This window comes from Coffea eugenioides, chromosome 9 (genome assembly GCF_003713205.1).
Source record: "Coffea eugenioides isolate CCC68of chromosome 9, Ceug_1.0, whole genome shotgun sequence".
Lineage (NCBI taxonomy): Eukaryota > Viridiplantae > Streptophyta > Magnoliopsida > Gentianales > Rubiaceae > Coffea > Coffea eugenioides.
Window position 1 is genome coordinate 42581336 of NC_040043.1, and position 61592 is coordinate 42642927.

A 61592-nucleotide genomic window follows, 5' to 3' on the forward strand; every position below is an offset into this window, starting at 1 on the left:
ACTTTTTCGGTTCTTAGAAATTTATCTGCCAAAAGGAAATAAGGCTAATCCACATGCACTGACACAAATTACACAACTTCAAAGAGCAGTAAAAATGATATCAACATGTGACTGTATAGCAGAATGATAACCGACAAAAATTAGCACAAACAAATAACTGGCAAACTCATTGCACATTTTGATCTATTTCACGCATCAAAAGGATCTAAATGAACCTCAACTGAAAATTACTTTTAAATCCCTCAATCGATCTCTGAAACCAAAACTTCAAGAAAAAGTGAGTTAGGCATCGACTCATTCCAGAATCCCCTCCCATCCTTCACATCCAAATGACGCCATGCTAACAAAGATCAGAACCCCCATGCATCCAATATTGCAAAACTATAGCTTGTTCAGCCTCTCGCAGGCAACTAATTAAGCAAATTTCCATCTCCTTAATCCCTAACAATTCAGAAATATCATCTTCCAGCCTTCTATGCATTTCCGAATTCAGATCTTCCCCATCCGAAATTCGCTTCGCCCCCCTTCCCCTCAGCCAAAAACAAAGATATACAATGAAATCATTGTACAGAATGTGGATGATTTAACAACTGAATCAGCATAAACAATGCAATTTCAAATCTGCAACGTCCCCTTGAATTCTACAGAAATGTGCCACATGCCCACAAAGGCAATACAAAAGAATCAAATTAAAGCAAACTAATACTATAAATTAGGGATCAATGAAGAAAATTAGGGTTTGGGTAGAGAAATTGAATGGAGTAGCAGCACTACAAATTATAACAATCAAAAGAATACAAATATTTACCATGATTTTATGGTTTTATAGAGTAGATTATTTCGTAGTAATTATGAAAATTTAGTTGCCGAAAACAGCTGATGATTCGAGCTTTGTCCGCCGAGGGCTAGTGGCGGAGGAGTTGGAGGTGGTGGTTTGTGGTGGTTAATAAACGAATAAAAGCGGAAAGTTACTCCTTGCTAGTACAATACTTTGCATCTTATACGACGTCGGAATTATGAACACCCGGTCCCATAACTTGCTTGCCGCCGCATGTGGTAAATTTAGCTGGTAAAAAGCCATAATTGCGATTTTTAACTAGATTTGGTAAATTGAAATAGAATGTTTTACCACTAGGGAGGGACTTCCCTCCCTCCTTGGGCAGCAAAAAAAATTTAAGGGTAGTGTCATAGCATTTCATTGGTCTAGTTGAGTCTGTATACCCATTAGTTCCTAACATACAAGCCTCCTTAAGCTTCCCCTCCCCTAGATTAGGATAGAATAGGTTATACAATGTATCGTTGCTGCCAAAAAAAAAAAATATATATTTTAAAGAAAAAGATAAATACATCTATTATTAATCTTGAAGTTCATGAATACTGCATTTTTGTGGCCGCAAAATCAAAAAAAGTGTTCAAGTTGTTTCTAATAGTTCATAATTTGTGATGAAGTTATGTAAATGTAGTCAATAATACATATACATTTCATAGTTCATAATTTGTGATGAAGTAATGAGGTTTTTTACCTGATTTGGTAAATTGAAACAGAATTGTTTTAAGAAAAAGTGAAATACATCTATCATTAATCTTGAAGTTCATGAATTCTAGATTTTCGTGGCCAAAAAAAAAAAAAAAAAAAAAAAAAAAAAAAAAAAAGTGTTCAAGTTGTTTCTTTTTTTTGTTTCTAATAGCTCATAATGTGATGAAGTCAATAATACATACATACATCCATACAAACACATACATCCAAACATACATTTGTATGTATCTATGACACACACGCACACAATATAGAAAAGTGTTTACGAAGAAAATAAGAGCTAGAAAAACATTTAGTATGCTAATAGTTTTTTTCCCCAAAAAAGGGAAGGAGAAAAAAAAGCAAGGGAACTAGTCAAGCCTATAAAGGCAACAAACAATTGCTGGATAATAATAAAATGGACATTTATATTTGATAAAGATGAACTGAAGGGATGCTGATTTATGTGCTGGTTTTGAAGTCTATTTTCTTTACTAATGAGGTGATCGCTGACCGGTGGAGTGGTGGTTCCTTACGTTTTTTGAATAGACCAGAAACGGAGAGCTACAATAGACCAGAAAAAGGAGCCTGCAACTGCAAGGCACCAGATATATACACCTTCAAGGAATAAAAACCAGGCACTATTATCAAGCAAAACTGGGTAAGATAACATGCATGATTTACTGCTGCAACAATTTGTCTACACAGTAAATAGGAAGAGAAAGAATACAGCATCAATTAAGAAAATTGTCACAACATCATACAGCAGGGGCACTGTAAACAATAAGTGTTCTAAATCTCCCTATACCTTTCCTGTTTCAGTTACCTGTATCTGTAAAGGTCATCCTATCCAATCATTTTGCACCTAATTTTTTTCATCAAACTAAAAAATGAATATGAAATTGAATTGCTGTTTATGAGGATTTTCTCTTTTTCTTGATTTGGCATCCGCATCATCTTCTGCCAAATTTCCAATTCAGCTCCTGATAAATATTGCAAGCTACCTTCTATATATCCTATTTCCTACGTGATACAGCTACACAATCTGAGCACAGAAAATCTGAGGGTGCATCCTCCTTATCAGCAATGCCACTGCACCTCGTATGCTGAGACACATTGCACACTTCACAAGTTGCCAATCTCTCCCCATCATCAAATTTAGCCCCACAGCAGCAGTCCACAGTCAATCTTTGAGCCCCATCTTCATATCTCAGTGTTGTTCCCAAGTCCAGCCCTGAACCCCTCACCCAAACAGGACTACTGGGCTCAATGCTATGACAAACCACCTTATTTTCATCTATTTTCTTCAGGCCTCCAATTTGACTCGCTACAAATTTGTCCATAATGCAATATGTATCCCTGAATGCAGCTTGAGCAACAACTTTCAGTTCACCTATGGTACTAGAAAGAGGTACAACAACTACTGCAGCTGGTGATAAAGGCCTCATCAGTTCTGTCTCTAACTCATCAAAACTAGGAAGGAATAGGCATGATAGTGCAATTAATGGATCCAAATTATGTTCCTTAAAACACCATTCTTTCACAAAATACTTGGAATCCATGATAGCCTTAGTTGCCAAATTTACTGGATGAGTATCTCTGTAACCAAATAGCACACTCCTGTACAAGTACAGAGCATCCTCAGCCACACTGCATTCCATAGTGTCATTCTGTGCATCTTTAATCAAGCCTTGAATTGGGAGTTCAAACTTTTTGGTCGATGGATTTTTTGTTCGAGAAATGCTTTGGTTTCTAATCATGGGATTATCCATTGAATGTACCACACAATCAATCGGCTGAGTTTCACCCAAGCACTCCCTAGCCTTGTCCTGCAACTCTCTCCATGGCACGGTACTCTCCTCATCGCTATTTTCTGTCAAAATATTGGCAGTTACCTCTGATGCATGCTCTGCTCTTTCTTCAGGCCACCGGCAATCTGGTTCAGCCTTTTCAAGAACTTCTTGAATGCTAAATTCGAATCTTCTGGTAGATGAATTAACTGAACGACGAACAACATAATTGCCTATTGCAAAGCAGGTGACAGATTTGAGCACAAAATCAATCAAACCTGTATCTCCAACACATTTTCGTAGCTCTTCACGCATTTCATACCTGGAAACCCCATAATTTCCATCACAACCCCCCTTATTTTGTTTCAGCAGATTCACAATTTGCTTTAGCACATGCTCGACCCTCCTTGCTGGCCACCTACAGCTGTTAGCTATTGAAGTCACAAGTGCATCAAAACTTATTGGCTCTGCATTGTCCCTCCTCTTTAAAACATGTTGGCAACTACTTTTAACCACTTTGTTCTCTGTTTTTCCCTGTACTCGAGCTCGCCCTCCAAATCCAAGCATGAACTTCAACAAATCACTTAAGGTAATCAACGGAATATCCACCACGCCTCTATACTTAATGATAATCTGCTTAATTCTTCTTCCTTTGCTTTTATTCTCGAAATCAGAAATAATCGCATCAAGGTTTAATGACCTCATATACTCAACTGCCGACTCATACTTGCCCTTCCTAACTCCAAAAGTTCCATGGCTAAATTTGTAGCCCCACTTACCGTACCAACTCTGCCCATATCCAACAACATACAACAATCTCAGATTTATTTCATCCCGCACTGAAACTTTCCTGCAAGCATCACCTCAATGTCTCAGATTCATCACCCACAAAAATTACTGTAAAATACACATTGAAACAACAAAAGAAACATTCTGAAACATCACCTGGTGCAAAGTGTTGAGCAAATTCGATCCCATAGGTTCATAGCATCAGTTTCACTGAGAAAATTGGATGCCGCTTTGACTCCATTGATGCAAATCAGATGTCCATACCCGTTGCAATGGATCAAACCGTACAAAATATGAGTTCGAACATCCAAGAAGTTGTCCTTCAATGGCTTTTTCCAATAATCAACTTCAGGAATAATCAGATGATACTTTCTTTTAGATACAAAATGATGACCCCATCCTACAAAGCATGATCAGAAATTCAAAAATTCAAATGTCCCTTTTCAAAATTAACCCGAACCCATCAAGAAAATGAACAATAACTCCACCAAATTCAACAAGCCAATCAAGAATATCACAATCCATCCAGAAAATTTGAAAAACAGTTAAATTAAGTAAAACCCAGGATTTTAAACAGTAAAAAAAGAAAAGAAAAGCGTAACAAAACTTGCCACTGAATTTGCAGTAATCGCAGAACGGGTCAAGAGATTGCTCAACGGTTTCTTCAAAGGTGTAGAAGGGAAAAACGATGCCGTTTTTTTCATTGATCAGCAGAGTGGACCATGAAGCCATACCGGGAACTGTATTATTTTCAAATTTTTCTGCAAATTCTTGAAGAAACAAACGGATATTTTCTCTAAATGGACCATAATTAAGATTTTTAAATGAGCCCATAATTGGAAAACTTTCAAATGGAAAGGGGATTTTAGGGTTTTTTCTTCTCATTCTTTTACAGGCTTCAAAAATATTGTTAGCCATTGCAGAAGAAAAGCTAGAAAACTGCAAAACCAACTCAAGAGTCTGGTTTTTCAAATTCTTGAGAGGAAAAGAAGCTTGAAGAATCATGGGAGTGGCGGTGAAATTACAAATGTAGCCTCTTAGTGGCGGGAATTAATGCGTTCATTTGATGCAATTGGAGTGATACCAATCTTGAGGGTAATTGTGTAATTTGGTTTGTTTTTGTTTTTTGAATTTTACTTTTTAATTTTTCCAGTCACATGGTCTGAGAATCATGTTTACGGTATGAACTGTGAAGTAAATTTTACTTTAGTAACTTTTGAAAATTTTTTTCACTTTTTTACTGCTGAGAACCATTAATCCCTCTTTTTTGAACTATTGGAAAAGGGATAACTTTGGTTTTACCTTAGTAATTGAGTTCCCAAATTTCTCTACAAGCTTGCCTTAAAAACTTGCCTGGTTTTGACATTGGTGCATTCTTATTGAAGTCTAAAACTCAATACAACTTTTTTTTTTTTTTTGGGAGAATGGTGATTCCTAATTTACTTGCTGATGGCCATGAGTTGTATTGTACCAAAGAAATTGAAATTAAATCGACAAGATATTAAATTTGTTGCATGATTTATGATTTTTGTCATATATTCCTTTTTTTTTTTTTGGCAAAATATTCTAAACCAAGTTTATGCTTAGGCTTTGGGAAGATTATCTGGAAGGAAAAATGATTTGTATTTGATTGCCAGCAAGTTAATTATGTGTCATGTTTGTAATTCATCAAATTATAGACTTAGGAGGCAAGGTCTTATGGTCCACTCCATCAGGTACTCAAAATGGTGAAACAAATGATCTTATTTGGTAAAAATTAGAAAAGAAATGTTATCTTGTTTTTTAAAAAAAGTAATTAATGAAGTTTAGCTGTTAATTAATTTGGGTTGATTATTATTAGCATTCTTTTGCATTTCGCAGTATATTAATGCCAAGAATTGTTTTACAACTACACGACTTCATTGAACATGGCAATTGCTATTAAAAAAACAATTAAACATGGCGACTTGTTTCAGCCTCATATCAATTAAATAGGTAAGAGCTAGCAAAGCACGCATTTGATATCACTTTGTTCTTTATTTTATTTTATAATTTTTGTAACTAGGAAACGGTTTTTTATTCATTCAATTTTGTGTAATTAGAGAACAAATCAAGGGCACGAACAATTGTTAGAAACTTTAATTAATGGAATGTAAATTTATACACTGGTTTTTAAGTCTTTTTTTTTTCTTTTTCCAATTAAGGTCACTAGTGTTTCCTTATGTATTTGAAGTTGGGCAAAAGTTAACAAAAAATTATGCTACTTCAGTAAGTTTCTATGCCAACTTTATATGCAACCACTTCATACCTATTAACAGATGTGGAAAAGGGTTGAAGAAATATGTGATAAGGATGAAGAAACAGGTGATAAGGAAGACAGCTGCAAGATACCAAAGATATACTCCTTGAAGGACTTAAAATCAAGCACTATTATCAAGCAGAATCAGGTAAGATAACATGATTTACTATTGCAGCAGTTTGTCTAACTTGGAAGAGAAACCATATAGCATTCATTTCAAAAATTGTCACAACATGTTACAGCAGAGGCAATTGTGAACATCAAAAGTTGTAAACTCTCCCTGTACCTTTTCTATTTTAGTTACCTATAACTATACTATTATAAATATTCACTTGTTTTTTAGTTGACCATATTTATTTGTTTTGTTCTACCTAGTTAGTGGAGTAGCTAGTGGAGTTGGTGAAGTAAGTGGAATTAGTGGGATAGCCAGTGGAGTTATTTTAAACTCTATAAATAGAACAGTTTCATGTTAGGAGTTGAGTGTGAACTTTACAAAGAAATAAAGTCTAGTCCTTTGTTTCTCTTAATATTTTTCTCAATAATTGTATCAATGGCACTAGAGCCAGGTTCATGAGTGAAAACAAAAGTGAGTTGTGAGAATTGTATTGATAAGTCACAATGGCCACCTACAATTTTGTGTAGCTAGCAATTCCCTACTTTGATGGTCACTATAATCATTGGAGCATGCTAATGGAGAACTTCCTGAGTTCTACGAAGTATTGGCAGGTTGTCGAATCTGGAATAGCAGTGCCAAAAACTAGACTAATATTGTTAGAGGTGCAGAAAACGGAGTTGGAAGCATTGAAACTGAAGGATTTTAAAGCCAAGAATCACCTTTTTCAAACTATTGACGCAGCCATCTTGGAGACAATTCTTAGCAAAGGTACCTTCAAACAGATTTGGGACTCCATGAAGAAGTATCTAGGAAATGCAAAGGCAAAGGGGGTGTAGCTTCAAACTCTTCAGACCAAATTTGAGATTTTACGCATAAAGTCAAGCTAGTTGGTCGTAAATTATTTGCAAGAACGATAGCAATCATTAACAAGATGAGGATCCATGGAGAAAATTCTCATCATTGTCGAGAAGATCCTTTGATCAATGATAGCAAAATTTAATTTTGTTATATACTCTATAGAGGAATCGAAAGATATTGATGCACTTTCAATTGATGAGTTGCAGAGCTCTTTATTAATTCATGAGCAAAAAATTAACCAGCAAGAGAAAGATGAGTAAATATTGAAGATTTCAACAAAAAGTCACCCAATATTAAGAGGATATAGAGGACAAGGCAGAGGCAAAGGTAGAGGCAGAGGAAACAATGATCGTGGCAACCAACAATAATAACTCCAACACCAAGAAAATCAATTTTCGAGGTAAATTGATAGTAGTAATATAGTTTAAACGAGTAAAGTGATAATAACTCATATATATATATATATATATTTCAGACAACATATTTTTAGAAATGTAAGATTAATTAGAGAAAGTAAATAAATACAAGAAAATGTAGGTAAGATTAATTAGAAAAAAGTATACAAATGCAAGGAAGGGTAATAATCGTTAGGATGTGAATATACATGGTAGGTTAGATTAGAAAAACCCTATATTTATTACATGTTTTTATATATATTAAATATAAAAATTGAAAAAGTTTAATATAGAATATTATCTATTAATGAATATACTAGTCAATTTTTCCGTGACACTTTTTGACTAAACAAACACAAGAATTTATATTTTCTTGCATCATTTTCTTGTTTATCAAACACACGTTGAAAAATTAGTTTTCTTTTACACGACTTTCCCGTCAAACACACTTTCAAATGCATCCCAATGGTATGTCACCGTTTTCTATTAGAAATTTCGGCCTACTGTGGGGGACGGCGTTACTAAATTTGTTCCAAATGTCCCTAATAATGTGTATTTGATAAGACTATGAATTGTACTCGTGTGGCTCTGATCCCAAAAATACCAAATCCAGAAACCATCCTCCAATTTTGACCAATTAACCTGTGTAACGTGGCCTATAGAAGAGCAGCTAAAGTAATTGCTTATCATGTCGGCAAAGTCTGTAATTTCTAAATTCTAATCTGCCTTTCTTCCAGTTCGTCTTATTACGGATAATATGTTTTAGAGCCGATGAATCATACCATTTTATAACATGTAAGTCGTCTAGGAAGGACTCATGTCAATCATGCTAGATATGAGTAAAGTTTTGGGGAAATGGTCGTCTCTAAGCCTCTTTACTATTGTAGATTTAGTCCATAGTTTTTATTTTTACACAATATGATAGGTGAACTTATTTTGTGCTTCAATTATGGATTTCGGTGACAGCGCAACTGCCTAAAATCGATTTGAATCCTAATTAACTAACTAAATAGGAGTATTTGGAAACGTCACTCACGAAATTGTAATAAATTATTTTGTTACATTCTTCTCCTTCTAAAGCTCAATGCTACTCCAAAGGATCCAAAAGTGGCTGGAATCATTTTGTTTTCTTCTTCTTCTAAAGTGGCTGAAATCTTAACAGTTAAGGAAGCACTTTAACTTGCTAGAAAGCTGAATTTCTACTCGGTAGTTTTTGAAGGTGATGCTGTTAATGTGACTGATGAAGTACTCAACTCTTGTAACGAATACTCCCCATATGGCCCATTCTTAAGGATGTTGAATCTCTTTTAAACTCATTGTCTTGCTTTGATCTAGTTTGGGTTCAAAGGAAGGCCAATAGAGCTACTCACAGTCTTGCTAGATATGCTCGAAACATTAATTGTCAAGCTGTAATGATGCATCGGGCACCTAATTTTCTTCAGCCCACTTTGCTGGCTGACTTTCCAAATATGCATTAATAAAATGCTTATTTTTGCTTATTAATAAAAGAAAAAATCATTCAAAACATCCCTCACATTTTGTAAAATGACTTTTTTCGTACATCACTTTTAAAAGTGTAATTTTACGTCTCTTACAAATTTATATTGGTCAAATTTGGTCATTATCTAGGTTTTTTACTAGTTTTTAGGCGGAATCCATCACGTGCCTTGCATGTGATTATTTTTTAAGGGCAAAATTATCAAATTAATTTTACACAATTTGATCCATAGTCCCTCATATTTCACAAAATAAATTTTTTTGTCTCCCACATTTCACAAAATGGATTTTTTCATCCCTCATATTTTACAAAATAAATTTTTTCGTCCCTCATTGATCATATTTATGAATAGTTTTTTTAAAAAAATCCATATACGTATCTATTTAATTTCACCTGAACAATACAAATAACATGTGTACAATTATAATTAGCCTATTTAGACAAAATCAAATAATTTGGACATTGTCGAATGTTTATATCGAATTAAATTTGAATAAAAAAATCAAAGAAAAAGTATAACAAAAAGAAGTAAGTAATTGGCACTTTCAAATTTTAAGACAATCACAAAATAAATAATTCAATTGTTGGTCTTAAAAGTCGCGAGTAGAAATTTCAAATTTAAACTGCAATTCATTAGTATGACTATGGAATTCAGGTTAGGACGCATTAATTAGATGACCTTATTATACAACTCAATCAATGAATTATTACTAAAAGAGAAAAGATCACAAATATTGAACAAATTCACATGGTGAAATCAAATAAATATATCTATTGAATAACATGTATACAATAACAATTAACGTGTTTAGGTGAAATCAAATAGAGATATATTATATGCTATTCGTATTATTCATGTGAAATCAAATAGATATATACGTGGATAAAAAAAATTATTCATACACATGGTCAATGAGGGATAAAAGAATTCATTTTTTGAAATATGAGAGATGAAAAAAATTCATTTTGTGAAATGTGATGGACGAAAAAATTCATTTTGCGAAATATGAGGGATTATGGCTCAGATTATGTAAACTTTGATTTGACAATTTTGCCCCTAAAAAATAATCACATGCAAGGTACGTGGTGGATTCTGACTAAAAATTAGTCGGAAACCTAGATAGGGACCAAATTTGATCAATGTAAATTTATAAGGGACGTAAAATTACACTTTTAAAAGTGAGGGACGAAAAAAGTTATTTTGCAAAATATAAGGGATGTTTTGAACGATTTTCCCTTAATAAAATTCTCTATATGTTAAATCACTATATTTGGTCCTTAATATGTTTATGTATGTATGTATTTGTATGTGTGTATATGATTACATGTTCCATTTTGACAATTGACATATGCATATGTATTTCCCATTTAACAATATTGTATTGTACCATACAGAAGTGTGACCTTATAATTTAAGTTAATGACAACATATTTGGCATAACATGACAGAATTGACACTTGTCAAAGTTCAATCCATAATATATCAAAAATGCTCAAGAAAAGATAAAAAAGATTAGGCCAAAGAATTCAAGTTTAAATATAGTTTGTACAACAATTGGTGAAAGTATAAAATGTAAAAGTATTGTATTATGAGTTAAACAATCAAAACCAAAAAAAATATTGTTATTATAATTACATGCAAAACAAGTATATCAATATTCAAAAAGAAGAAGGACTTTAAATGGGCCGAAGAGCTTCTGGTTTCGTGGTGAAAGTTGAAACCCCGCCCCACTCTTCCCCTACTAGAAAAAATTAACAAAAAAGAAGAAAATTTTAAATAAGAGGTTCCCATGCAAATGCATTGTGAATAACTAGTTGTACCTATAGCGGAGCCCGGGTTTTGCAATAGGGGATGAAATAGAAGATAAAAGAAGTCCTTCATAAGCTCTTTTGCGGTGTAAAATTTGGTTCTTTATAATTAAACATGTTAATTGAAAAGGAAAGGTTTAAATTTATAATGGTTGCAAACATAAATTGATTGAATAACCATTGGACTATTTTCCTGAGCACGACCTACAAGAAAAACAAAGATTGCACCTACATATAATGTTACACATGGAAGTACAAAAAATAATTCAATGGTACAACGTTGTAAATGATTAAAAGAAGAAATTAATTGTCTACGATAAAAGTAATAACATGAAGAACTATAAAAATCAATCAAAGATAAGTTTAACTAGGAGAAAGAATGATAACATTTTTGAGAGAACAATCAGGTGGAGGGAGGGAAAGAGGGGGTTTGGGGAGGGGAAGAATTCTTCTAGGAAAGGATATTCTAAAAGTGAAATAAGATAGTTTCCTAATATGAGTAGAAGTGTGGCAGACTAATCATCCAATGAAAAAAAAATTCGATTCAAATGACTATGATTCGGACTTGGAGACTTCCACGCTTACGAGTTCCAAACTTCCCGGACATGCAAAGTTCAAACTTTGATGTGCCTGCGTTGATTAGCATAAAAATCTAATGAAAATCACATGTTTAATCCCTTTTTATTCCAAATTCCTACAACCAATACAAATTACCCGATATCAGTAGAATCTATCAATTAATGCAATATTTGGTAAAATAAAAGAGAAAAATAATCATAAAATTAATTACAAAAATGCAACCTATTAGAGAACAATCAGGTAGAGGGAGGGAAGGAGGGGGGTGGGGGGAGGGGAAGAATTGTGGGGGATGAGGGGAAGGGGCAAAGAAAGGCATTAAAACCAAATTCTACAAAATATTATATGTACAAAATATAATTTCTCAGAAATTAGGGTGACCACCCTTACCGGTAGGCCCCTCTTTTTGCTACTATTTTACATATAATAATAATAATGTTCCTAGGACCAAATTTTTTTAAATTAATGTTTTACATAGTAGGGTGACCATCTTAGGATGTGTTTGATAAAAATGAAAACTGAAATCTAAAATTTGAAATTTAAAATCTGAATCCGTTAAATTATTCAATTGTTAATTCATAAATCTAATATATTTTAAGTGTATATCACATTAAATGATAAGTGAAGAGGTTATCATTTATTTTTTGGAATAAGTTTTGCCTAAAAAATTTAATACTACTTAATTAATTCAGATGTTTAATTTTTTATTATGAATTAAATTTAAATATTATATTAAATTATCAAACAATTCCTTTGTCTCCATCCAAGATTAATTTCGATAACTATCTACTGCCGTTGACTATCTTACACGACTTGCATTGGTTAACAACTATTTCAACGGTAGATCGGTGTCCTTCAAATTTTAGAGCGTGTCTTCTGAACTAGAATGCCTAGAATTGAAGTCTCTGTAAATATGTTGTTTGCTTGCTCTATGATGAATCTTTCACATGTTATAATTACTGAATTTGTTAGTTAAAATGGTTCAAAACGAAATGACATGCCTCAATTTTTAATTAAGTACCGCTTGAATTCAATTGCCAGAAGAAATTATACAACATTTACTCGGTAATTTCCTCACACCTAAAGAAGCAGCCCAAGCAAGATTATTGTCCGAGGCATGGCTGAGCGCTTGGCAGACTTGCCCCTTTTTAAGCTTCAAGCAACCTTACTTCGACAAAGACATTTGTACTCTTAAAGAAAAACACAAAGGTATGTTCCGGATTTTTTTGGACAAGGTTATGCAAAATTACTGCGAGAAAAACAGTGGGATTCATACACTCAAGCTGTCGGATTAATCTTCAGGATGACGCCCCTGATCATCGATCTGTGGGCGAATGGCTGAAAATTGCTGCAGGTTGCGGCTTGAAAAAGCTTAATCTGTATACGCTCTGGTCATATTCATTACCTAGTACAATTCTTGAGACAGAATCCCAGGAAGATTTGTTTCTGGACAGCAATATCTCTTGGCAGTGACCCTGGAGCTGTGGAAAATGCAGCAGCCTTCGGCGACTGGTTCTCAGGTATGCCTTTGTGAGTGATGAAACACTTGAGAAGATCATTGCAAGGTGCAGGCTAATTGAAAATCTGATTATTTTGCGGTGTGGAAAGTTACAAAATATTCAGATAAGAAACCTTGTAAAACTCAAAGAATTTTCTGTTTACTATGATCAAGCGCAAAGTGTTGAAATTGATGCACCAACTCTGGAAGCCTTTACTTGTGTGAGTAATGCTTTTTCTTGTGAACACATGCCCGGGATGCCTAAATTAATTGCAACTAAAAATCTTAAGCATTTAGTTTTAAGGCGTATTGGCATTACTGACAATTTTTTTGATGATTTTAGTATTAAGTTGCCACACATTGAGGATTTGAGAATTGAAATATGCCATCGGTTAAATACCGTCAAATTCTATAGTCAATCTCTCAAAATCATGCAGCTGAAGCATAACAAAGAATTAAAGGCGCTCCAGATTCAAGCTCCAAAGATTGTTAAGTTTGAGTTTGACGGCTACTTCATTCCCCATGTAGTTTTTACCACTTCCTCAAGCAATTGGGAATCCAGAATCTGTCTAGTTGGCTGGGTGGACGTTCGTTTTGACAATTCATGGTTTGCCAAATTGAAAGAAATGTTGAAAATTTTGATCTTCTCTAAAATCTATCTAGAACTGTGGGGTCTTGATTCCGTAAACTTCTATCTGGATGAGACGAAGGATGTAGCACTAGAACCAGGACCCGACGTTGAAATGTTACTCTTAGAATTTATGACAGGGAAACAAGAACCTGGTGCTAGTTCAGCTTTTCTAGACGGGTGCTTTTGGAGTTGCCATCCTAAATCACTCCAACTATGGTGGAGCTTTTCTAGGGACTTGGCAAAGTTTATCTACCAGATGCTGTTGGAGAGACGAAATCATTCACCAGAGGCTAACTTTTGGGCCAAAGATGTAAAGCATGTCGAAGTTGTGATCTTGAAGATGATTGGGACAAAGTGGCATCCTCAGCTATTGGATTGGATACTTTATTGGAGAGAGACCCTTATGAGGATTTAGACATAGCAGTTCGCTTCAAGTTCGAATGGTGAGCTCCTACACACTGGCGCTTGATGCAATCAGACACATTCAGCCATGATTAAGCATATATGCTCAGTACTTGTTTCTTTGTTCTTAATTTTATAGGTAACTTCCTTGTATCTTTGAGCTTAAGGATTCTTCTTTTTCCTTAATGCAGAGACCCCGTTCTGGGCCCGGGCACGTGGCAGCCCAGGAATAGCCGAGCTGGGCCTCGGCCCCCCGGCCCCTGGCAGCAGCCCTGGGCCGCACCGACTAGGGCTCCCTGGGGAGGCGAAGGTCCGTCCCGAAGAGGTCGGGAGCAATCCCCCTGAGTGCGGGATACCGACTATTCCGGGTAAGTCCCGAGACGCACGGAGGTCGGATTCCCTCACGGGTATAAATGACAGAACATACTTACTGTACAAGGTACGCTCACTATTGACAATTAACCTCCGACTGTCGCTACTTCCAGTGAACACTACTCGCCGGAGAACTAACTTGACCGTCGGAGTGCCCTCGGGGACAACCCTCGGGCCCCCTTCGTGAGATCACTTTTACTTGTTTTGCAGGTCTTGGATCGGCTCTCCCATCGACACCCCGAACTCATCAGTTCGGCTCGGTCCGGGGAAGCTCCGCGCTTCTTCAGTTGGCGCCGTCTGTGGGAACCGTAAGGTAAGTAAGATTGTGTTGATGGCCAGGACGCGATCCAAGCGCACGGTAGAGAGCACTGGCCCGGGGGGCGGTGAAGGGTCCCAGGGAAAGGAGGCCGAGGCGTCCCGGGGCGCCGGGGGGTCGACCCTTTCGGGGGAACGGAGGCAGCAGATCTTCCAGTTCGTGACGGAGAATCTCCCCATGCTGGAAGATCTGATCCGACAGGCGAAGGAAGGAGACGGGGCTGGGGGGGCGCAGACCTCCAAGGCCAAGGGGAAGGAGAAGGAGTTACCCCCTGACCCTTCGGCGGATGAGTCACGAGACCAGCCCCCCAGGAGAAAGCGACCGCGGACTCCTCCCAAGCCGCGAGCCTCGATGGTTGGGGACAGTGAGAGGTATTCTCGTGACCGGTCCGCCGGGGATCGCTTGAGGAACCCCTCCTCGTGGAAGCCCGCGAGGAACGGACCGGAGCGATCTCCCGTCCGGTCCATCCAGAGCCGGCCGAGATCCTCCTCAGTGGCAGCCCGTCCGGGATGAGCTCGAGCAGATCCTGCGGCCACAACCGTACGGGGATAACTACGCAGCCTCGCCCTTCACCCGGGAGGTCGAGGACTACCCGTTACCCCGGAGGTTCAAAATCCCGAACATCGAGCTGTACGATGGTTCGACCGACCCGGAAGACCACCTCTCGGTCTTCCTGACGCACATGCGTCTACAAAACGCCGCGGATGCCCTCCGCTGCAAGACCTTCCCCATGTTTCTCAAGGGTAAGGCGCGGCTCTGGTTTCAGGGTCTAGCACCGGGATCCATTCAGAGTTTCACCGAGCTGGCCAGACAGTTCGCCGCCCAATTTGTCTCCTCGAAGACTTACTCGAAAAACGCGGCCCACCTGATGGCCGTTAAGCAGAAGCCGGGTGAGTCCCTGAAGAACTTCATGACGCGCTTCAACACGGAGAGTCTACAGATCAGGGACAAGAATGAAAAAGTGGTCATGGCCGCCTTCATGAATGGGTTGAGGGTAGAGGATCTCTACTACAAGCTTGTCGAACAGCCTCCCAAGAACCTGAGAGAGCTCTTGACCCGGGCTCACGCCGCCGCCAATGCAGAAGAGGCCGGCCGCCTAAAACGAGAGTCGGATCGGGATTTCGGAGATCGAAAGGGACGGGGGAACCCCCCTGAGAGCAAGGACGGCCCGGCCAAGAAGAATGTCTTTGATCGGCTCTCGAAGGAGAAAGCCCCTGCTCTGCCACCACTACCGGAGAAGGGCTACACACCCCTGACACGGCCAAGGGCCCAGGTCCTGGCTGTCATGGAGGCAGAGGGCCTGGGGGACCGGCCACCCAAGATGGGGACGCCTCGGAATAAGAGGAATCAGGACAGGTACTGTGCCTTCCACAGGGATGTCGGGCACGACACCGAGGGGTGCTGGGCCCTAAAGAGGGAGATCGAGGACCTCGTTCAGCGTGGCTTCCTGGGTCGATTTGTGCGGCCAGGTCGCCCCGCCCAGGAGCCAGGACGCGCTTACCGTGGAGAAAGAGGCGAGGGCCAACACCGTGACCGACTTGATCGGCGGGGAGCACCCCGGGGTTATTCACCCGACCAGGACGCCCAGAACTTGGCCGGAGTGATAAACACCATCGCCGGAGGTCCCACGGGGAGGGACAGTCATGCAGCTCGGAAGAACAAGCGACCACCCCCCGAGGGGGACGACTCCTTGAAGTGCTTGCGCATGGACGAGGAAATTACCTTCGGACCAAGGGACGCGGTCCCCCTAGCTTCAAGGAACCACGAGGCCATCGTGATAGACATTGTCACCAACAACTACCGGGTGAAGAAGGTGTATGTCGATTAGGGTAGTGCGGTTGACATTATGTTCTATCGGGTGTTCAAGGAGCTCGGATTAAGGGAGGACCAGTTGACCCCGGTCCGGACGCCTCTGGTGGGTTTCACCGGGCCACCCATCAGCTCGGAAGGGATGATCACCCTGATGGTCACAGTAGGACAGGGCCCCAGGTGCCGAACTGTTCCCGTTGACTTCGTGGTGGTCAAGCAGTCGTCCCCGTACAATGTATTCTTAGGGAGACCCGCTCTGAACGCCCTCCAAGCTATTCCCTCTACTTTCCACCTCAGCGTCAAGTTCCCCACTTCTGGGGGGATAGCGGAGGTGCGCGGCGACCCAGCGGTAGCCAGGGCTTGCTACCTGGCCACGCTCCGGGGGCAGGAGAAGGTGGTCGCCCAGACGACCTGTTTGGAACCCTACATCCCGGGGGATGAGTCCCAACAGTTGGGCACCCAGGATGAGATTGAGGAATTCCCCCTAAGGCGGGACCGGTCCGACCAGGTTCTCCGCATTGGGACCTTGTTGCCCGTCAAGGAGAAGGAGGGTTTGAAAGCTCTGCTGAGGGAATACTCCCGGGTCTTCGCTTGGTCGGTGGATGACATGCCCGGTATTCCAACGGACCTGGCAGTCCACCACCTCGACGTGGACCCTCATTTCAAACCGGTGAAGCAGAAGAAAAGGAATGAGGTGATCAAGGCGGAGGTAGGCAAGTTGCTGGAGTCCAAGATCATCACGGAGGTCTACTACCCGACCTGGCTGGCCAATCCCGTCCTGGTCAAGAAGGAGGACCAGACCTGGAGGATGTGCGTAGACTTCACGGACCTTAACAAAGCCTGCCCAAAAGACTGCTTTCCCCTACCGAGGATCGACAGGTTAGTAGACTTCTACCGTGGGTTTTGACGTTTTGTGCTTTCTGGATGCCTTTAAGGGATACCACCAGATAGAAATGGCTGAGGAGGATCGGGATAAGACCTCCTTCATCACTGAGGAGGGGACCTATTGTTACAGAACCATGCCGTTTGGCTTGAAGAACGCGGGAGCTACTTACCAGCGCCTGGTCAACAAGCTATTCCAGAACCAGATCGGTAAAAGCATGGAGGTCTACGTGGACGACATGATAGTTAAAAGCCGGGTTGATCAGCGGCTCATATCCGACTTGAGGGAGATTCTGGACGTCCTGCTGGAGAGCCGAATGCGCCTGAATCCGAAGAAGTGCACCTTCGGGGTCAGGTCGGGGAGGTTTCTCGGTTTCCTGGTGTCTCGAGATGGAATCCGGGCCAACCCGGATAAACTCCAGGCCATTATGGACATGGCCCCCCCGAGGAACGTGAAGGAAGTCCAACGACTCACAGGGAGGATGGCTGCCCTGAACAGGTTCCTCTCGCGTTCCGCGGTTCGGGGGCTCCCTTTTTTCCGGATCTTGAAAGCGCCAAAAGACTTTCGTTGGACCGAGGAGTGCCAGAAAGCTTTCGCCGAACTGAAGGCCTATCTGGCCGAGCTGCCCGCGCTGACCGCCCCCGAGCTGGGGGAGACACTATTCCTATACCTGTCCACTTGCAACGAGGCCGTCAGTGCGGTCTTGGTGCGGGAGGATGGGGGGACCCAGAGACCAGTGTACTACGTCAGCCGAACGTTACAAGGGCCAGAGACGCGGTACAGCCCGGCCGAGAAGCTGGTTCTGGCCTTAGTGCACGCTGCTCGCAAGCTTCGGCCTTACTTCCAAGCTCATAGTATCGCAGTCTTGACCAACCAGCCCCTGCGCCAGATACTCACTAAGCCCGAGGTCTCGGGCAGGATGACCAAGTGGGCTGTCGAGCTAGCCGAACATGACCTCACTTATCGGCCCCGTACCGCGATCAAGGCTCAGGCCTTGGCGGACTTCCTTGCCGAGGGGGCTAGCTCGACCCCGACAGAGCTAGCCCCAACACCCACGGACACCCCGACGGAGGAGCCGTGGCTGTTGTTTGTGGACGGTGCCTCGAGCAAGGAGGGCAGCGGGGCTGGCCTGCTGCTCACCTTGCCCACGGGGGAGGAACTGACCTATGCGCTTAGGTTTGACTTCCCTGCATCCAACAATGAGGCGGAGTACGAGGCCCTGTTGACGGGGTTGCGGATAGCCCACCAGATGGGCATCACCGCGATCCGGGTTCGAAGCGACTCTCAGCTCGTCGTCCTCCAGATCCGCGGGGAGTATGAGGCCAAGGACGAGGTAATGAAGAAATATCTGGCCAAGGTACGTGAGGTGGTGGCCCTGTTCGACACTTTTGAGATCGAGCGGGTACCGAGATCCCAAAACAAGCGCGCGGACGCCCTGTCCAAGCTGGCGTCCTCCTCGTTCGCTCACTTGAGCAAGGAGGTCTTGGTAGAGGTGGTGCAGCAGAAAAGTATCGACCAGGTTCAGGTCCTGGCGGTAGATAATCCGACCACCTGGATGGCTCCCCTCGTCGACTTCCTCAGCTTGGGTACCCTCCCCGAGAACAAAACCGAGGCTCGACAAATCCAACTCCGAGCTACCAAATACGCCTACACCGGGGGAACCCTCTACAGGAGGTCGTACTTGTCCCCCTGGCTAAAGTGCCTGACTCCCGAGGAAGGGGACTATGTTCTGCGTGAAGTTCATGAAGGTATATGTGCGGCACATGTGGGGTCCCGGGTGTTGGCCAAAAAGTGCCTTCTCCTGGGCTATTACTGGCCCTCCGTCTTTCGCGACGCCGCAGAACTGGTACAGAGATGCCGAGCCTGCCAGGTGCACGCCTCACTGCGTCACCAGCCAGCTCGAGAAATGATCCCCATTCATAGTCCCTGGCCCTTCGCCCAATGGGGAATAGACCTCCTGGGACCATTTCCCCGAGCTCCCGGAAGGTACGAGCACCTCGTGGTGGCTATCGACTACTTTACCAAATGGATAGAAGCAGAGCCCCTAGTCTCCATTTCGGGGAGGGCGGTCCAAAAATTCCTTTGGAGGAACATCGTCTGCCGTTTCGGCATCCCGCACGTCTTGATATCCGACAACGGCCGCCAGTTCGCTGAGAACCCCTTCCGGAGCTGGTGCGTCGAGCTCGGGATCAACCAACACTTCACGTCAGTTGGTCACCCCCAGGCCAATGGTCAGGTGGAAAACGCTAACCGAACCGTTCTGCAGGGATTGAAGACCAGGTTGGCGTCCGCCCAGTCTAATTGGCTGGATGAGCTGCCTAGCGTCCTCTGGGCTTACCGCACTACGCCCAGGACGGCTACGCACGAGACCCCGTTCTCCCTTACTTACGGGGTAGAGGCTGTGGTGCCCGCAGAGGTGGGTCTTCCCTCACCCAGAACACAGAACTTCGTGGCAACATCCAACGAGGAAGAGCTTAGGTGCAACTTGGACATGCTCGAAGTCAGGCGCGAGGAAGCTGCTATTCGAATGGCTAAGTATAAAAGCCAGCTCGCTCGCTATCACAACGCCAAAGTAAAGACTATACAGTACCAGCCAGGAGACCTGGTCTTGCGAAAGAACTCGATCAGCAGAGCTTACAGTTCCAACAAGCTCGACCCAAACTGGGAGGGTCCGTACAAGGTCCTCGAGGTGAGCCGAGCTGGCTACTGCAGGCTCGCTAAGATGGATGGATCTGGGGTACCTCGGACGTGGCACTTCTCCAATTTGCGATTGTTTGTAGCGTAGGTTAGACCGGGGTGTTCGGTTGCCTGTTCTCTGGAATCCGAATTTTTGTTTCCTCATCAATCAAAGCTCATTTTCATTTTTACTTGTACCTATTTCATTTTACAATCCTCAAATCTGCGCCTTGCACTAGCACATTTAGCGCTCCCTTGCTTAATGTCCTAGTGGGGGGCTAGAGGCTGGCAGGTGTGACGTGTGAAGTGTTCGACCCGGGAGGTCGGCACGAACGCACTTAGTATTTAAAGTACTCAGCCCCAAGGGCAGGTGTGACGTGTGAAGTGTTCGACCCGGGAGGTCGGCACGAACGCACTTAATGTTTAAAGTACTCAGCCCCAAGGGGTGAGATGTGAGGTGTTCGACCCAGGAGGTCGGCAGGAACGCCCTTGGCGTCTAAAGTGCTCAGCCCCAAGAGGCCGTTTATGTGGTGCTCGGCCCCGGAGGTCGGCACATGGCCTTGCGAAGTAGGCAAGGAAAGGAGAAAATAACTCTTCGAAATTGTGTATGCATTGCAAACTTATCTATTACAAAGCTTACAAAGCTTCCGAGCTGCCTATCTATTACAAAGCTTCCGAGCTGCCTATCTATTACAAAACTTCTGAGTTGCCTATCTGCTACAAAATTTGCCGAGCTATGAAGAGAAAACAGCTCGGGCCTCCTCCTTCTTGCCGGTAGTCCGCCAGGAGCAGGAGCTGGAGGTACACCTTAAACATGCGAAGAGGCGTATGGTGAAGGCTATCCAGTCGGACCTTTCCATCTCAGATGGACCCCCAAGAGCATTTTCAACTGGAGCATGGTCACATCCTTATGAGAAGACGGGAAGGGTTTCTGGAAGGGCCGCGGCCCTAGACCACCGGCTCTTTCCCAGCAGCCCTGCCGGGAGACTCGCTCTCCTCCAAGGGGACCTCCGCCAGCTCGGCCCCAACGTCGGCTCGGCCTACCAACCCCTTCAGGGCATGCCCCTTGCGGTACCCGTCGAAGAGCCAGTCCAGCCTCTCCTCGGCAGCAGGATTGTAGTCCTTGAAGTCCGCCAAGTTGAAGCCAGGGGGGTTGAGGCTCTTCACCTTGTCCAGGGCCCGCGTAGCGCCGACCTGGAGGATGGGCAGGTTAAGGAGGGCGATGTCCTCCTCAAACTGCTCGGAGGAAAGGAACTCCCGAACAGCCTTCTTCCTCTCTCGGCTGACGGTGCCGGAGAGCTCGAGGGCATGCTCCTCCTTCAGCCTAGCCACGCCGGCCTTCCTTGGTCGAGCTCCGACCTGGTGGAGGCGAGCTGGACCTGAGCCGTGTCCAGCTCCTTCGCGGCCTCTCCCAGTTTGTCCTTAAGGGAGCTTGCCTCCTTAAGGGTCTGGGAGAGCTTCTTCTCCGCCTCCAAATTCTTCTTTCGTAGTTTCTCCAGGTCGGGAGACAGTTCGGAGAAGCGGGTAGCCAGGGCGGCACCGGCAGCGTTGGACTGGAAAAGAAAGAAGGCAGGTCAGCACGCCACATCACTTAGCCCAGACACGGGGGCGAAATTAATCCATGGGTGATACTTACTTGGGCCTGGGCGGTGTAGTACGCGTCCAGGAGCTCGAAGGGGCGGGCCAGCTCCATCCACCTCCTGTCCCTGGGAAGGACCGAGCCCACCATCAGCTCGCGAGCCACCTCGGGGAACTGGGCTCGGTCGTTGATGGAGAGTTTCCAGGACGGACAGAAGTGGCGGGGGTCGTGCATCGTGGGGGCTTGGCCCGGCTTCAGGGGAGCTATGTGGCGGAAGTGCCACAAGTTTGGAGGAGTCGACTCCTGCACCTGCTCCTCGGCAGAGCCCACGCCCAGGTGGACTAGTCCCCCCGGGACCCGCGCGAGAGGAGGAGGCTGTGTGGAGACCAGGGCGAGCCTCTTCTGCCCGGCCTGGGAGGGCTCGTCCCCTCTACCCCTCTTCTGTCCGGCCGCCTTCTTCTTGTTGGCGGCCTGCTTGGAGGGGGATGGTTGTGACGTCTCTTTATGGGGGGCTGAGCCGCCCCCCGGGGTGGAAGCCCCACCTGGGGCCCCCCGAGCATTCTCGGGCTGGGGGTCGGGCGTGACCTCCTCGAGGGGTGCGCCCAGCAGCTGGGAGAGCTTCCTCACTGCAACGAACACCACCGGGTCAGCCAAACGCAAGACAGTAAAAGGAAAGAGAAAAAATCTATATACTATGAATGTGACAGGGGCAGAGCCAGCGTTACAGGTGTCGAGTTTGGGCTGGGGGGTCGCCACTTCCCCAGAGGATCCGGACAACGTCCCCACCAGCCCGGCTGCGGAGATCTGCTCAATGGAGATCTTGGTGACATCGAGCTTCACCTTGGAGCCCAACAGCTGGCCGAGGGTCTCGTAGTCCAGGTCCTCCGGGTAGGAGTCGGCCTTGACTCCCCCAACCTTCCACACATTGGGGGGAAAATGTGTGGATCTGACAAAGAAGAAGTCCTCCTTCCAATCCTTCACGGAGGAGGGGAGGCCGAAGAACAACTCCTGGGCCCCTTTCCCTCCCTTGGTCTGGGGGCCACGGCGGGAGAAGTAATACCACCCTGGGAGGGAGGCCTTAAGGATGAAGGCGGCCCGGAAGAGGGAGAGAGAGTAAGGGATGTCGCAGAGAAGGCAGTAGATCAGGAATCCGGTGATGATCCTGATGGAGGTGGGGTGAAGCTGGGTGATTCTGAGCCCCCAGTAGGTTAGGATATCGGTCAGAGCTGAATGGATGGGGAGACGGAGCCCTGCGATGAGCTGCTCCCTGTAGATGGCTACGAAGCCGGGGGGAGGTCGGCAGGCTCGGTCGTCGGGCCCGGCCGCCCTCGGCTCGAAGGCCGGAGGGATGGAGTACGACTGGGCCAGCTCGGCCACATCCGAGGGTAAGAGGGTGGCCTCCTGTAGGTCTGGATAACCATAGGAGAATTCGGGATCATCCCCCTGCTCCGAAGCAGGGGTTCCCTCAGAGGGATCCCTGTCCTCTCCAGCTCCGCCCTGGGCCCCGCCGGGGGAGTCGTGGGGGGACTGGGGGGAAGGGGTGGTTGCGGCCTCCCGCTCGAGGTAGGCGTCGAGCTCGGCCACCTCCTCTAGAGCGCGGGCAGAAAAAGGACGGGATGAGGGAGACTGAGGGGAATGAGAGCTCATGGTGTCAGTAGGCTCAGGCAGGTCTGAGGTGTGGAAGCTGGGGCTAGAGAAGGAAGAAGAGGAAGGGGGAGGAGGAGAAGATGGTGACGAAGATGCGGGTGAGAGCGAGGAAAGAACGATGATTCGGGAGGCTCTGCGGCGGGCCGGAACTGCAGATACAGAGGAGGAAGTGTCGGAATGATCCGACATAAAATGGAACGAAGGAGAATGGAAGGGAGAGATGCTGTGAAAAAAGGGACTTACTGGTGATGGCAGAAGGACTGAAGGCTCGCCGGAATCTGGGCACAGGACGCCGGAAGTTGCTGGAAAATGGAAATGTGGATGCACAAGGAGAGTGATAACTTGAAACGCACAAGGAGAAGCGGAAATGGCAAATGGGACAGATGGGAATTTGGCATCCCCTATTTATAGGGGGAGGAGCGGAGGGAAAACGGTTGCGTGAATTTGAACCGACCCCCATGTGAATGCATTTAACGCTGGTACGGAAACCGAAGAGGCGTGACAGCTGAAAGGACGTGGGCGCAGCGTCCCTGTGACAGCACTGTACCAGAGGTGACCTCGGCAGGGTAGTGCGCGGCTCTGGCCTCCCACGTGGCGGAGATAGATTAGGTCTGCCTGACAGTCCTACCTAATCTAAGGGGCTAGTGCAGAGGCCCCGTTCTGGGCCCGGGCACGTGGCAGCCCAGGAATAGCCGAGCTGGGCCTCGGCCCCCCGGCCCCTGGCAGCAACCCTGGGCCGCACCGACTAGGGCTCCCTGGGGAGGCGAAGGTCCGTCCCGAAGAGGTCGGGAGCAATCCCCCTGAGTGCGGGATACCGACTATTCCGGGTAAGTCCCAAGACGCACGGAGGTCGGATTCCCTCACGGGTATAAATGACAGAACATACCTACTGTACAAGGTACGCTCACTATTGACAATTAACCTCCGACTGTCGCTACTTCCAGTGAACACTACTCGCCGGAGAACTAACTTGACCGTCGGAGTGCCCTCGGGGACAACCCTCGGGCCCCCTTCGTGAGATCACTTTTACTTGTTTTGCAGGTCTTGGATTGGCTCTCCCATCGACACCCCGAGCTCATCAGTTCGGCTCGGTCCGGGGAAGCTCCGCGCTTCTTCACTTAACAAAGATTAGTAGTAAATCTTGACACCTAATTCTATAGGATAAATTATTTATAATACCCCTTAGTTCTGCATAATGCTAGATGACTTTCAAATATTTCAAAATAGCCACATAACCCCTTTATGGTTTTATATAAACTGGGCAATGGACGAAATGAACTATTAATTACGACCATTGTTCAACAGTGTGTGTGATAGACTTATAATATCTATTTAACTCCTCTATACTTTGCAGTCATATTAAATTTACTCCTTATGATATTTATTTACATAATCCCTTTATAGTTTTACTGAAGGTAGTTGAGCCATTATTTGATTTAACTTCCACTACAACAAAAATGACCTTTAACGGTATTTAAAAGTGTCAGTATAGATACTCTAAACTAACACTTTACTTTTTCTCACACCTCTATACTATAAACTGACACTTTACTTTTCCTCACACCTCGGACAAGTGTTGTCCCTTCCAATGTGGGAATAGGTTCGTACTATTCAAAGGTGTCAGGAAAACTATGCTATTATAGCATCTCATCTGCCAACAAAAATCCATTTTCTTAACAATCAAAAGTATCAGAATATTGTTGAAGTTGTTGAGTTTTGCTGACACTTTTAACTGCTTGGAGTTTTTTTTTTTTTGTTTTTAAATAAAGAAGTAACCTGATTGTGCTTCCTGCTATACATTCCGTCAATCAGATACCCAAAGGACTTGTAAAATTATCCCAAAGAACAGAATGCATGTAGTAATTTAAAAGCAAAAGCTAGTGCTCAAATATCATTTATTGAACTAAAAGTCAGCAACAAGTACTAACATAGCTAATCGAAATTGGGTTACAGAGATTGGCACATAACAAGTACTATTATAGCATCCATAAACTGGGTTACAGAGATTGACACATAACTCTGAGGAATGACATGACCAGCTGCTGCAATTGGTGAACAATCAAGTATTGCATTGCCTTGTGGCATGAGCCTAAAGACGAGAGATGTCCTGCAGGGCAAAGTGTACTGATCAGTTGAGAAATTTCTTCAACCTATGACATTCTTGGGCAACTATCAAATTACACTTAAGCACCAATATCTACCTTCCGCCACTAGAAGTTCCTGGAGGGATATCCAATGCAGAGCGATGTGAAGCCGCAGGCCTTAGACCAGTTGTAGCATGGATGAGAGCCTTGCTTGTGAGAAATAAAAGGTCCCCAGGAACAAAGCCACTATCAGCCAGGTACCAGCGGCCATTGAGGTCACAAACCTGGAAATAATAGGAAAGAACTGGTGGATAATCAAGGAAAACAAAGTGTTGAAGCATTACAATTCCAAAAATGATCTAGTTGAAATGTAGAAAAAAATGTATAAGCAGTTAAAAAGGAATCCAGGAAATTAGTACATATTGTTGCAACCTACCTATTGAACATAAAACAAAAAGTCCAAATATAGGTTACAACACCTGAAGTCCAGGAGCATCTGAGGAAATTAGCGTCAACAGCCCCTTCTTTACTTCACCATTTCCACTCAGCTTTCCACCTCCCGTAGATCCTTTTCCATTTAGTGAGTGTGTACTGGAAAAGGTTGCAACAAGCACTGATGAAGAAGCCTCGTTAGCAGGCAATGGGCTATCGTCAAGCAAGTGGTTGAAAACACTGCAAGCAGTGATACATTCTAAATATAGATCAGAAAAAACTAAAGTTGACCAGTAAAAGCAAGCATATATACTCCAAAAACATGACTTCTATTTTAAGTTCAAAATAGAAGTCATCTCTGAGAAATCCCCACAAGCATCTTGATATGATAAAAGGGAATCAATCCAAGAAAACGATCAAGAAATGTAGGCCACTAACTCTCACTCCTCCTCGGCTATTTGCCCCTTCTCACTGACATAAATCCCATCAAGGAACTTCCGGATATCTTTGTTCTTCACATGGCATTTCTGTCCACAATAAGAAAAGGTTGTATAGTAGCTATTCAGCCAGATGAACTACATTTTAAAGACAAGTGACAAGGAACAAAACTTGTAGATTCAAATGTCATAAATATGGCACAGAGTGACTCTTACTTGGTTTATCAGGGCAGCAGATCGGGAAACAACCTCAATGTCATTGCCATCCAACACCAATTCGTCCTTAACCTTCTCAGACCGGATAACAGTGACTTCTTCAAGCATATACACCTTCCTCACCTGATGGAAAAAACATCACACATTACAAAATGTTCCCTATCAGAAATTTCAAGCAATCTCAACATGCATAATGGGGACAACCCAATGGAAACAATTCCATAATAGAAGTTGTCCAAGTTCAAAGTTATAAACTCATACATCAGATCAAAGCACTTCTTCAAAATCAGATTAAGGGATCATGCAAAATCAGGTCAGAATCTCACCAAAGGCAACCGCGACAAGGAGACAAATTAAAGTTTCAACATTTTGTCTATATACTCTCTCACACGGAAAGATAACTTTTAATTGCTATCCAAACAGCATGATAAACTAGTGCTGATTGTATCACCAATTCAACATCACAGATGCATCAGAAGCTACAATCCCCATGACTCAAGCCTCTCAAATATCCATGTAAGACTCATTATTAATACACCCCTATGCTGCCAAAGCCTACATTTTTTATGAAGCGAAAAAGGAAAATTTAGTTTACATCTCATGAAAAGCATCAAAATATAAAATCCTATTGAATCACCAAAGGAATGCAGCTCAACTGATGATACAACAGAATCATGACCTCACTATCAGAGCAAGTCCAATGAAAGATCTAAAGAGCTTACTTCTGCACTCCTAAATGATACATCTTCTCAGCTGCCTCAAACTTTTTCATCTTCTCAAAGTAGAGTATAAGCCTGGTAAAACAGTGACTTTTCCATCCCAATGCGATTTTCCTCCATTGTTCTCAAAACACTTTTTGGATCGTCAACAAAGTCCATCTACATAAAACACGTGAAAAATGCCCAATTTAGCTATACACTAACGTTAATCAGATAATCAATATCAGTAAAGGAATCTCTTTAAATTTGAATAAAAATCTGATAGACACAGTATATCCAAGCCAATTCTTTTATAGATAGCTTCTTGAGGTGAAGCTGTTTTTCCCATTTACAATACCACCAATGACAGCTCAAATATTGCCAAAATTTCAAGAGGAGTCGAAAATAATGTACTTCTTTGATGCAAAATGGAATCCCTTCTCATAACATTTGGATAGGTATCTTGAACCTTCAATACACTACTTGAAATTTGAACAAAGTCCAACGGTAAATCATCTTTTGTTCCTTGTCTTAAACACTACTACTATATTAAAGTGGACATTTTAATACTTCAAGTTACCTTGATTAAACGAATCAAAGAGCAGAACTAATCAAACATAATAGTCTAAGTATTCATATATATATATACACACACATAAATCAACAACCACAAGAAGAATCAAAAAGGAAAAATGAGGAAGAGCAGCCCAGAATAAGAATGATAAAAGAAAAATTAGAAAATAGAAACTCAATGGTAATGATTCTGAAAAAGTTACCAATTGCAACCAAACACGAAGGTACCGCAAATCACTACTGTAACGGCGGGCGTTCGTCCCTAAATCTAAGGTCTCTCTCAGACTCAGAGCCCTAATTTTCATCGGACACCAGTTTGGAAATTCGAAATGTTGGGGAGATCGGCCAGGGCTTCCCTTAGCTTCTGCATTATTCAGTATGGAAAATGCCCAAAAAGGTAACTCTTTTTGCAGGAAACCACCAACAATAATTTACATATAGAAAAATTTCAGACTATAACCTGTTCATCGACGACATCAATATCTGCGAGCATGTGGTCGGATTTCTTACCGGAATTGCCTAATTCTTTTGCTAAGAAATAATTTCTGGAGAATCCGAACTCTTCCTCTTTGATGTCATGTTGTTCCATTTTCTGGTTTTGACGAACCTAAACCTGATGATGAGAGGGAAGGAGTAGGGGCGACGGGATGGCGGAGGTAGGGGGTAGAGGAGAGGAGAGTGGCCGAGAGAGGCGGAGGGCATAAATTGGTAAGAAAATTCTGCTTGGAAAGCAAAATTTTGGCCAAGAGTTTTGAGAGATAGTTTGCTAGAGAGAGAGAGAGTTTGTGAGAGAGATAAGAAGAAGCAAAATTTCACGAGGAGGCAAAATGAAGTTTTGAGATTTCACTAAGTGTTTTGGCAAAGAATCTTCTGCCAAAATTAAACCACGTTATTTTGTGTTTTATTTTTTTTTTATGTATCTCACATTTTCACAAGTGTTATGATAGAGAGTCTAAAGATATATTATTATTTTTATATCAGATAAAATAAAAAAATTAGAGCATATATTATTAAGTTAATAACAAGTGTCATAATAGAAATGCTATAATGACATAAACCAGTAAGTATCCTTATAGACATGTCAGAAAAGGCCATTTTTGTTGTAGTGTTCTATTGCTTAATCTGATAATTACATCATCTTCTAATGAAGTTGCAATGCAGCTCCTCGAAAATAGTGCAAGTTTATCTCACTCCTACTTAGTACCTATATAGCTTTACACTTTGAGCACGGAAAATTTGATGGTTCATCCTCATTATCAGCAAGACCACTGCACCTTATACGCTTGGATAGATCGCACCCTACATCATCATATTTACTCCCACAGCAATAACTCACACCTCGGTTTGGATTGTAAATTATTTGAGATATTTTTACTGTAGCACTTTTTGTAATGTGATGTATGTGAGATAAAAAGGTAATTGGGAAGATAAAAAGATGTATTAGAAATTGTAATGATGATATAAGCAAATAAATTTTGACAAATAATCCTCTGCATATTTCAGTGTTGTTCCCAAGCCCCACTCTTAAAACTTTTTAAGCCTAAAAGTCGTCTATTATGGGCTTAGGCACCAATTTTGTACATCTGAAGGATGAATTTTTTTTATTCTAAAAGTAAGGAATGAAAAAGGTATAAATGCAACATATGAGAGATTATTTGTGCAATTTCCCTATTATATATTTTTTTATAAAAATTTCCCTATTATATATTTTATTTGTGCAATTTTCCTATTATCGTTTAGTCCGTTGTACATGGCGTGCTATTTGTCCGCCTTACCCTTAATGAGGACCTTTTGTGTCTTTTTGCCTAGCTGCGTTTACATTTTACATTGTAGGGTTGTCCCATCTGCTGTTTGTGTCTTTTACGATAAACGGTCTGCCAATTTTGCCGTTACTAAGCTGAAATTTTCAGTTTTGACTTTTGAGTCATTTTGGCTAGATTGTCTGTTTCACTGGTTTTCTGTGTTTGTACTCTTTGTTAGGGCTATTGTACTCCAAATTTCCTTAGCCGGTTGGGCCCCTTATGTTCATATCGAGCTGATTGTTCTGGTGCACGTGCCTCCTGTAGGACACAAATTTAGCAGAGCTAATATCTTCTGCTCTGTTCGTAGTAAAATCTGAAGAAGAAGAACTGCCAAGTAAATTCTCAGTTTAATTTTTCCAAATTCTAAATTCTATTCGATAGTGTTTGTTTGGTAGGAAGAGTGAAGGAAAATAACTTTCCTGCAAGTTATTAACGAAGTCAAGAAAAAGTTTCAATTAATTAGATTTTTTTACCGCTCCTTTCTTTCTAAACTATTTCCTCCATTCTAAACTTGTACATAAATTAGAACATCTTAGAATTCACAATTCAAAAAACCAGCTAGTAGTTAGATATTTTATTCTTGTTTTAACAATTAATGAATTAGTAATCTATTGAATTTATGTGATATTAGTATTTTTTTACTTCTACATTTTGAACTCCTTTTTGATGTCTATATATTTGTGAAATAATTTATACATACACATATTACATACATGCATACACACACACACACACACATATATATATATATATATATATATATTTCAGATGACATATTTTTGGAAATGGAAGATTAATTAGGAAAAACAAATAAATACAAGAAAGGATAGGTAAAATTAATTAGAGAAAGTATATAAATGCTTAGGATTAGTGGCATTGCTTCTCTATATGCAGTATACAGTGTCCAATTTTTTTAGTACCTGTAATAAAAAAATGTTGATGGATAATTTATAAGACTAATTTTTGTAAGTAGCCTATAATTTTGGCGACATATTCTAACTTGTGGTGCTAATCGTAACTGAGACCATAAAAAATCTTTTATTTCCAGAAAAAGAAAAACAACCAATAGCGTCCAAAAAGTTCAACTGAACTTCAAAAAGTAGGATGACAATATTCATACTCGACCAAGTAAAGATCCAGAAGGAATACTTCTTAGACTCGAAAAACATGACTATTTTCATACTGAGTAAAATTGAAGTCTTTGTATACATGTTGTTTGCTTGCTCTATGATGAATCTTTCACATGTTATAATTACTGAATTTGTTAGTTAAAATGGTTCAAAACTAAGTGACATGCCTCAATTCTTAATTGAGTACCATTTGAATTCTTTGACTACGAATTTTCTACTTCTTTTGGGTATTACTTCTGTTAACGACAGGATGTAAATATTCCGTAATAGTTATTTCTAGCTGGCAGTTCATATTCTTAATTGCAATTTCGTTAACAAAGATGCTTGGTTTATCCTTTTCTATTGATTTCTTTTATTCCTATTTGTAACTTTTGCTTTTTCTTTCTTTTATTTTGATGTGTATTTTTATTTGTGGTTTTCGATTTTGTATTTCTCATTGTTAATCTAATTCAACAGTATTAATATCTTCCTACCAACCATGGGTAGATAAAGAGATTTGATTCGGAAGTTTTAAGAGATTTGTTTAGGAAGTTTGTCATATATAGTTATTGCCATCATAATACAAATACCTAACATATAAAACGTTGTTTTATATTAATAAGAATTACCATAAATAAAATTGAATGAATTACACCATAAAAATAGGGAATGGTAGGAAGTACAAAAACTAAAAGAATTTTTTGCAAAAATTCCAAAGCACTGAGGCTCACCTTATTTTTATAGTGGTAGTAGTATTAATAATAATAATAATATTTTAAAAACTTTATTTTACAGTAGCAGTAGTAGTAGTAGTAATATTATTATTATTAATATTAAAAAAAAAATTTGAACCCAAAACATCTAATACCTAAAATCTCAACTTTAGTAACTAGATTAATGCCTCATCAAGTGATGCCATCATCATCATGATTGGATCAGATTTTCGCTCTTCTGGATCAAGATTGGAATATACATAAGCCAAAGCGTGAAATCCCTAGTTTGGGAGTATGGGAAATTGCAAAAACATTCACAAATTCGATCACAAAAAGATTATCTTTGCATTTTATGAAAAACTAGCGAGTAGATCTAGTTATTCACCGTAAGAATAGGGAAAATTAGACTATTCTAAATCACTATATCATGAGAATGAGTTTTGGTACATATGGAAGTGAATTCCTAGTTAAATATAAGTAGTAACAAGAGGTAAATCTATTCACTTATATCTTTTGTGCTATAAGTGGATTTTACATCTCTAAACTCACATATTTAGTGATATTTCTCCATTATTATCTCGTAAGTCATATAGTTAAATTAGTTAATTAGTAAGTATTGTGATTTCTATTGTTTTGTTTGATAGTAAGTTTAAATAATAGAGCAAGTAAGAGCCTAGTACTTGCATTAATTACTTCTCGTGGGATCAATTCGATATATGTCCTAAATTGCCATTAGACTTGTATACTTGCAATCAAACGGATATATTTTGAAATTAAATTTGCACTTATATCTAGAACCTGTCAATAATTGTCGAGATTAATTGTATAACGATCACTTTTTAATTTATATAGTCGTTATATCCATTTTGACCATTATATAATTTGTAACCGAAAATGTTAATAGATAATTATGGGATATTTGTAATTTTTATTAAAATATTACAATAAACATATACACAGACGCAATAACGCATGAAAACACACCACACTACACTTGCTACTGACAATTATAAATGTCTCTAATCCAATAGAACCGGTCAGGGTAGTACGCCTGAAACTTCCATCCAGATGTGCCCTCCGATCTTACCCTTGTAATCATAACTTGTCACAAGACAACTACTGCATGCCAAGAAGTGAAAGACAAAAATGTAATATTCTATTTGTTCTTTTGGGAAAGCAAAAGAAATTCTTGTCATAGGCTAATAGCTGATGAGGGATTTATATATATATATATACACATAATGCAAGTGGCGCACCATCTGGTATGAAAGTCGTCAAAAACATCAAAGTGAAACTAATAGCGATTGATATTGTACTACAATAGTTGACAAGTGTCACATTGATATACGTAAGTTGGAAAGGAACATTGCACAGTTTGGTTGCTACTACAATCGTGTAGATCGAGGATTTGAATCCCATATATTTAGTGGCGCACCAATCCTTTTTGAGTTGTAGGTTGTGGGTTTGAATTTCACTTACAGTGAAAAAATTCAAAAAGATGTTAGAACACTTCTTTGGTATAGTTGAGAATTCCAACCCTCATATACTGAGAAAAAATCAAAAAAAGTTTTCAAAGGAAGTCAGCTAGTATCCTTTTTGAATTATAGGTCGGGGGTTTAAATCTCACTTATAGTGGAAAAATTCAAAAAGGTGTTAGAATACTTCTTTGGTATAGTTGAGAATTCCAACCCTCATGTACTGAAAAAAAATCAAAAAAAGTTTTCAAAGGAAGTCAGCTAGTATAGACTATTCTTTAGACTTCCAATCCAAGGGAGGCACCCTAAAAATCTAAAAGAGGTGTCAAAGGAAGTCATCTATTATAAACTACTCTTTAAGCTTCCTTTTCTGTAGAATAGTTTAGATTTCCAATTCAAAGGAGATGTCAAAGGAAGTCATCTAGTATAGACTACTCTTTAGACTTCCCTCTATGTAGAATAGGATAGATTAAATTATACAAATTTTATCATTAGCAGAAAAAAATGTTATCGTTGCTGGAAAAAAAAATTACTCAGCTGTGCTGTGTTTTTTATATGAAAAAGTGATTGGGCACTATGATTACGGAACAATAATTTGTAAATTTATAGGGACATCTTCGGGTGGGATAGATGCAATTGTTCGAGTAATCACACAAATATAATTAGGGTTAATCACATTTTATCCCCTTAAAAGATATCTCATTTCTCAGTTTACCCCATAATCTTTAATTTTGCTCACTTAATCCCCTTTAGGATAAAATTGCCCTTGCATTATTTTGACTTTTCATTTACTTTGTTTTCCTTTCTTTTATTTCTTTTTCTCTTTCTTCTTTATTTAATTCTTCCTCTTTCCCACAAAAATCTTTACCTTAATGATTGAAATTAAAAAAGAGGAATTGCAGAGATCTATCTTCTCCTTAAATGATTAAAAAAAGTATTCAAATCACTTTCCTAAAATATAATTTTTTTAGCCTTTCAATTCTTTTAATTTTGGATTTTCCTCTTTCCTTTATAATTTCTTATTTTATTCTCAAGAAAATATCTTAAGATGAAATTGTGACCTGATTAATAATCATCAATTGAAATTTGTGACACGTGGCATCATACAAAAAATCAAAATTAGTTTTTGATGTCTTTTAAACCTTCACCTAGAAATATGCAATTATAAACTCAAAACAAAAATTTTCGTTGAAATGAAATTTCTATTGGGAAGGATGAAAGAGAGAAGAAAGAGAAAAAGAAATAAAAGAAAGGAAAACAATTTCATCTTATGATATTTTCTTGAAAATAAAATGAGAAACTAGAAAGGAAAGAGGAAAATCCAAAATTAAAAGAATTGAAAGGCTAAAAAAATTGTATTTTAGGAAAGTGATTTGAATATTTTTTTAATCATTTAAGAAGAAAATAGATCTTTGCAATTCCTCTTTTTTAATTTCAATCATTAAGGTGAAATTTTTTGTGGGAAAGAGGAAGAATTAAATAAAGAAGAAAGAGAAAAAGAAACAAAAGAAAGGAAAACAAGGTAAATAAAAAGTCAAAGTAATACAAGGGCAATTTTGTCCTAAAGGGGGTTAAGTGAGCAAAATTAAAGGTTAGGGGGTAAACTGAGAAATGGGGTATTCTTTAAGGGGATAAAATGTGATTAACCCATATAATTATATAATTTGTAGCATAGATTTGGTTGGGCCGAACTACCTCACCCGTGAGCCATTAAATTAAAATAAAAATGGTTAATCACAAGAAGTCCCCCTAAGATTTGGTATGTTTTGTAGTTTAACTCCCGGCATTTTATTTTTCTCGCTTTATATTTCTTGACTGGTATTCAAAGCAAACATTGAGTAATGGTGCTGACCATTGATATCAAAAGTACAATTGTATCTCTAAAATATAGCATATATTTCTCTTTCTTTGTCACAAAGTTCCAGATCTAGCCATTTGAAATAATTAGATGCATGACAATTCTAAATAAAAAATTTTCATATTTTAAATTATTTTTCTAAAAAAGTAAAAAGTAATTAGTCTATAGTAAAAATCAAATCTTATAATTTCAACATCCAAGAAATCTCTTTCCGATCTTTTCAAAGGTGCTATCTTACCGCAACCACAGATTTTTTGTATTGCTTCATCCATATAGTGTGGTGAACAACATCTATAGGAAGCACAAGGAAATGAATTTGAAGAAATTTAAGACTTTTTTTTTTGTTTTATCTACAAATGTTGCGGATGAAGAAGAGAAGTTTTTTCGGTGTGATGAAAGCTTAAAACATACTAGAAAACTTCTAGGGTCATTTCTTTATAGAACACGAAGTAAGCCATTTTCATCAGAAATTTTAAGGTTACAAAGGTGGTTATTTTCATTAATTGTAATGTTTTAACAGTCCATTTGCTGACTTGGACTGACGGAAGGGATAAAGTATGAAAAATAAAATGTTGGAGGGTAAATTGCAAAACACACCAAACCTTAGGGGATTTCTTGTGATTAATTCAAAAACAAAAATGGATTGAATGGTCTAAATCTAGTCAAGCTAAGCTGGCCAATCCGATCCACGAATTGTGCCTTGCAACTATAGAGTGATTAAAGAAGACTTGATCATAAGACTCATTTCTCAAGTTCCAATATATATATATATGTGTGTGTGTAAAGTTGCACTATATAGATAATGCTCCCTCGATACCCAAATATTTGTTATATATGTTACCAATAAGGGTGTAATTGAATCAAATCAAATTCAAAGCCTGGAATATCATTCTACTTGAACTTAACTCGACTAACAAATGGACGTACTCAAGTTTAAATTCGAACTCATCGAGTACCTTTTATTTGCGCTTGAGCTCGCTACTTGAGTTCAAAATTGAGCTCAATTAGGCATGCTTAATTAAATTAAGAAAAAATTAATCACAATTTTTTAATAATTCATGTGCAATTATAAAAGTCAAAACACTCAAACTAGTATTAAAATCATGAAAATTTAAAGCCACATTTTAGTGGAAGCGGTAATTCCATCAATAAGAAAATTAAAGCTAAAATTTTCATAATGTAAAAAAATTAAAGTTAAAAATGCTAAAAATTAAAATTAAATAATAAAAATACTTTAGTACGCTCACGAACATAGCATTTTAAACCTTACACTTGACTCGATTTACTACTTGAGCTATTCAAGCTTGAGGTCAAATTCGATAAAATCGAGTCGAGTCGAGTTTCTTGCATCAAGCTTGTCGCAAGTAGCTTGATTCACTTGCACTTTAGGTACAAAAGTCAAAACTATCTTTAGTATCTATTTTCAATATTGTCCCTTACTCTATTCTTTTTTTTTTTTTACTTAGGGGGTATCCGGGCTTCGGGTATGCCGGACCCGACTAATCCCCTTGAAACCCGAGAGAAGAGGCCCCATTTCCTCGAACCGGTAACCACTAGGATTCGATCCCTGGTGGGGGAGAATGGACAACAGGACTTTGGGAGGCTTCCTGTGACCAATCGAACTGTCCAGGAGGGGCTTCCCTTCCTCTGTTCATGTACATCTTATATTCAAATTCAAAATTTGAAATTTGGGGGATAAAATTAGAAAGAGAAATGCAAACATCACAATCAAAGTACTATGATTAAAAAATTGGATTCCTAAAGAGTGAGGAAGGAAGTATTAGGACAGAGAAAGTATGTATTTACACAGACATCTTTTTTTTCGAGTTAGATTCATAATGTTTAAAAAAAAGCAAAAATACTTGAAAAAAAAAAACAAAAGAACAAGTACATTAAAAAAGCAAAAAAAAAAAAGAAGAAAGATTCTAAAATTCTATTCCAGTTAGCTTAGGTCAAATCCATATCCTGCCTTTTATTGATCCCTTTTAAAGAGGTAAGAGCAGGCGAATCAGAATTAGGTTCTAGTTTCAGGTTGGGATCTAGCAACTCACAAGTTGTATTTTACTGGATTCATAGATAAATTAGTAATATCATATTTTGTTATATTACTCCCTTTATGTTATTAAAAGTGCAATTATTTTCATTTTACAATATTCTAAAATATTTGTCATTTTATTAAAATTAAAATTAAAGTTACTTTTCATGCCAAAGAGGCTCCTTTATGGCTACTGAGTCTAGTGGTTCCAAAATAGCTATATATTGTTGTGCAACTCCTCAAATTCTGAACACCACAATTACCCAGTGACTAGCGGCTACTAGCTGCCAGATAGCACTATTATGGCATTTAACGTCACCTCAGTTAAAACTTCCTCAGGTGGCGCATGGCAAGGGGATAATCCGCTGCAGTTTGCATTCCCCTTGTTAATAATCCAAACCACCATAGTCGTCCTCATTAGCCGTGTCCTTGAATTCCTCTTCAAACCCCTCCGTCAACCGAAAGTTGTTGCCGAAATACTGGTACATACTACTGCGTATGGATTAAATACTGCTCACATTTTTCTTCTTGGCTATCTTTTCAGTTTTTTAGCTTCTTAGACTTGCAAGTGTTATTATGTCTATATTCCAGGGTGGAATCCTACTTGGACCCTCTGCTCTTGGCCGGAATAAAGATTTCATGCAGTGGATTTTTCCAGCATGGAGCACTCCAATCCTTGAATCCGTAGGCAGCATGGGGCTTTTGTTCTTTCTGTTCCTTGTAGGGCTTGAGCTCGACTTGAGCTCGATTCGCAGGAGCGGGAAGAGAGCATTTGGCATAGCAGCTGCAGGCATGTCCTTGCCCTTTCTTCTTGGTGCCGGACTCACCTTTCTGACCAGAAAAGTAGTCAATGGAGATAACCATCACAAATACGGCCAGCTCCTCATGTTCATGGGAGTCTCCTTGTCAATCACCGCCTTCCCAGTTCTGGCTCGCATTCTAGCAGAGCTCAGGCTTCTCACCACGGACGTTGGCCGAACTGCAATGGCTGCAGCGGCATTCAACGATGTCTCTGCCTGGATCTTGCTTGCTCTGGCAGTGGCTCTCGCAGGAGGCGGCACAGGGGCTCACAGGAGTCCCTTAATCTCACTATGGGTACTTCTCTCTGGGGTGGCTTTTGTTGCTTTCATGCTTGTCTTTGTCCGAAGAATCATGCATTGGGTGGCCCGGCAGGGCAGCAATATACATGAAGCCTATATATGGTTAACACTAGCAGCAGTTATGGTGTCTGGATTTATGACTGATCTCATAGGTATTCATGCAATATTTGGTGCATTTATCTTTGGATTGACCATTCCCAGTGATGGAGAATTCGCTAGAAGTTTGGTGCAACGAATCGAGGACTTTGTTTCGGGGCTTCTGCTGCCAGTTTACTTTGCATCTAGCGGATTAAAAACTGATATTACCAAAATACGCGGCTTGGAGGCCTGGGGGCTATTGGTGCTCACTATCTTTACAGCTTGTGCTGGGAAAATATTGGCAACCTTTTTTGCGGCTGTTCTGTGCATGATTCCTGTGAGGCAGTCACTAGCCCTTGGAGTATTGATGAACACCAAAGGTCTCGTTGAATTGATTGTTCTAAACATCGGCAAGGAGAAAAAGGTGAGATTTAATCAAATTGGTAGGCTTATTGGATTAACATCAGCGGAGATTAATCATTGCTTGTTCCCCGGTAAGGTTAAGGGACCCTAATTTGGACTTGTTTTGCAGCATGTGAGACATCTATTTTTTTCCCTTTTGTTTCATAAAAAGACCGAAAACCTTACAAGGAAGGGAACAGAGAACTATTTGGACGAATGTTCCTATCATTTGAGTTGGATATTTATCACATTAGCCACTATTATGCCTAGTAGTAACTGTAGTGACTTATTGATGAACCAAGATAAGCAGGTATATTTGAAGAATAAGTAAATGATTTGATTCCTTGGCTGTAGCGGCTGTGATGAGACAAGTCCCTGGGTTGAGTTAGTGCAGCAGTGCCCTCCATTGAATTTGTGAACTTAGTTATAAAATTATAAAGTGGCGGAGTTGGGTTTATTATTTCTTTTTTTGATGGAAATGTCTCGTTCTTCTTTAGGTCACAGGTCAGGGTTTTAGGTGCTCCACTATGTAGTTAAAAAATCTAAAGGGTGCACTAGTGCAGCATTTGATCTACAGCACGCCAAGTGACTAGACAGGTCACGCTTTCTAACCCTTAGATAGTAATTTTCTAATTCATTTGGTTTTTAAACAAACTGGTAGCACCTTCAATGGTCCACTAACATCAAACGAACATCTATTCTTACATTAGCTTATCAAACGAACATCTATTTTTACTTTTTGGGTTTAATGAGGTGAGGAAAAGATTGAATGAAATTTAATAAAAAGTTTACATTGAAAAACTATTGCATGATGAATAAAGAGATGTATGGAGTTTTTACAAAGTATAAAACATAGATTAAATAAAAAACAAAGGCAGAAAAGGAAAAAGAAAAACTAAATTTGGAGCAATATGAATTTACGAGAAAAGGGGCTTATAATAAAAAGGTAAATTTAGATTTATTAGAAATGTGGATGGTATCAAAGTTGGACTAAATCATATTAATCGGCTCATATTAGTTTCGTAACTAATGTAAAATTATTTGGTCACACATCTATATCTTTTAATCTTATTTAAATTCCACCGTCTATACTTGTGTAATCAAGTTACCTTCGACAAGTTAACTTCTAAATAAAATATGAATTAATCTTATATATACTGTTAGTGTATACACTATCACTATCAGATATATGATACATATGTAAAGTATGAATTTAAAATTCAAAATTTACTCATGTGACATCTATCTAACCATAATAATATATATACTGACAATGTATATAAAATTTACTCATAATATATTAGTGAATAGGAAGATTTCCGTGGAAGCAAATTAATTTGAATAGGGGAACATTTTGTGGGAGGCCACCAAATTCAGGCCTTTTGATATTTTTGAGATCTGTTTGAGGGTTGTAGTACTTTTGGTTAATAATCACTTCTGGGTGATAAAAATACTTTTGAAGTATTTGATGAATATCATTTCATAAAATTAGGAGTGAAGTTTTTGGTATTATAAGCACTTTTGGCAAAAGATCAAATTTGGTGCTTTTAGCATATCTTTTGTATTTTAAAAATAGAACATTAATTTAATCAATTTATCCTATATATGAAGTAAATTAAGAAACTACATTTAAAAATTTTCAAATTACACACTATTCAATACAATAAGTATTTATTGAATTATGTATCCAAATAATATATTTAAAAGTATTTAAGCACTTAATAATTAAGTACTTTTATTAAAAGTTGTATTAGATGAAGTATCTAAAAATGGTAGCCACAATTGTTCTACTTTTGTATCTCTAGAACCGTGAAATACGAAAGGAATTTTTCATTAAATATATTCTTGGACCATGCTTTAGTGCAACTAAATTGTGTTGGGAAAATTTTTATTACTTTAGAACAAAGATTTACCACATTGCGGTCTCCCTACGCAGCAGGTTTTTATTTTTATTTATTTTCTTTCTTTTTTGTTTCTGGATGCACCTATTACCTTCTAGCTGTGGACTGTCATTAGAATATTTAAAAAGGAAAAAAATTATTTTTTAATTTATGTCATATATCGATGCATATCAAAAACATCAGGAATGATTATAGAAGCATCTCCAAAAGTTTTGCTAATATTTCTGACATTCCTTGAAATTCAAATGTATCACTTACCTCCATTCCAGCCATATCTCTTATGATAATGTTAACCAATCTCATAATTAATTTATTCATAGAATAATCATTTACGAGAGAATAATCATAAATGTACTTTGTATTGTTCTATCTTGAATTTTTTACCAAATTGGTGCTTAATATAAGATTTGCATTACAGGGCTTAAAAAGTTGTGGTTGGTGTGGGCTGTAAAGTGCAAATAGTGATTTTTTAAATCCAATTTTGATTATTTTTCAGATTTTTTTATTGCATAACTAACTGTTAGAATAACAAGAGAAATCTAGTATAGGATTGGCACAGGAGGAATAAAGGAGGAGAGAGCTGTTTAAGTGATAAATAATATTTACAATAGCTATTTCTTTTGGATTTTGATTTTTTCTCTTAGTTTTTTTTTTTTTGTATATAAATGTTACAATAGAGATGCTAATTTAATATAAGCTTCACATAGGAGGATGAGAGAATGGAAAGGAGGTGTTTAAGTGAAAGAATAATTATTAGAATGGTCATCTTTTGTGAATTTCAAAATTTTCCTTTTCACATTATTTTGCATCAATTTTTTTTTTTATAGAATGGAGAGGTTTAGGAATATAAGGTTGGAATAGGAGGACAAAAAGTAGGAGGGAGCATATTTAAGTTAAAATATTTTAAATTAATGGATTCTAGTTCCTTTTTTTTTTGCCTAAAGAGTTGTTAGAATAACAAGAGAAATTTAAAATGAGGTTGGCATAGGAGAATTAAAAGTGGGGAAAGAGACATGTTTAAGTGCAAAAGTAGTTGTTAGAATAACCATATGTTTTGGATTTTGCTATTTTCACTTCCAAACTTATTTTGCCTAAATAAATGTAAAACTAACGAGGATAATTTACTATAAAGCAGGCATGGGAGGGCTAAAAATTTAGAGACGAGTTTAAGTGCAAGATAATTGTAAAAAAAAAAAAAAAGTTATTGTTGTTATCAACTACAATTTTTTTCTTGCAGATTTTTTTCCTAAATGATTATTAGAATAAAAAAATAATTTAATATATGGTTGCCAATTAAAAGTAGAGAAGGTAATCTTGTCAATTCATACGTTCCGATGATAATTAGTGGTGCCATCTCAATGAAATGTGAGATAAATGGATATTTCTTGCAACTTTTGAGCGCTATGTAATATTTCTGAAATTGTCTGATGATATTATGTTGGCATAAACCAAATTCATGCTTTTGGTTTGCTCTTGCTTTTTGGTTAGACTCTTTCTACATGCTGTGCTTTTGGAAATTATGCATATAAAAACTTTTTTAACTGTTACCTTTTAAGATTAATTTTCTATACACTTACAATTGATGTATTATCATCGTTAGATGCATGAGCAATTAATTTGAATTTGAATTTGAAATCTATATTTTATATATACATATATCCGTATTGTGTACAGTATCAGTGTATATAACGTTAATTTTACTTTTTAACGCTTGATATTTTTAAAAAATCGAGTTAATTTTTTCCTTGTCCTCCTCAAATAGGTCCTGGATGATGAGATGTTTGCTATCTTAGTGTTGATGGCACTCTTTACCACCTTCATGACCACTCCAATTGTAATGTTCATCTATAGACCAGCACGAGAACTCTCACCTCCCGCTCGGCTGGAAACATCATCGACATCAAAGTTGGAAGAAGAGCTCCGAATCCTAATGTGTATTCGTGGACCAGGAGATTCACCATCACTCATAAATCTTGTTGAATTATGCCGATCCACCAAGCAACCTGTATTGAAGCTCTATGTGATGCAACTGCTTGAACTCACTGATCGCTCCTCCTTGATACGGATGGTACAGCGGGTTCGGAGAAACGGCTTATCCTGCGTTAGATGCTCCCGCCAAGGAGGCGAATTGAGCAACCAAATAGTAGCTGCATTCAAGGTTTACGGTCAACTCAGCAAAGTCACAATTCGGCCAACAGCATCGATCTCTTCTTTGTCTACGATGCATGAGGACATTTGCCACGTAGCTGAAAAGAAGAGGGCAGCCATGCTCCTCCTGCCCTTCCATAAGGCTTGGAGGCGAGAGGGAAATGAAGAAATACTAATGAATTTGGGCACTGGATGGAGAGGAGTCAACCAGATGGTGCTAACTAATGCACCATGCTCTGTGGCACTGGTAGTAGATGGTGGATTTGGAGTTGCACTCGAACACAGTTTAATAGATGATAATGCTCTCATCAAGAAAGTATGCATTCTCTTCCTGGGTGGTCCAGATAGCCAGAAAGCTTTGGAGTTAGGTTGCAGGATGGCAGGGCATCCAGTAATGAGGGTTACTGTTGTTAGGTTAACCATGTTTAAAGATCTGGAAGATATGATAGAAACTCGGCCATCTTCATCTCAAGCATTTAATAGTAAGGATCATCAAATATCTATCACACCGAATGAATATTCAAGGGAACAGGTAAAATGCTAGTACTTATTACTGCATTCAACTGGAGTTTCATAGTTTTCTGAATCCCGTGCTGACCTCTGACAGGAGTTGGACGACTCAATATTCATAGACTTCAGGAGGAAATGGACTGGGGAGATAGAGTTTGTAGAGAAGGAGACACACAATCTTATCAATGAGGTGAAAGCAATAGGACAAGGAGGAGAATTTGAACTAGTAATTGTGGGCCAAGGGAGATTTCCACCAGCAGTGCTTGCAGAGCTGGAAGACAGCCGACCTGAATTTGATGAGTTGGGACATGTTGGAGACCTGATATATTCTTTGGGAGAAGCCGTAAAATGTTCTCTGCTTGTTATCAAGCAAAATGATTCTGTTAAAGATAACAAGATGCCAAAACCAGAGATGGCTAACTAAAATGCTGCTAATGAACATGTTGCAAGTCTTTGACCCCAGGAAATGGCATAATCAATGCGGGTGTAGAAATTGTTACATGATTGGCATGCTAAGGTATTCAGGTGTGTTGGAATATAGGTTGCTGCAATCAATATCCATGTGTAAATAAATAATGGTCAATGTACTTTGCCCTGCTGAACTTGGAAGACATAGACTTTGCACTATAAGTCCCTCAAGTTTAATTTGTTTCCCAAATTAAATTATAAGTTATAAAACTTATCTTTCAAGTACCCATTTGAAATTCATTTAATCTAACTAAAGAAGTTCTTAATGTGTGTGTGTGACCCATTAGATTCTCATATGCATGGACAATAAGAATAAATAAGAACTAAATAAATTAAACTCCTTTTAATTTATCATTGATCCGACTAATCAATCAACTCATAGATTAAGATTGGCATCTAGCAATGCATCATGATACTCACGCAATGAGAAAAGTCAAGTGGATAATTTCATCTTTTAGTGAACGTTTACCACATAATTAAAATCCTTTTACCACACTTATCTCACATTAATTTTGAAATAAGTCGTACTTATTCCATTATGTGATTAATGTTCATTTCTTATCCCAAAATATAATTCCAATAAAGATATACTTAGAAACACTTTCTAAAACTCTTCTATTTAGCATTAAGTATTTGAGTTATACTTCTACGAGTGGCCAGACATGAGATAACTCCTTTTCCATGAGAGGTAGTAAATGCTTATAAGTTACCCACAACCTTTTTATACTTTAAGTATATACGTATTTGCCAATAATGTGAACATTTCTTGTTACGGAAACAATCATATAGCAAACAAAATATAACCATCCACGTTCGAGATACCATGATAATCTTAAATTTGAGAATCACTTACACAAATGTACTTGAATATTGTACTTGAAATGAGTGCCGTCACATCGCGCGAACCAGTAGCAATCGTAGCCAAGTGACCGAGGCGAAAGCGTGTGCAGAGTCCCGGGGAATTCACCGTACAATGACAATGGGATAATGACCTTCCGTTCGCTCCATTCTTGCCTCTCGAAATCTTCTAAAACCAAGGCAAGAACAAGTTGTCCCTCCAAACTGACCAAACAGAATTTATTCTCCCAGGCATTGCACTTAACATGTTTAAAGCTTGGGAAGACAGCCTGCGGGATCTTGATATGAGAAAATTGCTCGCTTTCTACCTCGAAACGAACTACTTATGAATCGCCAAATCTAACATCATCAAAATACCTGCAGAGATACAATGCTCGATCAATGGCTATGGTTTTGAACGATGACTCCCCTTTTCCTCTGAGGTTATGAAAGCGAGGACAATCGATGATGGCTCTCCATGCGAGATCATCAGCAGCAGCAGCACCGACTGTTAGGACTTGACAGCCTCCATCTTCTGTGCCTTCCTTGCCATAGACATTAACCAACTTGATATTGTTGTAATTGGTTCCTGGAAGAGGGAACAGCCATATGCATATTAATTTAGCAACTAACAAATAATAAAATACTTGATTTAACTCCTGAGGCAATTCTAAAATCGATCATAATCCATGGGGCATATTTCTTAGTTTATTAGTTTAATACACAAAAAAATATTAAAAATACCAGGCTTCGAGCAGGTATGACTTGTAATAGGTAATATTAATGCAATTGTTGTATTTTTTCATAATTTAGTGTACAATATTTACAAAAATAGTTGTATTTATACAGTAAATTGATATACAACTAATTTATGTGAGTATATTCTATGCCATGTAAAAAGTACAATAATCACACATTTGCACCAAGACCCAAGCTGTACTTGCCCCTAATCTAATAATATCTACTTATCCCGTAATTTCTTATGAAGTGAAAAATTGACAAAAAGCTCCTCGTTAATCCAGTTCCTGCGTATCCTTTCCTCCTACCCTTTTGTAAAGTTTAGAGTCTTCTTTTGAACCAAAAAAAAAAAGAAATATGATAAAATGAGGTCTTGATCACCACTGTACACTAAATTACTTGAGGGTTATTACGTGATCAAATGTGAAATTGTTAGAGGTTATGTACATAGATGCTTTACGATTCAAGCTTTGCGAGTAGTTTTGGAGCACGTCTTTGAATAAAATCACAACGGCGTTAATTGAATATTATCCAAACAAATGGGATACCTATAGTAAAAACCACGAAGAGGTAAATAGTAATTTGCCCAAAAAAAAGAAGAAACGTTTATCCCAAGTTCAATGATTAACCTCCTTTATGCATCGTAAAAAATCGATGGGGTTAAATTCACACCCTGTCATCCTCATCCTAAAATTTGGGTGGGGTTCAAGGATTTTTAATTGAGAACATTAAGCATTAAAATTTAGGTGGGGTTAAATCCACTCCCTGTCATCCTCATCCTAAATCCACACTCTAATCACCAATATAACAATTAAATACATAGCATTTACAATTACTTTCACTTGTAACTTCTCTCAATTTCAAAGTTATCATTTCATGCAATAAAGATAAAGTTATCTTTTTTAAATTCGATCCCAAGTTCAAGTTGTTTTTAATACTTTGCACTGTATTATGAACAATAATAAACTCATGAAACCAATCAAGTTAAGTACTAGAACTACACAGTTCATGTGTACTACAAGCAAAAGAAAATTAATCGAGTCCAAATGGGTTAAAACATATTAAACAGCACTGTGATTAATTCTCTCACATGAATTAGCAACAAAAATCTCATCTTAATGGTAAAAAATGCGAAAGGATCATCCAATGATCCATAAACCTGATTCTGCAATTGATTATCAACCAGAACCTCCACTCGGGTTATGTATAAATGTCAAAGATTAGACTTTTTACAAGGAACCATTCATTGTATGGTAATCAGGACTGCTATATATTGAGAACAAAAAGGTAACCATATATATTACACGTCTGATAGATTTGCTCAAAACCGAGGAAATTTTAGCTGAAAAATTTTCACTGTCTGAATGCATAAAGTTGGGATTGCCAAATGTTAGAAGAAAAGTAATAATACTAAGGATCTTAACATCAAATTCGTGTATCTAATATGGATATAAGATAGAAGGGTGTGAACTTAGCCCGTCACAAAAAATTTTAAGAATAATCATATAAATATATTAGCTGTAATAAAAAGAGACAGTTTTCTTGATTAATGACTCTATTCGGCTGTTACCACTTGTTTGACTAATCTCTGGAGTTAATGATCAACCACACAAAGTAAAACCAGTCTCTATAAGATTGTAACATCAATATGTGGAATCCAAAGGGAAACAAATACTGGTAGAGTAGAATACCAAACAATATTGTACCTAGAATCCCTTGATCAAAAATATCATATTTAAGTTGAATTCAAACTATGAGCTCATGCTATTTAAAAAAATAAAAATAAAAGGGTTTCAAATCGGAATAGCAGTTTGGGAGTTGAGATCACAAATCCGAATACAAGCATAATTTTACATTTTTATTTTATTACTATAGGGTGGAACAAGAATACTTTATACTTGTACTAAATAAATTATTGAGCAAATTTCATTTTATTCCCCTGTGGTTTAGTATTTTTTTACATAACCCCTTTATGATTTTAAAAACTATACATAACCCCCTCATGGTTTGGATTAAAGTGTCAAAATGACAGAAATTATCATTCGTAATGGAGTCACCTAAAAGTTAAAAATACCCTTATATAAAGTTGAAAATTATTTATAAACCATGGGAAATTATGTGTATATTTTGAAAACTATAAGGGGGTTATATAGTAAAATATTAAACTATAAGGGGGTTGTATGGTAAAACATAAAAATCATACGGGTTTAGTGTATCATGTATTTGTAAAGGTAATTTCGACATTTTTAGAAGTTCCGTTACAAATGACTATTTCCGTCACTTTGACACTTTAATCCAAATCATGAGAGAGTTATGTATAACTTTTGAAATCATAGAGGAGTTATGTAAAAAAAATACTAAACCACAGGGGGATAAAATATAATTTGCCCTAAATTATTTTGTACATTGGTTGGGGCAGAATTCACCTGTTACTTGTGCTGAAATGACATACAAAAGCCAAAAAGGGCAACTTTACAACGAGTATTTTCCCAATTCTACAAGGTAAAACAAGTCAAACATACTTCAAAATTAGTTTACAAGGCTGTAATCTTCAAAACTAGTGGCTGTTGCATTTTACTAAAAATGTCTGAGCGAATATGCCTCAAATTCAATTTCTTGAAAGAAAATTTAGTAGTAGAAGCAAATTCACTGTAAGTGCACCTTTAGCAGAAGTAAATATAATCAGGACAAAAAGATTAAGGAAAAACTGGGAGACTAAAAGTAGAAGCACGCAAGGAGAAACAGAATTAGACAGAGCAAAGAAGAAGAGGGAAATGAGTTGTGTCTATATTCATATTGCCGGAATGAATCCATCAATCATTGGATACTGAGTATAAAATCAAGTACACCTGATAATCAAGAAACAGAATTGCATCAAACTAATGGTAAAACTAGTCTACTTGTACAATTAATACTTCAAATGTTACTGCTAAATCAGTCTTTTTGTTGATCAGATCATGAAAATAGTCCATCAAATGGCTACAGAACTAGTCTACTACTACTAGAGTACTTTTAAAATGCTGCTGCAAAATCAGTCATATATGGAATCAGATTTAAGATTTAGAAAGTGGTCATTAATATGTTTTTTAATTACCTTTTTATTTCACATATGTCACATTAAAAAAGTGGTACAGTATTTTTAAAAAAAAAATTATCCCAAATAATCTATTATCCAAATACACTCAACATTTTACTTTTTTTTTAAAGTAAATTAATAATGGACGAACGGGATTCTCATAATAACTAGTGCGTTAAAATTCTTATGCTACAATCGTACTATGTTAGGATCTCTATTAATTGGAATTGAATTATTGAGAATATCCAAGAATTATGAGAAGGTTTAAAAAGATGAAGTAAGAAAGAAGAACGAGAAGAGAGAGAGAAAAGAGAACTAGTGAGAGAAAGAGATAAAGGAAGAAACTGAATTGGGTTATTGCCAAAGATGCTTTTTTCACCAATCACAATTCACAAACGATCTTAGATCGATTAGGGGGGAAGGGTTGGGTTGGGTGGTACGGGGGAGGGAGTGTAAGCAAGAGGTCTCGGGTTCGAATCCTCCCGTTTATACTAAAAAAAAAGAAAAAAAGATCTTAGATCGATTAGTCACCAACTACTTTAATCACTAAATGTAGCGTAAACGGCATCATTCCACTAAAACTCTCCCTCATCGTTAAACTAAACCCTTTCAATATAAAAAGGGATAATTTCAGAAACCTCTCCTGAGGTTTCTGGCAATATCACTAGCCTCCCTTGAAGTTTGTAAAATTGCACAAACCTCCCTTGAGGTTAAGGTTTTGATAACAAATTAGTCCAATTAGAAAAAATAACATTAAAAAAGTACTTTAAGCAGAGAGATGAAACTTTGATTTCACAAATGCCCCTTATGCATGTATATAAATTGTATTAGTAAAAAAATAAAAATAATTAAAAGTTAGAAATAATTAATACACACATTTTGTTATTCAAAAAGTTCACATTTAATAAATTAGACAACATAAATAAGTAACAAAACTACACTAATGATCATAAGATTCAACCAAATAGATTAGTCATCTTTTTCAACATGATGTTTGCTATGATTTTGAATAGAAAATTTTTTGAATTTTGCCTTTCTTTTCCCTCCATTCTCCTTTCCTCTTTCACTTCTCTATTGTTTTTTTGCTAATTGTTTCTCCTAATCAGTTCATCTCATTTCCTATGAGCTATTTTAATCCCAGTGATGGAAATTGAATCTAATGATCAACAGTCAAGGAAATTTGAAAAAATTAGAATCCATGTCCGCATCATTACCAAAGTCTCCTTTTGGTTTAAAGTTTTATTCTTATTTCCTTAAAAGTGCGCTTACATAAAATTTGCTTCTGCTAGTAATTTTCCTTTAAGTAATTGATGTTGAGTCTTATTACTTAATTAACGGTCTATTCTTTTTATCAACCAGAGCAAAGACTGCAAAGAGTCTTCACATTTCAATTTGCCTCTCACTTTGATTCATATTCTCATAGCTTCTTTCACCCCTTTCCAACCACCAAGATCCCCACTCCTTTTTCTTCGTTTTTCTTGCAAAACAGATCAATCACTAGAAAACCATTCTAGCTAATCTTCAAGACTTCAACAGTTCTTCCTAACATTGTTCATAAATCTTTAAAGATTCAAGTAGAAAACAGAGGAATAACAGTTATAGGAAAGGGGACGCTAAGAGAAGAGAAATATGATATACAAGAAAGAGAAAAAACTTCAAAGAAGGCTAAACAGGAGAAGGTTGCACCTGTAGACACTAAAATTTCAATTTTATTTAATTCAATTTTAGCTTTATTTCTTATTATTTATTTTTTTTCATTTTATTTTATTTTAGTTGACTAAGTTTGCAAAATGATAGTTACTATTTATTTCTATTTATTGTAGTAAATTAGGTTCATCATTTCTTCTTTTAAAAAAATATTTTTGCATTAAATTTCTAGGAAAAGAAAATTCTCACAAAAAATTTGTTTTAATCTTTTTAAATTCAAGTGTTTCAAAATAAAATGAAAATTAGTGATGCATTTAACATTTTTTGGTTACATTAAACTTGTTTTGAAAAACAAAAAAATAACAAAATAAAAAAAGAAAATAGGTAAAGGCCATGCAAACTAGCTAAGTGGGATAGGCAAGCATTAGACAAGTGTCCTTATTTTTGACACCACAACACATGCTAGGCTAGGTGGCAAGACACTTGTTGGATTAGGAGAATTTTGGAAGGAAAAATTGGAAGAAAAATCTGGAAAAAGAAAAAGAGAAACAAAAGGAAAGGCTACGGGTGGGAGGAAAACGCAAGGGAAAAAAGAAGAAAAAGGGGTGGTTTCCGTTGAGGAAAAACAAGGGGAAAAAAAACTAGAAGAGAATGAGGGGAGATTGAGAGGAAGAAACGACAGAAAGGAAGAGAGGAAGAAAAACAGAAAAAGAGAGCAAGAAGTAAGCTTGGAGAAGGGAAGAAAAAAGAAAGAAAAGGGAGGAGGAATAGAGGGTTTTTGGGAGCTAGAAAAGAAGGAAGAAACAGGTGGGAAGGAGAGAAAAAGCTGCGGGAGATCAGAAAGGAAACAAAAAAAGGAAGCAAGGAAGAGAGGGAGAGATTGCAGAGAGAGAGGAAGAAAACGAGAAGGAAAACCAGGAAAAATAAGAAAAAAGGGTTTCGGAAAAAGAGAGAAGAGAAGGAGGAAAGAGAGAGAAAAAAGAAGGAGAAAAGGGAAGAAACCAGAAAGGGGGAACTCTGGGGAGGATTAGAAAAGAAAACAGCAAAGAAAACGAGAGAAAAAGAAAGACAAAAGAGAGAACGGGAGGAAGAAGGCATTTTTTTGCGAGCGAATTGCGCGAAATGTCACTAAACTATTTCAAAGTGCCGGTTCTGGTCACTAAACTTTTTTATTAGCGCGAAATGTCACTGAACTAGTAAATCTGTACCGTTTTGGTCACTCCGTGTATTTGTGCCGTCAGGAGAGACGGAAATCAACTTTTTGAGGGGCAAATTCGTCTGCACAGTCTCTTCTGTTGGTTATTTAATATAGTGAGAAAATTTAAATTCTTTTTTCCCAATTTATGATTTGGGTGCAATTCTCCTTGTTTTCCTTACTCTTGATATATTTTAACCATCCAGCTTGAAGATCTTGGCCTTAGTAGCAGCTTTTTTCCTTTTATAGTTGCTGAAAAGGATGTTTGCTCTGAGATCCGTATGCTTGAAAGTGAAATGGAATTACCTGAGACAGATTGTCTTGGTGTGAAAACCGAAAGTAGAAAATTGGCCATGGATTTTATACATGAATTTGGTTGGCTTCTCCATAGAAGTCAGTTGAAGTCTAAACTAGGGCACTGAGATCAAAATTCTCATCCATTTGCTTTCACACGATTCAAGTGGATTATACAGTTCTCAGCAGACCATGGTTGGTGTGCTGTCGTGAAGAAACTCCTAGATCTTCTTCTTGATGGTAATATAGGTGCAAGAGAGCAGCCTTTGTTAAGGTCTGCAATGTTTGAGATGGGTCTCCTTCACAGAGCAGTGAGAAGAAATTCCAGGCCTTTGGTGGAGCTACTATTAAGATATGTCCCAGAGAGAATAGCAAATGAACTGAGTTTGGAATACGCTTCTCTGGTTGGTAGTGAAGGAAGCCCGTTGTTTAGACCTGATGCAGTGGGTCCAGCAGTATCCTGAGTCAAACGAAACCTTGACGCTTTTAGCCCGATTTTTGTCCAAAGCCAAGTCCAAAAGCACAATCCCAGTTCCGCCAAGAACAAACATGAACCCAGAGGAGAGCCCTTCGATAATATACTGCCCATTGACCCGACCCGGGAGGAAAACAACAGGTCTAACTGATCCGGTGCGAGGATCCTAAGTAGATCCGATGCCCGGAGGTTCAACGATGACATCGTAGACGAGCCCTGACACGACGAGGAAGTAGGTGAGGAGGATCAAGGCGTAGATGGTCATGGCGGATGGAAGAGTGAAGGATGGGAGCTTTAGACGTAGACGAGGAGGGCGGAGGAAGGAGTAGGGAAGGATTTTGAGGACGTGGAAGAATGGGTCGATGGCGGATGCAATAGGATCCTGCCGGGCTCAAGCACTCACCTATCTGTTTCCCAAATTTTCTTACGAAAGTAAGAAATATTATGAGCGCTACTTGGCAGCGTCAATTAAAGAAATATTACACTGATTGAACTTGGTTTTTATTTAATATTATGCGTGATGTAAAGGTGGCAGTTGAAGCATGGAAAAATGCTCGTGACAACAATGGTTTTTGACTGTACAGATGAATTTGCCCCTCAAAAAGTTGATTTCCGTCTCTCCTAACGGCACAAATACACGGAGTGACCAAAACGGTACAGATTTACTAGTTCAGTGACATTTCGCGCAAATAAAAAAGTTTAGTGACCAGAACCGGCACTTTGAAATAGTTTAGTGACATTTTGCGCAATTCGCTCTTTTTTTGCAGAAATTTTTTTAGGGGTTCAGGCTAATTTTTCGTCAGATTGAGAAGCAAATTTCTCCACTGAATCATCTTCTTCCTGGATTTTTTAAATGATCTGAACATATATGGAGGTAGATCTTCAAATTTTGTTCAGATATTGTTTTGAAATAACGTTGGGAAGACATCCAAATCGTTGCTCAAAATAGCCTGCTCGCCAAGGCTGCAATTTCTACGACAAAGTTCCCCTTTGTTTCGTTTCAGGGGTCGGCACACAGTTTCTTGGGAGATTTCGCGTTTGTTTGATCCCACAAACATTTTCAGGTAACCAAAGCCTCTCCTCTTGTAGATTTAACAAAATTTTATGAAGATTCGAACTCATTTGGGTAAGAGCTCTAAGTTTGCCTTGTAATGGTAGCTGATGACTGTTGAGATTCCTTTGTCGATGTCCATTGCATAGTTTTGATTATTGGAAATCAGCCTTTTGAGTTATATGATGAAGTTTCCGTGGTTACTTGATGAGTTTGTGTCGAAGTAGACTGATGTAGGGATGATGAAGTTGATGTTGCAATTCATGAGCTGATGCCCCTTTTTTTTGCTGCTTTTCGACCTGTGATAGGGTGTTAATTGTTAGTAATTTTATTGTTAATTCTCCTCTTTATCCTTGCCAAATATTGCTTTAATTGTCAATATATATTTATATTTGGTATTTGGATATAATTTCAGAAAGTGGAGCAGAAAAGTGCTAAAAGGGGACCTTCTTGAGAAGATTTCTCCACACGTGAGAAACTTTCCACAATCAGCCCAAATTGTGCAAACCAACGGAATTGCTGATGAAGAGTTGCCTTCCTATTATTAAGTCCTGGCAAGTCCACTAACAATAAGAAATCAAAAGGAGACAATTCTGCGGGGACCACGTAGCATTGATTTAGAAAATGTGTTCTTCTTTTGGGAGATGTACTCATTAGCCATAGGTGGACTTTGATGATGAAAGTAGCTTTTCTATTTGCTTCCTACGTAACTAGTTCTCTTATGAAAACTAGTGCAGAGGAGAATTGCAGGAACAAGCTTCAAAAAGACATTAGACTAGTTTTGGAGTTTTCTCTCAATATAAGCTCCGTAGGAGGATAGAGGAGTTTTTTTAGTTTTTCTCTCCGAGGGATGTTCCAGAGGAGAGAATAGGGAGTTGTTTTGGTTTGTTGAATTCTATTGTGCAATTTTCTTATTTTCTTCCGAGAGCTTTGTTATTCACTCTCTCAATTATCGAAGAAAGATGATGTCTTTAAATTCAATTAAATTGCGTGGGAATTTTCTTATGAGGCGTGGCTAATTTTCTCATCTAGTCAAGGATCAACGCGAAGACGCAGTCCCAAATATCTGTGAGATCTAATTAATTTTACGTGTTCCTTAATTTATTAATATTTGCATGTTTTCTATTTTAATTTCCATGGGATTATTTTGTTAATTGGATATCAAGGGCCCGATGTGCAATTTGACTTATTAATCTCCTGTCAAATTAATCAATTAAATCCGTAATTGTTTAGTTGGTTAATATTAGTGACAACTAGTATTTTCACATACTAGGAGAACATGCAATCTGATTTAAATAACCCTCGTAGCGTGTTATTAATTTGGGTTAGGCTTTTCTAGTTTTTAATGCAATTAGGAAATTAATTCCTACGGTCGTACCTAGGAGTATTTCCTGGTTAGAAGTAATCAACGGTCGTACCTTGGTTATCAATAAATTAAGGAAAAGCTGGTCGTTAGAGTTTATCGGCGACTATAACTAGCCTATTAATAAAATTAAGTGAACCTTCTTTGCATCAATGATCGGATGAATGGACTGTGTCTGCGTAGTTGTATCCTTGGCTAGAATTTATTTATCATTTATTTAATTGCTATTTACAATTGTATTAATTAATTATTTATTTTTGGTTAAATTATTTAATTATTTTTAGTTAAATTGTTTAATTATTTTTAGTTTATTCCTGATAAAAATCCCCCGTGTCCCGAACTTGAAAGGAATCAAATTTTTCCCAGTCCCTGTGGATTCGACCCTACTCACTACTATACACAGAAAATTTATTTTTCTCGAGTAGGTATTTATTATTGCACAGGCTCGACACCTGTCAACCTGAGTTGCATAATCTCTACTTTGTTGCAGCCATGTTGATATATCATTTTTTTTTTCGTTGCTGAAGCTCTTGGTTTACTCGAAGTTTGTGGTTTGCTTGTTGTTTGATTGGTAAACCATGTATATGTTTACTGCAAGTTTCTTTCTTTCCATCTTTGCTGCGTTTTTCATGTCTAGTTGCACCATTGGATCTGATGGAAATAGGTAATTGTATTTTGGGTAATGTTAACAATAGGTTGAAGTCATTGCACTTGGGTTTGGTTGATGAATCAGCAGGTTTAGTTTGAGTCATTTCGCATTAGCATGTTTCGGCTGAATGAGAAAAGTTGTAGAAAGAATTGTGGCTGGAAACTGCAGAAGCATAAACTTATTCGAAGCCTTGCATGGAAATTTTCAAAAATCGCACTTTGACCACTATATTTTTAAATAATTCTGATTTGGCCCAGAAAAATGAAAAAATGAATCAATCTTGTCCCTTTAAATTTTAATTTTTCTTTAATATACTTTAATAGGATTTTTTGGACAGATTATTCATAAGTTTTAGGAGAGAATTTGAAGGTTTAATAATTTTTTATAGATTTATAGTTTTGATTTGGATTTTAGTAAAATTTTGGGTAATTTTGTTGACAAGGGTTAGGTGAGAGGGTGTTGATTTAATTTTGTGAATTTTAGCATTTAGTTTTGGTAGGATTCATCTTAAGCCCCTAATTTTATTTTTTTTAATTTAGACCCTTAATATTTGTAATAATAATGATTTGACCTCTCAAACTTCTTTAATTCTTTCAATTGGGTCCTTGCTTGTTTTAATTTCTTGAATATGGGCTGTTTACTTTCATTTAAATACTTTAATTGATTCAATTTTATATTTATTTCCATCTCTTATAATTATTTGTTAATTAAAGTGGTGCCTTAACCATTTTCTTTGTATTGGAAGGCAAATAAGAGAAATTTCATTTCATTAGATCACTAAATCAAGGGAGGTACACTCTACTCCTTTATTTTGATGTTATTTGATCCTATGTGCTCCTATGTGATTTTATATATGTAATTGCATGCTTTTTGAATGTTTTTTTATTTACTTATTCACTTTATTTATTTTAATTTAATTTTTGATTATTTGAGAGGCAATTAAATGCCAAATTGTAATAGTTAGGTTATTATTTTATTTCATTTCATTCTTTACCCCTTTAGATTGTAGTTAGGACCCCCCCAAATTGTAATAGTTAGGTCTTATCCGCTTTTATTTTTTTATGTGTTTGTATGCTTGTGTGATTATATGTTTACTCGCTTTTCTTAGGATCTTTGCATCTAGATATCATGCTTATGTACTATGTGTTATATGTGATTTATGTGTTTATTTACTTTTATTATGTTTTATATGATTTGTTTGATTATAATAAATGTATGGCGTCACCACACTAGTCCAACACTAGTTGTGGCCCCCTTTCCTATTTTCTCACTAGTCCAACGCTAATGAGAACTTGTAAACATGGGCTAATCTAACGCTAAACCCTTAGAAACCGTTCACGCGTTAGATCATATTTGAGTGGCTAAATCACTACATTTCATGCATAATTTCCACTTTCTAGGATATTTATCATTTTGCATGATATTTTCCCTATATATATATATATATATATATATATATATCCCTTATCCTTATGTGTGAGACATGACATTAAACTTGCATTTCATTTAAGGAAAAATTAGAAATAGGATAGATCATTTGCTTGATCAAAATTAGGAGAATTAACCCTTTAAATATGGGATATGGACGAGTATGGTTTTTTAGCCTTAGCACGGTCGTATTTTCTCTATAAAAGAAAAAATTTAGTCACGAATTTTAGTTCTTCGTACTCGTTATGATGCATTCCTTTAGATCATATATATTTGTATATTATTACTTCATTTTCTTTTCTTATCTTCAAGTCTCATATTTTGCATATTTATGACCTCTTCAAAGAGTCATTTTTGGAAATCACAAATAATGTGATTTGCACTAATCAAACTTTGAAAAGATATATCGACCCTCCTGATAGCTATTAGGTCTAAGTTTTGCATGCATATAGTAACATCCAAATGTGATAAATTTTTAGATTAAATTAAGAAATTTTTTGACGAAATCACGCAACTAGTTTTGGTTAGGTTGAAAGGGTGCATTAGATCTTATCTTTGCCTTCCCTTTTTTCAACCGTGACTCCCCGAGTCATTTTCTCTTGATTTTCGCAGACTTGAAGTTATTTAAAAAGAGTTTTCTCTACTTTTTTTAAAATTCATTTTAGGTGGCTTGGTACACCTTAACTCAATACCAAGTGACGACTCCTATTTTTTCATTAAAAATTCTTTTTAAACTATTATTTTGGGTCAAAATCATCGCACTTTTTTAAGTCCCATTTAGACCCATTTTCTTTATTTACTTTCTAAAAATCAAAAATTCATTTTTCAATCAAAATTAATTAAAATTCATTTTTTATAAACTCGTAATTGTGATTTTTATTTTTTCAAAAAAATGGGCGCGACAGCACCAGAACTACAACAAGAATTCAAAAACTATCTTCAACAATTGGGCATTAAAGATCACACATTTGTAGTAGAATTATCGGTGGATGAGGGCAAGAGGCTGCCATATGATGTGAATATCCCCCGGAACAATATTAGGCAGCTGCTGAATGAGGAAGAATTGAAGAATTCTGTAGAATTTCAAGTCTCTTTATATGTTGCGTTTCTTGGAAGCCTCAGAGTCAATCTGAAGAAGAAGGGCAATTAGCCCTACCATGGATTATCTAATTGGAGTCACATTGTGAACCTCTATGAGGTTGGGCAAGGGACTCAACTACAGCTTTGGGGAGTCAAGAAGCAAGCTTCTTTTGGGCTCCTCCTTGTTATTTTAGACCAAGAAAAGGTTCTCTTGGATCAATTATCTGGCTTCTTCCTATTCTTTTTCTGTGTTATTCTTCTGTTTCTACTTGAATGTTTGAAGATTTATCAATAATGTATATTCTTCATTTCTTCTACGAGTACCATCCAGATTTTCTTTTCTGGTCATTAATAATTATTGATATATATACTCCGATTTCTATTAACAGCTCCAACAACTTAAGAGTGCTCGACAAATTCCACCAGAAATCAGAACTAGGATTCTAGGCTCTGAAGTAGCATCATAGTGTCACGGGCTGTTTGTTTTTCTACAAGCCAACACCCCGTACGGCACAAGCGTACATTCAAGACTTAAGTTATGAACGCTTGGCTAGTTCAGTTTTAACACAAAATGCGCAGTTATAATGCGAAAGCGCAAAAGTAATAGACAAAGAGAGAAGTATGTGTGGCAAACAAAAGCTTATATTATACAAAACTGCATGTACAAGGTTGCCAAAGGTTACTACAAATGGAAGGGACTTGGCCTATTTATAGGCAAGCCAAGAAACTAATACAGAACTCTAAAGAATTCTATAAAGTGTACACCTAAGCATTCTCTAGAAATCTCTACACAACTTTTATGTACACTTGGACACTAGAAGATTCTACACAAGTTCATACTTATCCACAAAGTTCTAAACTTATTTACAAGACTCTGGAAAATTCTAAAAGGTTCCACAAGCTTCTAGCATGTTCTATACAATTCTAACAACTTGTGGCACAACCTTCATGCTTTAGCCAAGACACCAAGATTTGGGACTTAGTTGGGGGATTGGGGTGTGGGTCTACTGACGGTTGCATGTGGATAGGCAAGGTCATGCGCGGTTGGGTACGATCCGTGTCATCCTCCCCACTCGATTAAGGCATCGATCCGATGCCTTAACCCTCTTCATATGCTCGTATGAGGTTTTCAAACTATTATAATTTCTCGACCGATTCCCAACTAATTTCTGCTTCGGGTAGCCCATGCCAATGCACCAAATACTATTTTGATGGTGCGCGATTCTTGTGTCGAACGATACAATCGGCTACGATCTCCTCCGTAACCTTGTCGTATTCATCCCTCATATCCGCAAGTGCTCTTGTTGACATGTTCTTTGATGGATCGTGCGGATCTTTATGAAACGACTTGAGTAAGCTGATATGAAAGAACGGGTGAAGTCGGGACAAAGTCTCGGACAACTCCACCTTGTACGCCATGTTGCCAATCTTTTTAAGCACTGTAAACGGCCCTTCATATCGTCGCATAAGTCCCCTGTGCACTCCGCGGATACGTCCGTGTTGGTAGAGTTTCACTAATAATTGTTCCCCCTCTTTGAAGACCGTTTGCGGTCAGCCCACTTCGTCATCCGTTGTTGGAATTTCTCCAAGTATAACTTGGTCGTTTCTGCCTATTCTTACCAATCTTTGGCAAAACAATAGGCAGGAGGACTTGTGCCTCTGTAACCCCTAACGATGTCTTTTGGGATCGTCAGTTAGAACCCAAGGACAACCTCAAACGGACTCCTTCCAATATTCTCATTCTTCTAGAGATTGAAGCAAAATTGTACCACGTCCAATAATTTTGCCCAACCTCGTTGGTTCACCGTCACATAGTGCTGAAGGTATACTTCCAGCACATAGTTCACTTCCTCAGTTTGCCCATTCGTCTGCGAGTGTATGGCCGTAGACATTAAACCCCGAACCAAACAAATGGAATAGCTCCGGGCAGAACCTCCCCCTGAATCGTGAGTCACGATCGCTCATGATTGTTGCCAGTAGCCCCTAATATTTGACAACATGAGCCAAGAAGAACTTGGTCGTCACCTTGGCTGTACATTCTTTTGGAGTTGGGATGAACGTAGCATACTTGGACAATCGATCAACCATAACAAAGATGTTCGTATATCCTTCGGACTTAGGCAACCCGTCTATAAAGTCTATTGAGACGCTTTCCCAAACTCGTCTTGATATTGGTAAAGGTTGCAACAATCCAGCAGGTGGTTCGTTCTCCACCTTGTCTTGTTGGCACACAATACAAGTACGCATGTAATCATCGACGTTGTCCCTCAAGTTCGATCAATAATAGAGCTCTCGTACAAGAGACAACGTGCGATGCATGCCAGAGGTGACCAGCATAACGACTGTCTTGACATTCTTTAAGAATATCTCTCCTCAAGTGCCTCCAATCGAGCACGTAAATTTACTGGCCCTTGGCATGGAGGACCCCGTCCTCAAGCCACAATCTTTTTGTCTTTCCTTCATTGGCTAATTCCATAAGTGCTTGGGCCCGATCGTCGTTTTAAAGTCCTTCCTTGATGCGCTCCAGGAGTAACCCCTCTGTTGCATACACGAGCGCGACGACACTTTTACGACTAAGAGCTTCAGCTACCACGTTCGTTTTGGCCGGACTGTATTCAAATTCAAGAACTCAGCCAAGTAATCTAGTCACCGCGCTTGCTTGCTTGACAACTTCTTCTGCGACTGATGGTAACTCACCGCCCTGTTGTCCGTCTTGATCCTAAACGGTGTAGCAACCTTTAAATAGTGCTCTCATACTCGCAAGCAATGCACCACGGCTAACATCTTTTTCTCATGCGTCGGCCATCGATTCACAACATCACTTAACTTATGGCTCTCATAAGCAATCGAATGACCGTCTTGCATAAGAACACCACTAACGGCAATGTCGGATGCGTCAACGTACACTTCAAATGACTTTGTAAAATCGGGCAATGCCAAGACCGATTCCTTAGTGATCGCATCTTTCAATGCTTCAAACATTTCTTGACAAGGTGCCGTCCAAGTCCACGTCTTACCCTTGCGCAACAAATTCGTTAACGGAGCGGCAATAACCGAATGCCTCGCGATGAAACGACAACAATAGTTCACCATCCCAAGGAACAACCGCAGTTCTATGGGCGAAGTCGGCACCGACCACTCCATAATGGCCTTAGTTTTCTGCGGATCTATACTGAGCTTGCCGTCCCCTATAATATGGCTCAAAAAGGAGAACTCGCGCAAGCAGAACTCACATTTCTCTTTCCGGACGTATAGTTTGTTGGTTCTAAAAAAGGCAAACACTTGCGTTAAATACTCAACATGCTCCTCCATGCTATTATTATATATGACAATGTCGTCGAGATAAATCACGATGAACTTGTCTAAAAACTCTTTTAACACTTCCTGCATCAACATGCAAAATGTAGGTGGTGCATTTGTCAATCGAAATGGTATCACATTAAACTCGTAAGAACCATACCTGGTAGTGATCGCTGTTTTGGGCTCGTCTCCCGCCTTAATTCGCACTTGATAATATCTCTTACGTAAATCAAGTTTGGATAGTACACTGCCAGCTGTAGTCGGTTGAACAAGTCCGCAATAAGAGGTATGGGATACTTGTTCTTGACCGTTATCTTGTTGAGCACACAATAGTCGTTGCACATGCGCAAAGTGCCGCCCTTATTGCGTTGAAAGAGCACGGGCGCACCAAAGGAACTCCTAGAGGGAAAGATAGACTACAACTTCAAAAATTTTCCAAGTTGTTTCTGCAACTCATCCAACTCTTCAGGCGACATTCGATATGGCGGCCGGGAGACTGGTTTTGCTCCTTCCACTAGCTCTATGGCATGATCTATGGCACACCTAAGGGAAAACTCTTTGGGTATTTTTTCCTGCAACACATCTTCAAACTCTGCCAAGACTATCTCAATCTCTTGTGGAATCGGCACCGACTCCTTAGACTCACCTAATGGCGGGTCTTTTTCACTAAGGATGGCCGCGAAAGTTAGCTCACCCTTCCTTAGATCCTTCTCCAACTGTCGGGGACTAATCTCTGCTTCTCTACATATATTTATTATACAAGACTTGCCTCCTTGTGTAATGAATATAGTATTTTCATGCGGCACCATAATCTGCCTCAATTGATCAAGAAAGCGTATGTCAAAGAATATTTCGTAGTCATTAATTGGGGACACGAAAAAGCTAGTTGTACCCGTCCACTGTCCCAAGCTTACAGATACCTCCTTGGCCTCTTCTACTAGTTGTGTTCAATCACCGTTAAGGCCTTTAAAGTGCCCCGACGC

The 61592-nt window shown here is 38.7% G+C and overlaps 4 protein-coding genes across 5 annotated transcripts in view; 2 read left to right on the top strand and 2 right to left on the bottom strand.

The window, feature by feature from the left end:
- The window catches only part of LOC113783335 (AP-1 complex subunit sigma-1-like), a 4664-nt gene extending 3719 nt beyond the window's left edge, over nucleotides 1–945 (bottom strand). For both annotated transcript variants that reach the window (XM_027329438.1, XM_027329439.1), the window contains exon 1: nucleotides 809–945. In XM_027329438.1, the coding sequence (XP_027185239.1) occupies nucleotides 809–811 (3 nt within the window). In that variant the 5' untranslated portion in view covers nucleotides 812–945. The remainder of the gene's footprint in view (nucleotides 1–808) is intronic.
- A 1587-nt stretch (nucleotides 946–2532) lies between these two features.
- LOC113782631 (PHD finger protein MALE MEIOCYTE DEATH 1-like) lies at nucleotides 2533–4827 on the bottom strand. The gene is made up of 3 exons (XM_027328505.1): nucleotides 4707–4827; nucleotides 4252–4495; nucleotides 2533–4156 (listed from the first exon to the last, which is right to left on the bottom strand). Exons 1-3 carry the CDS (start codon nucleotides 4825–4827, stop codon nucleotides 2533–2535), a joined length of 1989 nt encoding a protein of 662 aa, XP_027184306.1.
- Nucleotides 4828–15525: 10698 nt separating this feature from the next.
- On the top strand, nucleotides 15526–16671 carry LOC113782632. Its single transcript, XM_027328506.1, has one exon. It carries the CDS (start codon nucleotides 15526–15528, stop codon nucleotides 16669–16671), a length of 1146 nt encoding a protein of 381 aa, XP_027184307.1.
- Nucleotides 16672–37171: 20500 nt separating this feature from the next.
- Nucleotides 37172–43432, top strand: LOC113782633 (cation/H(+) antiporter 20-like). Its single transcript, XM_027328508.1, has 4 exons — nucleotides 37172–37351; nucleotides 37461–38471; nucleotides 42113–43030; nucleotides 43106–43432. The coding sequence occupies exons 1-4, from the start codon at nucleotides 37172–37174 to the stop codon at nucleotides 43430–43432; spliced, it is 2436 nt and encodes an 811-aa protein (XP_027184309.1).
- Nucleotides 43433–61592: the final 18160 nt, after the last annotated feature.

Coding starts and splice junctions, on each gene's coding strand:
- LOC113782633 (XM_027328508.1), top strand. CDS start 37,172: ATGGCATTTAACGTCACCTCAGTTAAAACTTCCTCAGGTGGCGCATGG. Junction 37,352..37,460: donor AAGTTGTTGCCGAAATACTG/GTACATACTACT, acceptor TCTATATTCCAG/GGTGGAATCCTACTTGGACC. Junction 43,031..43,105: donor ATGAATATTCAAGGGAACAG/GTAAAATGCTAG, acceptor GACCTCTGACAG/GAGTTGGACGACTCAATATT.
- LOC113782632 (XM_027328506.1), top strand. CDS start 15,526: ATGCGTCTACAAAACGCCGCGGATGCCCTCCGCTGCAAGACCTTCCCC.
- LOC113782631 (XM_027328505.1), bottom strand. CDS start 4,827: ATGGCTTCATGGTCCACTCTGCTGATCAATGAAAAAAACGGCATCGTT. Junction 4,496..4,706: donor CGATTACTGCAAATTCAGTG/GCAAGTTTTGTT, acceptor CATGCTTTGTAG/GATGGGGTCATCATTTTGTA. Junction 4,157..4,251: donor TGCTCAACACTTTGCACCAG/GTGATGTTTCAG, acceptor TGATGCTTGCAG/GAAAGTTTCAGTGCGGGATG.